We start from the raw sequence: 72089 nt of genomic DNA, 5'->3' as shown, positions 1-72089 counted from the left end.
TATTTATCCTCTGAACAGTACTATTTAAAATAACAGCATAAATTCACAGCAACATCCGCTGGCCATGCTAAGCCATATTTCTCCTTTGGTCTTTCAAGTGAGAGAATTCTACTCAAGTACAGCTAGAAAAATTAGCCTTTCCAGTTGCTTTTCACATGTATACATCAAACTGCCATTCTAGGGAACAATCAATTGGCCTGGCATGTTGGATCTTAGAAACTTGTCTTTGCTTTTGTTTGCTAACAGATTACTTTGTTAATTCCAAAGGTTTACCAAGAACCTTGTTTTTTCCAGCGGAGTTTCATTCATCTGTTCTCGTTCTGTATGAATAGACGTCTGCTGGTCACTGAGAGATAGGACTTGGCTTTCACATTCATGTATTTTCCCCAGGCTAATTGTTTGAAATGTGTGACACCCCAGACGTACAAAGAGTCATTGGCCTCTGTGGAGTTTGTCAGACTGCATACTGGCAATGGATTTAAGAAATGCATTTAGACATGTTTTGAATCTGTAAAATGATGTATTCACTGTAGTACATTGTGCCTGATCTCTACTGCCCTTCACAGTCATTCGTATTGCCACAAAAACCAGAGTTGAGTTCCATGTTAAGGATCAGGCTATTAAGGAAAAAAAAATAGATCGTGATATATATTTGACAGAGGGAATTCCAGTTTGTATTCTCAGAGTTATCATGATCGAAGTTGAAGGTTGGTGTGTTTTTGGTTTTGGTTGGGCTTTTTGGTGGTGTTTTTTTGTTGTTGTGGTTTGGTTTGGTTTTGGTTGGTTGGTTGGTTGGTTTTTTAATTTTCTGTTGCTTAGATTCTTCTCTTAACAAACTACAGTGTTTCCGGCAACCTCAACATTCACAAGTGAGGTGCCCAGTAAATCAGTCTTTTGTCTTGCATAGTCCATTTTGGTTGCAGTATGAAACAATCAGAGGAAATAGTCAGAGAAAAGACAAAAACCAGTGAGAATCTGGCTTTGTGAGTATGTCTACGAACCTCCCTTGAGAGGCAGAGAATCTCTCTTCTCTGGCCCCTGATCAGCTGTGTATTTGGAGTAATAATGAAGGATGTGCTGCAGCAGGGACTGCATTTCAGACTTCCCTCCTTGCAGGAAGCTGTCCCTTGCCACTGGGCTGTGGTAAAATACAGTATCTGGTGAAGTTCTTACTGACTGTGTTGCATAGCTTTCTAATGCAGAGAGGAGCAGCTTCTGCAGGAAGACCAGCGTGCCTGGGAAATATGCCATGAGCTGTTGAGTGGTGCATGTTCCTCCAAACTGAGGTTCACATCTTCTGGAGATACTAGGAATGCAGTCAAATGCTTTGAAATGGTAGAAACCCAATTTTGATTTTTACTTTAAATAAATACACACACCAGAACAACACTATTTTCTCAGCTTTAAAGTACAGCAGGTTTACCTAAGTCTCTATGCTTGTGATGCACAGCAGTCATCAAGCTAGCTGCTGAATTATTCTTTATAAGATCATTTAACTTCAAAACTTCATATTATACAGGTCACATGTTCTGGTGATATTCAGAAGGGAATTGTCACTTTCAGACAACTAATATCAGTCATTCTTCTATCTATATTTGGATTGCAGGCTCAGGAAAGTGTGATGGCAGTTATTAACTGCTCTCAAGAAATCCACTTGCAAGATGGATTTATTTCTTGATTAATGATGGAGATTATTCAAGTATTAATTCCAGTTTTTTATACTGCAAACTTGATATCATCCTTGTTCTCTCCACCCTTAAAATTACTATGATTACTCTAATTGTTAGAAAGCTATTATTTGATTCAGATTTGCAAAGTAATTATCAGCTAGTAGCACATCTGCCATTTCTTACTAAATTTTGGTACGTATTGTTGTATCTCAATTAACAAAAGATCTACTAACTGAAGCATTGCTGTATGAATTCTAGTAAGGCTTTCAAGCATGGCATAAATTTTGTCCTGATTGATTCTGACTCTTACTGTGTGCTGTTTAATTTGTTGCTTTGCATTTCAGAATTGTTCCGTGATCCCTGTGCTCAACGTTTTATACAATGATTTCTTCGTCTGCAGCAATCAGATATACATCTAGAGATTTTGACTGATGGATCATCCTTTATGACATTATTTTTTACTTCTGATTTGCAAGTTGTATTCTCAGTACTTTTTTTTCTCTTTGATTGTGTCACAGGCTACAGGGATTAAACAGAATTACAGTTTTTAATCTCGTCTTTGAGATGGTACTATTAACATAATGGGATAATTACCTTCACATGTCTAGCTTCCCTTTCATGAATATGAGGAGCAGTGAAGGCAGCAAACATACCAGCTATTAATACTGGAGGATCATTGATTTGCTTTTTACACCAGTTGTACTTCTTATATAAAGTTGTTCAACTTGTTGCAAAATTATTAGCCATTTAAGAATGAGATTTTGAGCATTCATAAACATGCACACGTGCTTGCATGCACATGCACACACACACACACTGCAAATGTCTGCAAACATTTTATATTAGATAATCAATTTCAATAACTTCTTACTACTGAGCTGTTTAAAATGTGTCTTGGACTGAAAATATACTAATAGGTCAGTTCATGTGCAGCATTTCTTTTTTAACATTGTAAACTCTTCTGGATTATGAAGTTCATCTTATGTATGTTCTCTGTAAAAATACTTTCATGACCTTTTTTAGGAGGTGTTATCAGACAACATCCATTTCAATGTGTCTGCAGGCTTTTCTCAAACTCCTTCTGCAATGTCCAAATTTAAAACAATTTCTGCTTACAATGGTTTTCCATTGCAACTTCCTATTTCAGTAATTTTATTTACTAGATATACATATAACAATAGCCATGAAAACATTCTTAAAAAGTTGAAAGTTAGAAAGAAAAATAATTTAATTTGTGTAATCCATGTCGGTTGGGAAGACTGGAATATATGCTGTTTCAATTGCATGTAATGCCTGCTGTACTTGATTATTTAGACATTTTTATTGTCCTTAGTATTTTCATGTTATACTGTCCTATGAGGAACCCCAGCATATGGCATGTTTATTAGAATTAGTAAATAATTCCAAAAGCCTTGAACAGACTGGATTATGATGCACAGCTTCAAAATTTTTATGGAAGAGGAGCAAAGAAGGATAATAATATTTTTTCTTATAGTGAAGCTGTATATGCTGGGCTAGAAAGATATTGGGTTTTTTTGAATTGTTATATATACTTTTTATAATTTGTTGGGTTTCGAAACAGTACAGTATTTTAATTATATATTTTGATTTTTAAATGCTTATTTTAAAAACTAGATTTCTTATTCTAGTATTAATAATTCTGGTCTGAGCACATATTGCTAAATCTAATCTATTTACAGCACAGAAATACATACATATCTGTCAACATCAACACTAGGAGATTGGGTTATTTGAATTGCTTGGAGCAGAATGTGGTAACACTAATTATTTCTTTTTAGAATTGCCATGGAATTGGCTTCTACAACAGCAAACTGCTTGAATTGCATGTTACTACAGTTTATTTAGGGAGGAAGGAGAGAAGATGAAATCGTTAACGCAGATGGCCATGTCCTACGAGGAACAGGCAAGATGCAGAGGAACCATTCATGAAGTTTATATCCAACTTCCTGCCTAAACGTAGTGTAAACATAGAGTGTAACAGCCCTAAAGGTCACAGGAGAGTCGGACCTTTCAGCCACATCCTCTGTGCCAACACACTGCTGATGGCAAGGTGGTACGTGAGGTGCCATGGTGGCTTTCAGCCATTTGTGCTGGCCCTTCCAGGGCATTTCTCAGGTGCTTGAGTGCACCTGGTTAGGAGTCTGTGTTGGCCAAAATGATTCAAAACTTCATTTGGGATACAAAAATTGTGTATTTTGACCCATGTCCACATGATCCATTTGACATGACACAACACTACACCTTCCTAACAGAGATGGAATTAAATTTGTAATTAATTATCACTATATGGTGTATAATATAGATCAAGGTTGTTATGATTGTGTCATTGTGAGGTTGGGGCATTTTTATTTTCATAATCTTGTTCCTGATTAAAGCAGCTGTAAAGGAGGTTTTGAGTGATGGTTGGGTTTTTTTTCCCTCATGGTATCACTACAGGCCAAACCTGACATATCCTCATGCATCCATATATACAAGCCTCACCACTCTGGAAGAGGTATTCGTGTGTTCTGCTGCCTCCAAAAGGAGATTTGTCTTCTACGAGCTGTTGCAGGTAGTACAAGAAATGGATAACTGTTGGGTGAGAATAAATGAATGTGCATAGGTTTGAGTGGCTATACAGCTTGGAGGATTCTTTTTGCTACAAAGCTTTCATTTGTGCTCCTGGACAGTGGTTATTTTCAATATGAAAGATGACAAGTCTCAGAGTAAGAAGTTGGGCCAAGCAGCAAATCTATGGGATATTAAACTGTATACTGACGTTCTGGGCTTTATAGGCTGAGACATTTTACTGAACTTTTAGAATAAATATTTGTAAAAAGTGGTGAAGGTCAACTGCAAAGGCATTGTTATTATTTGACTTATAATGATCACCTGTAAAATGTAAATAAAAGGTTCTCATGTTCAGGCCTGGCTCTATTACTGCTCATCATTAAGATACAGTTTATTGGAAGTGTTAGCAAATGTATGGTTCAAACGTAATTTCATTGTGTGGAAGTCATTTTCTTTAGTGCAAAAAGAAGAGGAGAGAAATTGACAGTATTTATTTATGAAAGCATACGTGACCTCCATTCCAGCTATTTATGTCATATGCTGGCATTTCATCTGTGTACTCCCAAAGTAGATCTGCTGTAAAAAGATGACCTCTGTCTTATTTATGGGCAGAACAGAGGTGGCAATGGTCAAAATTCTGAGATTCTGAGTTCCTGACATTTTTATCAACCCCAGTAAAACATTTCAGCTGGAAAATGCTGAAGTTGTCAACATGCAATTTTTGGATATTGTGTTCCTATCAATTTTTTTGTAATTTAACATTTGTATCTGTTGTTTTTACTTCTAAGGGTGTCTCTTACATCACATGTACTGCCTCAGACATTCCTGTACAAGCATGTAATTCATCCATTTAATTTTCAAGAACCTTTCTGTCTTCTCATTAAATGGTAATTTCCTGTATCAGAAATTTAACGTCCTTTCTAATTGTAGGATGATATTTCAAGATCAGAAAATTATTTATTTTCATATGCTAAATGGATTTGAGGGGTTGGAATTCAGGTAAAATACACAACATGATTTGTTTCTTATTGCTTTTAAATTTTTACTTCAAGTTGTTTGCAAATTAGTACTTTGACATTTTCATCACAACATGACATACTAACCCTACCCCTTCAGCTGTGATGAAAAACATTATTAAGATTGCTATGTCAAGCTTTCAGATGCTATGGGAAAAAAGTGGCATCTTGTCTAAATTGTGCATTCCTAACTTGGCCCTTACCTCAGTTAAAGGCATTACAATATTGCCTTTAAGTATTGAAAAACTCTATTTTTCTCTTGCCATATTTAATATCCAAAGTAGACCTATTTTGTAGATTAACTAGAACTGCATAAAGAAATTCTGTTTTTTGCTGCAGAAGTTGGAAGGTATTTAGTGAACTTGGTTGGGGATTACAGAAAGAAAAAGGGTTGTCTATATGATGGCAGTTGCAGTTTGCCTTGGAGAGATGGATTCCTCTCTTTCATCTGCTGCAATATTTCTAGTCAAGTTATTGAAATCAAACTTTTCACAGATGGTTACTGGTTTCCTCGTTGCTTGGGATCATTGGAAATGCTGGGAATACTCAGAGCTGAGAGGCAGGGCATTGTGAGCTGGACTCTGAGCACACAAAATGCTACACAATGATTTCACAAACAGGATGTCCAAAGTGAGTGTGTACATTTGACCTCAGTCTTTTTACGCCTATGATTCAAGATGTTTCTCGTCTCTCAGGATATTTTAAAAGTAAATTATATTGTGGCTTTGAAAGATAATAATGAAGTAGCGATTGGGTAATTTTGTCTTCAGAGCAGTGTTTGAACTATGCACAGTAAGAAAGCCACAGATATCCAATGAATGATAAGGACAAAATAAATAGCTGCTCATTACATGAAAAGAATCCTCCTTCAGTGTGGCATGCAGGTGTTATACAAATAAAAAAAAGTTAAAACACATTGAAAAAAAAAACCCAAACATAAGAAAGCATGCTGACAGCTATATAATCAGACTGGAAATGTCTAAGATGGGAGTTCTCACACTATGGTACGTGCACCACTAGTGGTATGAAAACTATTTCAAAGTGGTCTTCAAATAAAATCTGACCATCTGAGCAGAAGAATGTCTCCTCATGCATGTGAGTTCCTCTTATTCACACAAGAAACTGGGATGAAGATCTGGAAGCATGAGTATGGTTCATGCCACATTTCCACCACTGTAACTAATCTGGTAAAATGCAATTCTTCCTCCAGAGCAAACTAAAATGGTTACTCCAAGCCTAAAGAATATCCTGCTGATAGGTCACATTACCTCAAGCAGAATTTCATGTTCAACGCTTATTCCCCTCCTCCAACTCTTATTTAGCAGGGAAGATGAAGTCAAATGGCATTGTGGCCTTCTAGGAATATCCTCAGGTGCACTCCTCAAGCTTTTGCCAAGTAAGCTAATGGAGCCAGTGAGAACAAACAGGAGTAACTTGTCTCGTGTAACTTTAAAGTAATTTGCTGACAACTGAAGAACTGTATTAAATTCCATCCCAGGCATTCTAGTACATAAACTATAGCAGGCAGAGACTTTTCCCACCTGCTACTCCTTAAACCTGACTCTTCTTATTGCTAGCTTTTGTTCTTACCTGATTATAATTGCCTGGCATTCACAGTTTGTATTCCTCAGGCTTCTCATAGCTCGACATGTTTGGGGTCCTTGTCCCAGCCCCAGTTATCTCCCTCACTTTCTGAGCTCAGTCTCCCCATCGAGGAGGTCCCTGAACCCCTCCTTCCCCCAAGTCTCAAGTTTTGCCCACAAGCTAGGGCTGTTTGTGTCTAAGGCACAGCAGAGTCTTTAGGACTTTTCTACTCAAATTTGCATTTTCAGTAAAAAAATATTTCAAAGCAATTTTTTTCTGAAAGCTTATAACTTAGCAAAAGCTGGGTGTTTTCACCCTAGTGCTTGCTACATTTTCCTGATTAAAAGCTCCTGTTACAATGAGGTTGCTGGATAGATACATACATTTAAAAAGTGTATTTGCGTACTTTAAGTGATTGTATACTTTATAGCTATGTAAGCAACCATGTACATATCTATGACCATGTAAACTAAAAGTATAGTTATAAGCTTAAGCAATTTTGCATAGGTGACATTATCTGAAAAATCAAGATTTCTTAAATGTATTATACCCAACTAATGAGTAAAATCATAATTATACATGCTGTCAATAACTAATCATTTAAGTACGCTAATTAATATGTGGCCATGCATTTAAGAACCAGATTGGAACTTGAAACCATATTGAAGATATTGTTGCAATCCTATTTCACTTGGAATATTTATTTGTCTGAACATTTATTCAAACAGAAGTAAGTATCCACCTAACTGCTAGAGATACATAAATGTACAGTGATTTTTGGATCAACACAATGCATCAGAAATAATAGTGCCAAGTGAGTCCTAACCAACATATAAAATTGAGTGAAGAGAAGAATAACTCAGTATTTCTAACAGCATGGAAGGTGGCAAGTAGCATTTCAAAACATATGTAGCTGACAAAGGAAAAATTATTAATGCTTCCTACTTAATGTAATATAAAAGCAAATACATGGGTGTACATGTTTGAGTATTCAGTTATAAATACATGTACATGTGTATTAACTTGAATCTAATAGAGCAGTAGTATACAGTAATATGATTAATATAGGACAATTTAAAGAGAATTTTATTAGGCAGTGCTAATGGATTTACTATTACACTACGTAATCTATGCATGGCCATTGACTAGAAGAATTATTAAAAACAGTACTCATTGTTATAACTTCAAAGCTAATACGCTTAGGCAATAGTCATTGGCAATCACTGCCTTACATAAGTAAGTAAGATTTTTTGCTGTCTTTAAACATATATGAATGTTCAAAACTGTGCAATATATATTAATACATTATATCTTGACAGAGTCCCAAGCTGCCTGTGAAGTTCCTGCACCTGAAGTACTTTCTAGTACTTACAGATGTGTCTGAATGCTTCACTTTGCTGCTGTTTTTGCAAAGAGAAGAAAAGTGAACTAGGGAAAGCCTGTTGAACATGCAGGAAAATATTCTGCTGCATAGCTGAATTAGCAGGAAATCCATAAAAGCGGTCCAAAGAAATGCTGTGTGGTTTATCTGTCTGTAGCAGAGGTGAAAACTTCCCCATGATTAAATCACTGTTTACTTTCCATTTTTGGTATTCATGCACAAACTGCCATCTGTCAGCATACAGCATTTTCCATAGAGGATCCAGAAAATAATGTGTTTGGTAAAGCCTATTTGGTGCCGGGTAGGAAGGATAGAGTCCCCATGGCAGGAAATAATTCACAGCAAGGCAATGCTCTTGCTCTTTTTGACGCCCTCGCTTTCGGGACCTTCGATGTTGCCTGAAGTCCCCATGAACAAAGTCATTGAAGTTTGTTGGGTGAATACTCCAGTAGTTTCCTTTGCCATCCTCACATCTTCCCACCTTGATGAAACAATCATTTAGTGAAAGGTTGTGCCTTATACTGTTCCTCCATCCTTGACCTTTGTTCCTGTAGAAAGGAAAATTTTCTTCAATGTATTTGTAGATAGCAGCTAAATTCAGTTTATTTGTAGGGGAAGAAAGAATTGCCTTTGCAATTAAGGCTATGTAAGATAGGGGTGGTTTTTGCAGAAATCTTGCTTCATCCACAGTCACAGAAAGACCCTTTCTGGCATGTATGTGAGAGCTGGGAATTTGGGGTGGAATCTTGTGAACCAGTTTTCCTTCTTCTTCTCCTCCTACTGTACAGATGTCTAGACTTCCTTCAATATTTTCAGAAAAGTCTTCACTCATTATAGCAGCACAAAGTCTAGCATTTATGTTAAGTGTCCGGATATTTTACTGCAGGTAGTGAGTTGGATAATTGGTCCGTAGAATGTAACCAGCAGGAGAAATGAAAGTTGGACTTTAAATGTGCTGCTTTCACGTACCCAGACTCCTATTTTATACTCTGTTAAGTCAACATCCTTAACAATGAAAACTGAACCGCCTGTGTTTACAAAAGCCAGGGTGCAAGTCCTAGCTGAATGAAAAAAAAATCCACATAATTATACTATGTTAAGTATGAAGATAAACAGTTCATGACGTTGTCCTCTCACCCCAATATAATCTGAGAAAAAACCCTTCAGTGTTCCCCATTGAAACATAATGATTAATGAGAAATTGATGGTAGCTGGATAGAGTTGTGAAAGGATTAGACCCTCCAGTGATATGCAGAACAAATTGAAACCAACATGTTGGTTCCTGTGTTCTACACTTAGTCAAACATGCTGTGTTTAGTACAAAAAAATGTTTGGTTTAGGTGCTAAAAAAGCATACTGTGTGAAGTGAAATTTGCTATCTAATTTTGTAGATGCAGGGCACCTATTCTTGGTGAAATTAAAGCACAAACCCCCACAAATTGCTCCCCATTTTTCTTATTAACTTTCTGATCCCAGTTGTGAAACTGGTTTTCATGCGGAGTGTGCACGTGGCTGGTCCTGATGGCCCAGGACACCACTTGAGGGAGCAAGTACCGCTCAGAGCAAGCGAGTGCTGTGCGCTGGAACCCTCAGAGCACAAACCGAACATTGCCCACAGCCTCCTAAGGTCTGACACTGTTAAGGACAAGATGCTCATCCCATGTGATTAGTCAAGGAAGGTATTTGAATATGCTTAAATATGTTCTAAAGCAAAACAAAGTAATATGGTAGAAGCTTGAAAGACGACCTATTGCCTTTTTTTGGGTCACTTTTGATGTTCAAAATATGTATTCCCAAATGAGATCTGTTTTTCAAGGCATCAGCAATGGCCTCAAGATTCAGCCTTATGAGACTGAAGTTGATGTTGTTCTTCAGGCTCTGATGGGTTCTGAAAATAACCCTTGGTTGCTTCCTTCAGATGCTAATTCTGGCAAAGAAAGAGAGAGTGCAACACTGCGGTACCCATTAAACTGTTCCCTTTCCCTCTGAGCCTGAAGTTCATATCCTGCATGATCCTTTTCTCCTTTTCTCAGGCTTTCAAATCCACCAGCCTATGTTTCAGCTGGTAACCACAATGTTTTTACATCAGTAAACAAGACTCATAATGTTATGTTATAGTGCATATGGGTTACCCAACAGTTCTGTGTTGGGGTAGAATTGCCACCTACTTGCTTGCAAGATTTAATAGAGGACTTGGCCACTAACAACTGTGAATGGGATGTACCTGGTATTTTAAGAGCCATGGCTCTTCAAAAATCCTAGTGATGATATGATGAGCTTCTAATTGTTTTTCCTGGGTCTGAAGTCTCAACCATGACTTCTTTTGGAGGCATTTACTTTACCTTCTCTATCCCTACCAGAAATTCCCTGCCTGGCACATCCCAAAGTTGTCATCATCTTTCTGTTACCAGTTGCTTTTCATAACCTTTGGATGACTAAATTACCCCCTATTTGCAGCTGAACAGTTGCCAAATCATAGCAGAAACTGTTGAGATTAGCTCTGAAATGCGTGATCTGGCACTTTAGACGATTTATTACAAATCAGCCCATTTCTGTTGCTGCAACTGTAAGCAGGTCATGCCTAAAGGGGTTCCTACAATAATAACATCAAACGTTTGATTTGAATTCAAAATACTGGATTCTCTATAGATTATTAGGTTATTTCTACTGAGAATTGTGTTTTTATGGAACACTACAGTTGCAGACTGGAGAACAAATGGTGCTCTGTTACAAGGACTATATGCTTCTTCCCCCATATCTCTGACAAAGAAACATAGCATTAACCACCCGTTCTGCTATTTTAGTAGCAACTTTGTAAATGGAGAGGGTTTTAAAGAAGGACTAGGCATAGAGGCTAGACTTTGAGTGCCTACAAATACCCAAATTAAATCAAGAATAAGCAAAACCATCTTATTAAGGTTTTCTATTTTAAGGGCAGGTTTTCAGAAACTGAGGAAACTGAGGTGACTCCATACTTGAACAGATAAACAAACTTTTCAGTAAGTAATGAAAATTTCTACAGGGAATGGAAGACAAAAAGGTGAGCAAAAAGAGCTACATTTGGAAGGGCTGAAAGCCCTGATCTCTGAAGTAAAGATTTTTTTTTTTCAGATATGCCTTCAAGCAAAATATTCATCCCATACTTCTGGGCATCTTGCTTGCTCCTCCTTTCTCCATATTATTTATGGAATTAAATGTTGTTTTCCTCTGAGTCCTGTCTTAAAAGGTGAAAAGTTGAAAATCTCTCCCCGCATCAAGTTTCCTTGAAAAAAAATGTAAGGCAATTCCCTGTTTTATCTTTATTCTTTGTGGGAATCTCGTCACTGCCTGAAAAGTCTGCAAAGCTTTCACATTAGCAGGAGAACCACCCTGCTGGCTCAATGTCCAGTTTTATCTGAAAAGAAGAATCAGAGGTAGGGGAAGCATACTGTCTACTCTTACTATTCAGACTTTTTCCAACCCAGTTAAACTTAACTTAAATCATGTGGAATTTAGTAAGAAAGTCTTGCTTAAGTGAAATGCTGTGCTTTCTTCCTTAGCTCTATATACTTCAAGAATGAGTTGCTGTTTCAAAATACCTCTTGCAATATGTCAGCAATGTTTTTTTTTTAAAGAATATAACCTTTGAAATCTTTCTTCTACCTCTTGTTCAGCACTTCTAACCAGTCAGCAGTCAGCTAGAATAGTGTTGTCTGCAAGGAGAAAATGTTTTTATCCTAATAGATTTATTTAGTAGCAGTGAAGTAAGTAATACATCTCACACTCTCAGCTGAAGAAGTGCAGTTTTCTAGGGCACTAGGGAATACACTGGTAGGAAGCCAAGTGGAACCAGATTTTATACTGCTCATCTTTAGTCCATGCTTAAGACATAATTGTTTTTCAGTTGACACAGAAAGGTTTATTCTCTCTCATTCCACTTAAGGCCAAGAAAGATCAGCTGGCCAGTGTTAATAATAGATATGCCAAAAACATAGGCAGGTGCAAGTATTTTTTAATTAAAGGTCTATTTGGCTATTGCTTTTGGTTGCTCTGCTGTGCTTTTAATTAAGTCCCAAGCCTGCTAACTCTGTGACGTTCTTCCTTGTAATGTTTACAGCACTGTTTAATAGAGAAGCTGTTCCATATAGAGCTGTCTCACTTTCTGCAGTCTTCCTCATTTCTACATGTTGTTTCTTCTGTTACCTAAACAGTGCTTAAGAACACCTGGAAACCATTTGTCTTGACTCAGCATTTGAATTTGGTGTGTTCAAAAACAGTGAGGAAGATGAGGCTTTAGAAAAGAGCTACACCCTTGTTTCATGGGCAGCCCTCCTCTTTTCTGCATCTCTTACCTCCATGACCCACCAGAGTCCAGCAGGGAAGTTAACTTCCTATTTACACCTTTCTATGAAACTTTTTGTAAGAAAATACACAGAATGAAAAAAGGGTAATGGCTTTTTTTTCAGAAAAGGTGTGACTGTTAAGGTAACAGTGTCATAACTAAGTTCTCCTTGTACGCATAACTACTACAGTAATATTTTTTAGATTATGTTGACAGAAGAAATTGAGTTGCCATTACACCAAGAAGCCTCATTTCCCAAACTGAACTTAATTCACATGATACAAAGCCAAAACATGCATGCAGCAAATCAGCTCTGCAGCTATGTCCAGAGCAGTAAGCAGGAGCAGGCAGAAGTGATGCTTATGGGATACCACTGAGTGAGAAAAACTCAGGACTCTTCTGTGCGGGGAGCTCTGGAGCTCCCACTCCTTTCTTAGACACTCATGAATATGTGGCTGGACAGCACTACCATCTTCTTTAAACAAGAAACCTTGAGTGCTTTTATTGTTGTCCTTTGTTGAAAAATACAGCGTTGTATAGTACTGGCTCAACATCTGTAATAACCCTGAAGTTTATGGGCTGTGGTAGGCGTTACTGGTAGAAAGCTGTTTTATAAATCTCTCCTTATATGTCATTGTCTCAAAGTATGATGGTACCAGGGAAGCATCAATATTTTTACAATAGCAGGTGGGACATCTATTGAGGGGTTAAGATGAAGTGTTGGAAAGACCTGGAGATACTCTCATGTTGTGGGAGGGTGCCTCATCAGAAAAAGGGATTCATGGTAAGATGTGGTTTGCCTAGTTGTCTGGTAATGGACATACCCTGATCAGGTTTAAAGTTACCAGTGTCACCCTAACAACATGGGAGAGGATTCAAGGTGGCCTGCAAGACCTGAGCCATTGGAAGATGTGTATGCAGAGTTAGGTTTCTAGCCTGTGCTGAGATCTATGATGATGCCACCAATGCTGTCAGTCTCTGATGTGGCTAATGTTATATTTCTTAGCTCATACGGTGCTATTAGATTATAGTGTAGACTTACTCTTTAAGAGAGACACAGGGGAAGTAGGAGAGGTTAAGCAATATGAAAGAAAAAAGGTGACATTTAGAGTTCATGACCTTTGTCCCACAGACTGCATCTTTCTACACGTGGAATGGCATGAAAGTAAAAGCTAAACGCGCACTGATTAAGCGCACTGATTAAGTTGATTGCGAAGCCACTGTTTTGTTTCATGTCACGGGAAGATGGGCCGCACAAAGGATGGAAACCCTGTAAACATTGCACTGTGTTTCTTCCTGTTGTTTACAGCTGTGTGGCACAGGGTTTATGTTTCAGGGTTGGCTGCACGAGTTAATTCTGCAAGTTGCTTTTCTCTCCATTTGGCTGGATGATGTTAAATGCAGTCTGGCACTAGATGATTTCATAATCTAATTAGTGGTGAATTCAGTCATATATGGTGCTTTACAAGTTCATCTCCAGCGTACTCACTTCAGTGTTTTATAACATTCTTGGTTCATTTAGGTTGTGATGGCTAAAGCTAGAAAAAGCTGGCATAGACCTAGGATCTGGCCCACTGAGTTAGCATGGTGTAAGCCCAGGGCAGAATGCGACATTGGCACTCTTATATATGAAAACATTGTAAAAAAAAATGGCCTTGAAAATATATGCAGGAACAGTTTACAATATAGAAACTATTTACCTGATGACATATACAGCCTCATCAGAGATGAATAGCTCCTCATTTGTGTGACGCGGTGAATTTGTTTTGCAGCGTAAGTTGGTTGTCTAAAAATAGCTCCAGCCATGCAGTTTAACAATGCAAAGAACTTAGCTTTTAAATACTATTTTTCTTCTTAGCATGAAGAGCCACATAAAAATAGGAAATGCAATATTTGAAATGCATCGTTGAAATTATAAAACCTAAGACTGTCAGATGGAGAACAGGCCAACATAGCTCACACACCATAGCATCTATTAATAGGCCTGACCCCTTCTTGCAATGTCAACTGTAACATTAATCCTTATTTTAAGTCACAGTGTCTCAAATATCAGCTGCTACTAGTTGTACAGTTGTCTTTCAGTTTATATCAGAGAGCCCAATGGAGTCTTTTGAAGGACCTAGTCGGGTTAGCAGGGGTAACTTATTAGAAGTCCCCATTGTAAATGATTTCTCTTCAGAGGATGAAGATGTTAAACCTGCTGACATTAAACATCGTTTCTCTCCACTTCCCCGAAGGCGGAATTCTGCTTCTTCAGAGGAAGAGGAGGCAGATACCCCCACCACCATCACAAGAAAAGTGTCTTTTGCTGATGCTTTTGGGTTTGATCTTGTTTCCGTTAAAGAGTTTGATACCTGGGAAATTCCAAATACAGGACAAAACGATGACATTGAAGATGAAGCTTTCCCTCAGGAGGAATATTTTTTCTCTCAACTGTTTACGTTACCTGCTTCACAAGAAGAACTTCTGCAAAAAGTGCGAGAGCAGAAAGTACTGTTGGAGTCCATCGTGTTCTTGCCTGGGATTACCTGTATGAACGGCATTATACGAGTCCTCAACGTCTCCTTTGAAAAAATGGTGTACGTTCGAATGACACTGAATAACTGGCTCAGTTATTACGATATCCTCGCAGAGTTCATGCCTAATTCTTGTGGCAGTGAAACTGATCAGTTCTGCTTTAAGATTTCTTTGGTGCCTCCTTACCAGAAAGATGGAGCTAAGGTGGAGTTCTGTATACGCTACGAGACATCAGTTGGTACCTTCTGGGCAAACAACGATGACAAAAATTACACACTGATTTGTCACAAGAAAGAAACTGTGCCAAAGTTGGATAATAAACCACACAAAGAGGTTACTGATAGACATCTTAAAGGCTGCTTAAAGACGACACAAAGCAGGTGAGGATACACCTTAACTTTTGGTAATTTATAATACAGCTGGTGAATTCTAAGTGTGCTTGCTGGAGCTAAGACTCCCCATGATGTTTTCCTCTGTTGTTTGGGTTTTTTTAATGATAGACAGACTTGTTTTCAGTAAAGCTCATGTATATATCAGCCAGTAGTTTTCTGCAGACATATTGGTTGGGATCATAGTTTTAATATATGGCATGCATGCCACTCATTTGAAAAGTAGTGTGAGGGTCTATAAATCATGGGCTGTATACAGATTGTGATCTCTGCAGGGTATAAATTGAGCTGACATCAGTGAGAGCTTTGCTCCAGACTGAGGTAACTGTACAGTTAAAACACTTTAAATCCACTGCCTTGGTAAATCAACAAAAATTTAAGAGCAAAACAAATCCTGTTTTTTCCCATTATTTATTTCATACTACATTCTCTGCATGCAATGATTAAAACAGAAGTGGCACTGGTGGTTCGGGAAGCTGATAGGGAAGGATCCTATTGCAATTAGAATAACTGGTACTTATTTTTCTGCTAGTAGTTGGGCTATTCTACAAATTGTATATTAGGGTAATAATTCCTTTTTTTCTGAAACTGATTGATGTTTCTCTTTCATAAATGGTGAAATGAATAATGATTTATAAGGCAGAATTGCTAATATATTAAAGAAAAAAGATATATAGAATTTATCTCATATATATTATTCTAATTAAATGTAGTCAAGTACTATGTTAATTATAGAGTAAAGTACCAGTGGTTAACTTATAACATAAATCCACATAAAGAGAGACATTGAGGAATAGTAACTTTTGGCTTCCTACTCTGTTTTTAGCTCCTTTCTGTAAGTAAAACAGTGTTCCATAAATCAATTGGAGTTCTGCACAATCAAATCTGTATTTTAGCTTCAGTGTCCTTTGCAATACTTAGGCCCCAGAACTGGATTTGTGTTGAGTTTTTAGTTCCTAAACTCTTCCCAAGTAAGGCAGTGCTTTTTGATTTCCCTGGTGCTCTCCCACTGGACTGAGCTGGTGGGGAAGGGGGAACAGAACCACAGCAGCATTGGGAGCTTAAGGAGAAGGGATACAGCTAGGGCTTCTCCTGTGAAGAACCTTCCTTCCCCAAACCCATACTCACTGTGCTGGGAGCCTCTGCCAGCCCTAATCGCACATCAGCCCTGTGAGGAGAGGCAATATAGCTCAGTGCCTGCAGCAACACCATGGTGTAAGAGCAGCCCTGAGACTAACACGAGGCCGATTCATAGCCAGTCTACAAAGCTCTCCTAGTAAGGGACCCTTGGGCCAGCTCTGGGGCCACCACAATGATGCTTCCATGGGAGAACATCCCCATATGTCAGATGAGAGGGAATGATAACTTTACCTGCTGTGTGGTCAGATCCTGACAGTTGTGCCTGGTTCTGTGTGTCATTTCTGTCCTTCAAGGAGGGTCACACGACCCACACTGGCTAAAAAAGATAGCCTGAGATCCCTGCAAAAGGGCCGTGATATCAAATACCACAGGCATACGCAGGCAGTGTGACTTCAGCCTGAGTTCAGGTAGCCCACATAGAGCAGATGATGGACATGGAGATCTGAGTCTTAATTTAGTGAGCCCTGGGCTTCCAGAAGTTTTTGGGACTGGCCTGCAAATTTTGTTACAGTTGGGCATCTAAGGTTGAATCACTCCAAAGAAGTTAATTCCCTGAAGTCTTCTGTAACATGCCTAATGCTAGCATAAGTTGGAAGAGAATTTCTTCTGGGGGATCCTCCCTACATGTATATGCTAAATGTATTATATATGTCAGACAGAGAGTTATTTTAAAACTGGGGAAGGAGATAACGTGTCTACTCCTTAACATAAAATTACCTTGTCTCTAATCAGGACGTAAAGTTGTCTCCCTCCATAGCAGGCTGCAGAGGAATGCATGTATAGAAGTGTGTGTCTGTGTGCATAGATATATATATATATATACATATATATGCATATTTGTTCATTGTGTACACATGCACACACATATATTTGCAATATTAAAACCGAAGTGGTCAGATGCTTGTTTATAATAAGATCTGTTACACATTTTTGGCAAACTAACATGCACTGTCAAGACCCTCTTTAGTGGCAGAAGGATGTAAAGAGACTTTAAAGTGAACGCAAAAATGAGCTGAAAGTATTTTTGGAATACGATTTCAGTGGTCGCCAAGGCTTCTGAAAGACAGTTCGGGCAGATTGTAATCCAGGACCAATTTTATGCTACAGGGACTTCATTGACTTCACAGGAGTTACAGCTTTCACCAGTGTAAATGAGGTTAGCATCGGGGCCTTTCGTTTCAAAAGAACTAAGACGCCAACCTCCATTGCTCACTTGTTTTTCAAAGTGTCTTTGTACATGTTGCCCCTTTGAGTGAGGAGGAACACCCTGCAGACATCTGCAAAAGTACCTCATTATTCTCCTTCAGACCCTCATTAAAACTCCTTTGCTTTGATGTCTGGAAAAAAGCGCAAGAAAAACAAACCCCCCAAAGTTGGCAAAGTGAGGCTGCTGATGTGCTATGACTCCTTCATATCACGTTGAACAGTGGTGCCTGTTTCACTGTTCTCCTCCACCAGACCATCTCTCTCTCACCTCTTGCTTTACGTTCACATGATAAACTCTGCAGCATTTACACATGCTGTGCTGGATGTTTATAGAGCATTTAACAATGCAGGGGTCCTGGAACATAACTACCTTGTCTTAGGAGCTGCAGCAATGCAAACAGATATACACGGAAGTAATAATTTTACCTATGGTTCACACAGTAAATATGCAGATAAGGAATATTGCTATCCATGCACACGAGCTGGACATCCTACATGAAAGATTTCTTCATAGCAACCTGAATAGAAGGCTATTTTAACAGGACACTTACTTAGCCCCCTATTTCAAATTTAGGAACTTGCTATAGCTTTTATTTTTTCTTAAATCTTTGCTCTGAGATATTTATACTTTCCCTTAAAATGTGCAATCTACCTCTTTAGTTAAAAAATAGGACTGTTGGACTGTTAAGGAATTATGTTTTCTAAGTAGAGATTCTGATCTGCTCTGGGGCACACTTGTGTGGCTCATTAAGTGTCATTAGTGAGATTAGTTGCATTAGTTAAGTGAAAGGAATAATACGCACTTTCAGAGGAAGTTACTGAGGAACCACAGTATGACTGTATCATGTTACCCTTAGGAATATGAGCCAGGACAAAGGTGTGTGAATGAAGTCAAGGGGATGGCTTCTGACACCATTATTAAGAAATAAAATAAAAATGGACTAAATCCTCAACAGTTGCACCTGAAAAAACAATAGGGAAAAGCAAAACTGTGTGGAATAATTAATGCTGAAAACTGTCTAGACTTGGATATTCATACCCACATGACTTAAAATCCTGTCTGTTCACTCCATGTTGCATTTGCTTTTGCTTCTGTTCAAGCATGAACAAATAGTCTTCTCTTGAAGTTTCATAAAGTATTTTTTTGACTGTATTTTTCCAAGCTAAAATTCTTTCCAACACAAATTTTAACTATTTTTGTGTTTTTCAAAAATCTTGAAAGGATTCATAGGCACAAAATATAGTCTAAAAAAAAAAGTTTGAATTAATTAATTTGTGCTTTAGTCTGTTGGAAAATGTGCATTTGACTTCCACATACTCACAAATATATTTTGGGGGAAAAAAGTGACTCCTAAAATTTTAAGGCTAAGACTGGAAAAGAGAGAGTTTCTGTCAATAAACAGCCCTGATTTCTATTATATATACATACATATTTAAACATTCAGAAAAATCTTTTTGTTTGACTCTCGTGCTTCTGGGACATGGATAATGATTCTGAACACAAATTTCTCCTGGTCCTCAGGTTTGGACCACATGATTTTGTTGTGGACCCCAGGCTCCTGCATCGATCTGATCAGACAGGGACTGGTTGTGTGTTGCATGAGGCAAACTCCTATAGATCATGCTGCACGGCGCAGTGATAACGACCTGCAAACCATATTCCCCCATCACTGGTGAGGCTGCGCCCCATTTCTGTGCTTGGTTCTGGTTTGCCGTCTGTCAAGAGAGCAGCGGGAGCAAGAGCACAAGGAAAATGGCTGATAAGCATGAGAAATGTTTTACAAAAGGGTAAAATGTGTATTTGGACTCCTGTCATCTGACAAGGAAATGAGAAGCTAGTATTTCTATCATAACTGTTAGAGTTATCCCCCTCTTGTCTCTCTGAGCCCAAGAGTATACCACTCTGAACTGATGTTGGTCCTGTGCTTTTTTTCCCAATTGCCAGACTGTACCTTTCTTTGAATGGCAGTGCATCAATTCACTTCCCTTTGTGATGCCACTTTAAAACAAAACACAAAATAAGGCGATGTCTCGTACAAGAGCTGCACTATGCACAGTGCACCCTGAGAAGGAAAAGATTAAAACCCCTGTATCTGTGGGCCGCCAGTGTTAACTTCAGCAGCGTAAATACTCAATGGTCTTAAAGCAATTGCCAGTGAGAAAATTTCTTCTGTGCACGAATACTGTTCTGGCTGCAGCTGCTGTCTCACCCACCTTCTGATGGAAGGCAAACTAAGTTGCTGAAGATCCAGCCTGGCGGGACTGCTCTGTGCTCAGACTTCCCCAGGCAGAGGGCAGATCTGTGCCTAGGCTGCCCCAAGAAATGGAGTTCTGCATCAATCAGCTCCTTTCGGTCCTTCCCATAAACCCATGATGTGATTAAAAAAAATTAAAGACTTTTGAGGAAGATATTTGGAAATAGCTTTGCATGTACTTTGCTATGAGGAATAATTGTATTATTCCCAGCTGGTCCATTTAAAATATGGCATTTAAATTATGTTCCTTTTTAATCCTTGTTCTTTTGATTATTGCACATCATAATCAGAAAGGGAAAAGAAGAGCAGAGAAGGTGTTAAAACACGTCTTCTTTGTGTACTGCTATTTAATCTCAAGGTTGTTTCTGGCATCTCAAGTCACAAGTTACACCTTGATCAGCATACAGATATGGGATTTGTCTAAAGTTTATTACTATTATTAGGAAGTGACTGCAGTCACTGTTTTTACCAGGAGAGCAGCTGCTAAAGAAGCTATCCATTCACCGGGAGCCAGCTAAAAGCAGCACTCCTCTGCTGTTCAATCTGACCTAGTATTCCCAGCCCTTCTCTTGCCTGCTGGTCATGGCCAGTCCTTGCCAGTTGTAGAATTAGGTAGCACTGACACCAAAATAAGAGTTCTCCAGGGACTTGAAGGCCGTGATTATCGGGGACACAGGATAATTATTTAGGGTGATAGGAAGTATGTTATTCAGACAAGTGGGGTAATAGCAAGCTGTGGAACTGAGTCTGAGTATTAGGAATGCTTCTTAATGATGACCCTAGAGTTATCTTTTAAGAAAATTGCTGCAGCCTTACCCTCTAAAGTAATTTAAACTAAGCTAAGATAAACCACTTGAAAAATGTTCTAAAGGGAACAATCCTACTTGGCCAAGAACTATGCTGAATACTTTTTTTCTACCTCTCTGATCATAATATTTCAAAATCTGGACATATTTACTATTCAAACCATAAAATATATTGAAGACCCTAAAGATCAATATCTAAGTTAATGACATAAGGCTTTGAATCCTATCACAGAAATGCCAAAGAAACAGGTGGAAGTTTTAGATGAGAATGACATTCACAGAGCAAGTAGACACCTGCTAACAATACCTGTGATCTAATTGGAGAGTACCTGAAGACTGAAAACTGAATCACCATTTTTGCTTTTTGTGATTTTAAACTGTGCTACTCATGTGCCATCCATTTATTGCACTGGAAATATTAAAAGAAAATTCTAAAATGCTATGTAACAAAATATGAAAATAGTGTGTTGCTTTACTGGCCATCTTAGTGCAGTATTTACTCTGGATCTTAGTATCTGTGGTTTCTCATTCACTTCCATGATCTACCTTAGAAACTGCTCTCACCAGCGTTACAGAACAGAAATTTGTGCTCTAATGTATGGGAAATATTGGTTGCTATAAAGCTTTTTCACTTGTTTGCATAAACCCACATAAAACTGATGCTTTGTACTGCGAGTATAATTTCTCAGCCTTATGACAAGTAAGTATTTGTAATTATACATGTATTGCTTGGCTTTACACTTGTAAGGTTGTTTTTTTTTCCAATTCCTACAATTTCATCAGCTTATCTAAATATACCAATACTGTAACACTATTACAGCTAACAAAGGTCTTTAATGGAGCAACTGGCTTGATCCTGCAATAGGCACAATAAAAAATTTAATGAACATCAGGAGTCTCACTGAACTTTGTAGAATTCTGCATGTGTAAAACTATCCCTGAATGTTAATATTTACAGGACCAGAGCTTATTTCTGTGCTCTTAATCACTGATTAAGGACCTTTGGACAAATAGAAATATATTGCTAAATGAACTCCTGTATTCCATTGTTCAATGACTCTTTTGTTTAGGAAGATACTTCTTTTGAACCAGGCTGGTAATGACCATTTCAGTACTGTTTCTCTTGTCCATGGTTCGGGTATTGCAGCTCATAAACGTTCAATTGGAAAAAATTTGTTCCATTGCATTCACCTTGGCTTGGCTAATGTTAGTCTTGAAAAGATGTTTAAAGTCAGTGAAACATTAACTGAGAGCACTGGAGTCATATTTAATCAATGCATTCACTACCAGTGTCATATGAGCTGTTTATTCTGATTATGAACTTTAAGCCTTGATCCAGCCACAGCACTGCAGCTCTGAAATTGAAACAATTGATTCAGCTACAATGTGAATCCGGAGAACCAATCACCCATTGTAGTTTTAAGAAAAAATTTGGATTATCTTCTCAGCTAAGAAAGGTAGAAAAAATGGTCCAAACAAATACTTTGCAAGTTAAATGCAGTCACTGCCTTAGGGCAAAGGAAGATACAAGACCTTTTAAACACCATGGGAGTATGTTAGAAGTGGCTATTTGATCCCTAGGCCTTCAGTGACACAAGAAAATATTAGTTGATATGCCAAAGCATAATGGGGGGTTTGGTTTTCTGACTGTCTCTCCACTCTTCACCTGATCTGTGGAACCAGCTGATACTCTGACACTAAACCCAAAGATTTATTACTGTTGGTTACTAAGAGCACTGAACTACAAAACTGAATATGAACTAGGGAAAGTTGGCAGGTTTTTCTTACTTTGCACTTAGGTGCACCAAGTGGATTTGCATTTACATTTTGCTTTGATGCATAACCATTGTCCCTGCAATAACGTTCATGGCTGCTGGACAATAACCATAAGATGTTCAAGCCCAGGTCACTCCATGCTGTGTTAGAGGGCTGTGAATTTTGTCAGTCTTTCTCCCTCGTTACCACAGTAGATCTGCACCAGTGTCTTCTAGGTTATATTCCAGGTCTTCTGGATAGAAATGTTAATACCTATCACACAGCTGCCTTCCTTCTGTCTGGTAGTAAGACAGCATCTGAATTAAAAAAAAAAAAAAAAAAAAAAAAGGTTATAAAGGTCTCTTCTTGTCATGATAACACCTGGGAATTTTATCCTTTGAGGTACTGAATTTACAATTGCTTTCCAAGATTTAGGCAATAATTGTCCTGTCTCAGGACCAATACTTTTTGTGGTCACCCATTCTGTTCTCCCTCCTGGGGGTGGTATCTGTGTCTTAGTTTCACCTGACTGCCATCTATCTATCTACATTCTCTCTAAGGCATCTGTCACCTTCTTGCATACGTGCCTCATCACACAGCAGTCAACCTCTAGGAAATGACTCGACATGCCAGTAGGGGACTGCTCCTCCTCTAGTTTTTCCACGTGAGATCCAGGGAAAGACCAGATGCCAAATAGGCTAAGGTTTTTTTCTCAGATGTGTCCAAAATAGACACAACTTCAGAGAAGTGAAAGACCTGTTGATGATACTTGCTTTTCTCTTCTATATTTTATAACAGTGGGAGAAGGAAGTAGGAGAACATAGGCTTTACGCCCATCTCCTTTCTATACCACCATTTTGATATCTGATCATGCCCCTTCTGGACAATAGCAATGCTCTGATGTTAGACCAAACCTGGCCCTCAGGAAACTTGACTCCTGACTCACCTTTTGCTCTTTTTCAACAGCTTAGCCTTAGAGATAGCCACCCTCATTGTAAGGTCTTGCATTACTCATTCACAATGTAGCTGTCAATAGATCTTCTAACCCTGTCCAGGGGTATCTTTCCTAAAGAAATTATCTGTTTCTGAAGTAGTTAGTCCTTTCTGCTGAAGGACCTCTGCGATTTTCCAACCAATCTGTGCATAAAACAACTGTGTAACAAGACTTCTGAACTGTTTTATTTCAACATTGTTATGTGGATATCATAATAAGGTACAACAATCCTGACAGTTATAAAAAGATCTGGAAAATGTTGCAATCTTCCTGTTCATAATAGCTATAGCTTAATTTGTGGTATAACTGACTTATTGTGCATGGGTTTTTCTGCAGTCTTCACACAGTCAGGAGGTTTGGGGATGGACAAGGGTATTTTAAAGGTTTGAGCCTGGCACCAAATTGCTGTTGAGCTCCAGGTTCAGACTTTATGGCACTAAAATCTTCAAATGGACTGATATACATCTACATTAAAAAAAAAAAAAGTATTAATGTTTTGCCTTTAAAACTCAAGGTCTTCTTTAATGAGCTAGAAAATAAAGACTAATTTCTTGGGACTTTGTTTGCTTTGAGGCTATGATTATTCTCATCCCAAACCAGGCCAATGCATTTTGTTCTGTGCCACCTATGTCCCTGTTTCAATCATAAACTAAGACTGAAAAATGAAAATATTAGTAATTGGAAAATATAATCCCCTGGATAGCACCAATCCAATAATCTTAATAAAAATAGGTTTATTACAAACATTGTCTGAACCCTACTGGGAATTATCTTTTCACAAAAAACACTCAAATTCCCTTACAGCTGCTCTCGTGATCAATTGTCCCCCTCGATACTATAAAACATCATACTATATGCTGCTTATTGGAAGCATATTTTTCCACTTCACTTTCCAAACTCCCTTTCTTTTCTCCTTGTTCAGAAGCTACTGACAGTCTTTTATTGTCCTTTTGCAGGCCCACCTTTCCTCCTTTTTTGGTGCCAGTCCCTTTTCTTAGACAAGATGACTAAAACTAAGGAGTATGTCCTCAAGGTGGGGAAATACCACAGATTAATAGTCACTTCCTCATATTTCAAACATTTAAGTAGAGGTTCTTTGTGGCTCTATTATCATGCAAAATGCTTCTCAAGGTTTCCAGACCGTCTCTCCTGCTGATGCAGTCTTCTATTCAGTATAGTTTCTAAATGGTAACTTCAGTGCAAGCCTCCATTGCCACACCAGCATGCAAAGTTTCTCACCTACCCCTCTAATGATGAGCAAGTCACTCCATCTCCCTGCCACTGTCCTCTGTATCCTGGCTACCAACAAGGGAGCTAATTAGTGTCAGCCCTGTTTGTTTGGTGACACCTATTTACTAAGAACTAGATCGAGCCTTCTCTAACACTGCTGGTAGTTGAAGGTCATTTAAGAAAATCAATCTTGCCTAGATATGTAATAAGGGTTCTGATTTTAGGTATAGCTTAATTCTAAAAGGATGACTAGCAATGGCATAAGATTTTAAAATACTCTTCGGTGATTTCTACTTAATGTTCACACAGCTATTAATTTATGGCTGTTGATTTTCTTTACAGTTTTGCTTTAATTTCTGAATCTTCTCCTGTGTGGTCTCAATCAGTTTGGAATCTAAAGATGTCATTTAAATGATTGCTTTTTCCATTGTTTAAACTAAACTATTTTCCTGTTGTGCTTCTATTTTATAAATATCTCCTAAAAAAATTAAACATACAAGCAGATGGCAGTGATACTGCCAGGCATGACACATAATAGCGACATCGTGGTTCAGGCACACATAACTTGGCATCTACACAAGGAGGAACCATTTGAAGCCAAAATGCTCTTAGGTAGGAATTGGCCATATTTTTAAGTAAAGCCACCTGGCAGATAGAAATTCCAGAGCCTAGAACTGAGGAACCATGTCTGCTGAGTTTCAGTCAGTCTCTGCTTGAGACATGCAATGGTCCATGTCATGCTCACACCGCTCTTTGCAGTCTTGGTCTGTCTTTAATTTCTACAGCTGTTGGTTTCTGCTGCACCTAAGGTCTAGCTCCCAGGACTCTTCCTCTGCCTGGGAGGCAGTTATTTCAGCCTGTGGGCACACACGCCCAGTCTTACAGCCCAGCCATCTCCTGAGCTCTGCCCCCAAAACCTCCCTGAACTTCAGTCCAGCACCATCAGTATCCAACACAGCTGTGATGTCCCTGTTAAGCTTCTCTTAACGGTATGTAAAAGCCTGAAATCACTGAAAGGTGGTATGGCTGAGTACTTGGTTTCTTTGCAACTTTCAGAGCCACTTTACTGCTTTTTTCCTCCGCCACTACTAATGGATTTGGTACTTCAGAGCTGACACATGCTGCAGTGTTGATGCCAACTGTCTTTTGCTGGTTGCCATCTTTGCTTTGCTGCTCACTTTGTCCTCTCCTCCAAACCCTGGGCAAACTCTCCCCAGGTCCGATTTTACGTGCACAGCATCTGTGCCTTTGGGGCCAGTCATAACTCAGTGTCCAGTTGTTCAGTGCTCTACTTAGGTCCTAATATGTGAATTTAATTTCATTGGGTTTTATCCCTATGTCCAATATTAAAAGACCCGAGGACCATTTAATTTTTTCATGCAGAAATGTCAGTTTTCTTGTATTTTCTTCCTACCTGTCTAGCACAGCACATCTTCTTGCAGGGCGTAAGTCTTGTTTCATGCACCCTAATCTTCATATGCTGAAAACCTAGTTTGAATGATTTAAATTCTTTAGCAAGATTAAAAAACCTTATTCTGTATTTAGATGGTTCCTAAGGAAAAAAATGTATTCCCTTAATTTCTAGCAAATTCTTATCAATACATTTATATACAAATTTTTATAAAGATAAGCTATTCTTATCTAATGGTTTCTAGGAGTTTAAGACTGTCTCAGCAGGAGTTGCTGAGGGATGAAACTTCTAATGATGATTTAAAGCAGTGAAGTGTGTAGGCTGAAACTGAAATAATTATTGCTGTAACCCTCTAAGCACTCTAAGTTCCTCAAGAGAAAATACTTTGTTCAGTACAGACCCTGAACAACAAAATGCTAAAAAAGTAAAATAATAATATTAAAAAAACCTTGGAGCAGGATGATAATTTAGAACTAGAATCAGTATAATGTGAGGATGTTCTCAACAACTGCTCATGAATGCATCAGACATCACAATTAAAAAGGAATAATAATTATGGCTGCATTCTAAAGTATGTAATATTCTATTCCATTCAATAAGCCATGAACACTTTAAAACCATCAGTGTAATCCACAAACCTATATTTACAACATTAAACTGGATGTTCTGCCTTTTCAATAACTGTCATCTCATCTCTATTATTTTCACCTCAGACTCTAATTGTTTCTTTTATGGGAGCTAACCTACCAGTGTCCTTGGCAGTACAGTTTATGGCTCATGCATTTACAGTAATTGTTTGGGCAATTTGCCACACAGTATAACAATCTTCACATCACAATCAGTTTTTATAATAAACAGCATTAGTTGTGAAAAATACAAGTGATGCATGATTCTTATGGTAGATAAAGGGCACTGAAGATGCCCTTTAGAAAAAGAAAGGAAAATGCTCAAGCCTTGAACTGCTTGAGAAAACTACTGATGTCACAATAGAGCTAATTAATTTGATGGTATAAACAAGAGGGGGAAAGGGCCTTGCATTCATTAGTGTCAATTCCAAATGAGAGCATACCGTTCATAAAAATAATATTCTGCCTTCATTTAGACAAAATGTGCAGGTAAACAAATCAGAAATAAGCACCAATTCCTGAAATAACAGTGGTTTTGCTCCTTAGCTTTATCAAGGCTCTTTCTCTTCTTTAGCTGCGGAGAGCTGAAAGCCTAAGTAGGTACAATTTGCAGGTAGACCTCTGGACGAGGCTAGCTCCTGCTGCCCACCAGCCTGGCTGGCTCCAGTGTGGCCAGCACTGCCAGGCACTAGTGGGCACTGAAGCCTCTGTGCGTGGTACTGGTCTGCTCCTGGGAAGCTGAGTGCACATATAATGGCTTCTCTCCACACACATAGGAGTTTGCACATAGAGGTGTCCCACCATGCGTGGCTCTGGAACATCAGAAATTCTCCAGCAGAGAAATAAAGTATATGCACTCTGTGCCAGTGCACAGGCAGGTAATCCTCAGCCTTCTTGTCATCTCCATGCCACCTTTTGGACGCTCTCTTGTGCTGAGACACAGGGAGGCGAGGCCCCATGAATCACAAAGGTGGCTTCAAGCCAAGGCTGCACCTCCCCTTCTATGAATTCTTTGGCAGCACTACAGCTGGAAACAACCACGTGTGATAAGAAATTGTGGTGTGGTTATATTATAAGACTATAACTTCAACAGTTGATAACATGGGCATCAATTTAAATCAGTAGGAAACTTGTCCCTGTAGTGAGTTTTGGACTGAGCCTTATGGAGGCAAGGAATGAGTTTATCTTTACTCGTTAAATATTTAGCTCATCTATTCAGTGAGAGAGAACAGAATTAACTACAGAGACATTATCACAAGAGAAGTCAAAGTCTGCACTCTGGATACCCACACCGGGGTCTTTGGTGGCTCCTGAACCCCTTCTGTGAATTGTCATACAAAGGCAGAGAGGTCAGGACATGGTTTGGATCCAGATCCTAGAAGGTGATGAGATGTAACTTCAGTGCTACTCTTACCATGATAATGAGACCAAAATCAAGCTTATGTTTTTAACTTTTTTTATATAGTACCATTTTACCCCTTCTTGCATTTTCTTGTCTCCATGAATTGGTTTTGCTAACATTTTCTCCACAGTCCCACTGGAATTTTAAGACCAGTGTAAATAGAACAACATTTTAAATGTAATTTCCCAGTAAGCCAAGTCTTGTAGGGGTGATGAGGTGATTGTATTCTTACTCTACTGAGTCTTGCAAAACAATTTAATAGAATTTTAAAGCTCTGGATAGAACTTCACACATACACAGTCTTTCTTACTGCTTTCTGAAATTCTTTCTGCCTTAGAATTTTATTTTTCTTACATATTTGTGGGTTTTGAATGACATTGCATATGATACTACTGAAGGTCAGAATTACATGTGGAAAATCCTTTATTTAGTTTCTCATCAATGTTCTTTTAACCCAGCTCCTCCAAACCTTTTACAGGCTTCCTGCTTCCAATGTGCATGTAAAATTTTTAAAATAACTTTTGGGGCTGCTTGTGGGTTTTTGTTTGTTTGGTTGGTTTTTTTGTTTGTTTGTTTTGTTTTAAGGAATGCAGCTATTTCCTTCTCTACTTCCTTTTGACATGACATCTGCCACTAATGATACAAAAATAACCAAATCAAACTGCCAGCCCTTCCCGCCCCACGTGCCCCTCCTCTCACCAGCTCTGTGGGGTTACAGTTCTGTGCAGGATGCCTGTTTGGCTCCAGTGATATCTCAAACCTGAGCACTTCCCTTCACTAATTTACTTTTTGCTCTTCTGCTCCTCAGTAGAACATTGCTGACACATTTAACTACTTCTTTTCAAGGGTCTCCTATGTTGTTTACATCCCAGTGGCATCATTCTTCAGCAAGGCTGGCTATTTTTGGCACTAGATCCAAAAGCACTAGTATTGAAGGTTGCTGCTGTATAAGACTCCTCTTAGGTTTAGAAATCTGACCTGAAATTAAAATAGAATTACTGTTTGGTTAGCAACTTCAATCTTGCCAGCTCCTTGCATGAGGGCATTTTAGCTTCACCTCAACTTCATGATAGAGAAGGATAGTTTTGATTTTGAATACACCTTGAAGAACCATGAAAGATTCTGTGAGAGCCTAAGCCTATCTGGATTATCAAATAAAATTGTTTTGAAAGATTTTTTCCCTTTTACATGTTTTTAACTAAATATTTAAGAAATATTTTCTTTAAATACTTTAACCTCCCCATGCGTCTTTAGATTTCAGACTAAATAATATATTCCCACATTTTATTTTAAGTATGAGATGGTATGAAATTGTTCAAGTTGCATTAATTTAAAGAGTTTTGCAGGTAAATTTTCATCTTTCCATACTCCCTACTTCAACAATTGTAGCCTTTTCCCACATTCTGTAAAATAAATATCTTGTGATTTACATATCAAGATCTAGCATAAGTGGATACAACACAGGATGGACTGAACAGTGCTGTGGGTTATACAAATATACAGACACAGCTTCTGCCAAATATTGCTATGTGAATTAAAACCACAACAAGCTATAACGACCTCACCCGTTATGAAGAGATTAGTAGCTCCTGGCTATAGTCCCAAACCTATTTCAGACCAGACCAAAGGCACCTGCTGTTCCACAGTGAAATGTGTGCTCCTGGAAGCATAACTCTCAGGGCATATAGTTGCACAGGAGCGTTTGAAAAAGGCTGGACTGGGACTAGGGGAACATGAAGTCTTATCGCTTGGGAAATGTGTTGTATAATTCTGTTCACAAAAATATATCCATGTTTCCATACCAGGACCTTCTCAGTTTCTTGCGTCTGGTACTTGCACTGAAAAATTACAGGATATAAATTTCTAATGCTTACAGATCTTCTTTGAAGTTCCCACAACAAAAGTTTTTGTGAACTCTTTGTATTAATATGTTGGCAGAGTCTTGCTGCTTAGTATCTTTTCTGCCTTCTCAGTATTTACCCCTTTGCTATATTAATAGAGGACATTTATTTGCCCACTCAGACTTTATTTTGCTATGCTGAAAATAGAAATACTCAATTTGTGTCCTTGGTCAATATAGATTTTTCATCCCACCAGTGTTCTTGTAGTCCTCTTCACACCTGTTCCAGTTTAAATTAATCTTTTGTGAATATTGTAGACAAATATTCCAGATGAGTTCTTATTAGTGCCTGGTGCCACGACAAGGATATTTCCCAGAAATCTTTCAGTACTGGGAACACCTTCTCTGACATATAACTGCAGAACATTCTTTGCCTTGTTGCCATGACCAGCTCACACTGATGGCTTGGAAATGTTTTCAGCCAAAAATAAGTAGGTTTTTCTTGTTCATCTGTTTCTTCCAACTTCCAGGCCTGTGGCAGAAACTCTTTCTAGTCCCTAAATGTATAACCTGTCACTTTATAATTTTGAATTTCATCCCTTACCTATTATTCTGATCCTCCAGGCCACCTATGTCTTCAATCCTCCTATGTGTCAGTGATGTCTCCCATCTTCCTATCTGCCACAGATTTAATTTAACTTTGACTTTTTGTGCCTTGGTCTGTAATAACATGACTGAGTAAGTCTGATTACACGACCGGTCCTCTCCAATTCCCTGGCGATGTCTGACAGCTCCGCACAGCCCAGCTTGTGGGGCCCCACTTGGCACTGAGCCCCTCTCCCACCACCCAGCTCTTATACTCATCTCCCTCTTCTCCAGTTTAATTAATAAATTTCCCATGTGGCTGCACAACAAATGCTTTAATGAAGTCCAGATAGATTAGATAACTGATTTTTAGACAAGGGAAATATAGTAATCTTATCAAAGACAGTTATTATCAGGTGAGTCTGGCATTTTTATGCCATTTTCCATGTCTCCGTATTTATTCTTTCATTTAAATTTGGTTCTAAATCTATTGTGAAAACTTTTTGAAGACACCTGGGCCTATAGTTGCCCTGACACTACTTCTCTTCTTTTTCCTAAATGTAGTTGCTGCTTTTTCTACTCTTCTGATACTGTTACAGTAGTATCAAGACCAATTTGATAGATTTGCATAGCAAATATTTTGAATTAATGTATGACTTCCTCTGTTGGTTCTCTCAGTATTTTCGGTTGGACATTATCTTATTGTCTTAATTGGAGCATACCTAAACACCAAGTTCTGCTCCCAGACTGGATGAAATAATACAATTTTCTAAATCTCTGTTCCTATCTGTGACGCCCTGTAATATCTCTGCTGATATAAGATCCTGCCCCACTGCTAACACTACAGTAGAACAGTTTAGGAGAAGTCTTTTGATTGTGGGGATATACACAGATTATCTGAAATCTTGATCAAATCTCACTTACAAAAAAAATCCTATTTAATTTAAAAGGACTATTCCCAAGCCTTGACATGTCTTTATCCCAAAACTTTCTGAAGTCAAAGCAATATTGTTTATTGGCTAATTAACCTTTATTTGTCATCACTTGTATGTTCTTTATCTACCCCTCACATCTTTAGGGTTCAACTTTAACACTTTTTCTCTATTTGGGATGCAAATTCTACATAACTTTGGGTCTCTGAACTCCTTCACATAATGTCCATCAACTTTTCAGTCCTCTTTTTCTTACTAATTTGTCCCCGAACTTCCCATTTTTTTCTAAACCCAAAATTACAGTGATAACCTGTTTTTTTCTTTTTATCACTCAGTCCAAGTGAATGATAGTTCCATCAAGAATGAATCGTATATGCATAAGTATTTTTTTGAAGCTGGTAGAAAGTCATAAGTTCCTGCTGTACTTTATGAAGATGTACCATATTCATCTGAAGGAGAAAAAGCAACTGAGCTTCTGCAGGCATACAGGTACTTACATTGGAGGGGAACTGCACCAGCTGATACAATGAATTTTCCTAGCTTGCATTGTTGTCAGAAAACCTGGGTTGCTAAGAAATGAAAATCAACATTTTTAAAGTGAGGACAAATTTTGCGTCTCTCACAACGCAGAGTAGGTACATTCAGACCACACCCCACAACACAGTGAAATAATTGATTTAGAAAACAAAACCTGAATTAATATTATAATTAAATAATCTAATGGAATTCTGCCAGTAGCTATGAACTTTTCAGGAAAATATGGAAAAAAACAGTCAGTCAAAAAACCTCACTAACAGGACAAACATCTTCCACAGACATCAAGAGGAAATGATACTGTGCAAAAGCACGGTGATCAAACGATGGTAGTTTTGCTAGTAGAGATTTTTTTCCATCTAGTTGCCACTTCTTGATGAAGGGGCTAATTTTTATTGGCTTTTGGGCAGTATTTGTCTTTAGGGTGTGCATACATGTTTGAGATTGTTCCGTGGTTTTATCCACCTGTAGTCTCAGCATTTTCATATCAGACTGCAGTGGTGTTGTTAAATGACTATTGTTTTATGCTCCCTGTGCTCCTCAAGGACTTCAGTGTCAGTATTCTCAATTTAGGTTGATTTTAGGTTTCCACTTAAATCATTATATAAGGACAGGTATTTCTGATGTGGAAATAAAATAAGGAAACCAGCTGATACACTGACTTTCCCTGTACCCCAGTATTTGCAGGGCTGAGATGCACAAATAATGGGTGATGAGCCAGTGATCTTTTAAAATCGAGTGCAACATGCAAGAAGCCATGTTACAAGCCCTGCAGTCTGGATCCAGGCTGTGTGGCTGTATTGTCATTGCTATTTATTACGTGTGTTGCAGTTCTGAAAAGAAACTTGTGGACCAGGGCTCCAGATGCTGCTAGAACAAGAGTTAAGGACAAATTCAACTCTGATACTCTAATACTCTGTGGGTTTTCCTTGGACATGAGTGCAGTGTGGGTTTTAATAACATCCGGGTGTGATAGCAGCTGAAAGTGCCAGCATATCTTGGATGTGAACTCTGGCTGTCAGTAGGCTGTTATGTTAGATATGAGCATCAATGTCCCTCCTTCTTCTGGGAATGCTTCTCAAAAGAAAAAAAAGGGTGTCAAACTCAATTCCTTTAAGAAGTAGATGAGGACCCGTTCTAGCAGCAAAGGATGCTATCCCTGCTTTCCAAGAGTGGCATCCACAAGGCTTAACGCTGCAGGTAGCCAGCTACATTCAAAGAAAAGCTTGAGACACACTTTTTTCCCCCACTGGATAGCAGTAGAAGCTTCCCTGCTGTGCCCATGTAGTTTTGGGATCATTATTTTGGGATGACTGACTCAGCTCATGCGTGTTACATGTCTTGGCTCCTGATTCAGGGCTTTTGCAGACCCCCTATTAGCACCTAAATGCTTTAATGCATCTGTCTCATGGTTAAGTCCCAACCTACACAGTGTGTAAGCTTATGGAAACAGGTGGATGAAAAAGATGCGAAAGGGCAGAAGAAAATTGGGAACAAGTTGTAACACTAAGAAAAGCATTTCAACAGTAAAACAAAAAGAATAATGATGCAGTAATGATTTACCTTAAAAACCTCACAGATCTACTCAAAATAGGGGCCTGGCTCTCCCAGCCTTTTCAGGATGAAATGCAGATTATGGCACGGCTGGCAGGCGAAAGCACAACTCGATGTGAGTAGGAGTGTGAGAAACGTGTGGAGGCTATGCACGTACCAGAATTCAAGAGTGACATGACATTCATATGGATAGCAAGAATATTCAGCATTATTGCAATCAATGGTGAAAAAGAACTGTTGGGAGAGCGGTAAATCTTGTGCTTCAAGGACAGCTTCTAACAACAAAAGGCCAAGAGGGAATTTAATAGGGCAGTGCAAATTAGTCCAAGTATTTGCCTACAAGAACTTTACATCTTCCCTGCAGTATCTGATGGTGGCCAGTGCCAGAGATCAGATGCTAGACTGGCAGGATCTTCTGTCTGTTTTAGTCTGGCAATCCCTAAAAAGGCTGGATTTTAAAAAGTTGGTGACAGTTGATGTCTAGGCTCTTTTAACAGAGTATAAATTTAGCATCCTCCTTCTGAATTAAGCATTTAGGTGGCAGAGTTAATGTTATATCAATTCAAATGAAAGATGCTGGGATAAAATAGAAGGGGAAAAGATTAATATTTGAAAATTAGAAAGTAATTTTCAGTAACAGAGGTGGACGGCTGGTTGAAAAACGCATAAATTAAGACCTACAGAAAAAAAATTGCCTCTCATAGAGAAGTCATTAGGAGTGATATAATAATTTACATTTTACGTAAGTGACATTCTTTTTACATTTTTTTCCCTTTTCCTCTAAAGGTTACATCCCTATAAGCATGCAATTCAAACTGCTATCACTTTGCATTGATATTGATGAGGACTGCAAGCACTCAGCATCTCTCTGTAGGTGTTTGTCATGTTGGACCTGGCCTTTGTTTTCACAGCCAGCAAAGCAACAACAAAAATTGCACTGGCTGCAGGGAAGTAGAATCCATTCCTGCCGGCCAGGCATAGCTTAGCAACAGGATTTATACTGTATACACGCAGGGAGAATCTTTTGATTTATTTCAGGTAAAAAGGTGTCTTTTTCCAGCGATCTCTGTATACATACATATATTTGAAAATATAAGCAAGAGAGAGGCCCAATCTCCGGAACACATATATCCTTCCAGACCCTTGCCTGACCCCAAAGTTACAGTCTCCTGTCACTGACCCATCTAATCACCTTTGTGCTGCTTTCTCAGAAGAGACCTGGGAAAACCCATCAACTTTGCAATGTAATCTGAAGGTCAAAACATTTTCATTTTCTTGCTCAATTCTTTTTTTGACCAAGACTTAATATCAGGTCACTCAAAAAAATCTACCTTTTATAAAGCTGCTATTTTTGAATTTCAAACAACATTTAATATTTTGTGTAATTAACTAGCAGTCTTTCTAGCTGAGTCTAAGAGGAATTAGAACAATATTTTTTGCAGAGTAACACAAGAAGTTTCTTTTTGTTTAACAGCAAAGAAGAAATATTGGCAACGTCTGATGATGACACATGGAATAATTCAAGGACTTCAGGTACAACACCCGGTTTAATTAGTTCTTCCTTACTGCACATGTTAATTAAAAAAGATAGTGTGGAAAACAACCTCATGGAAATTACTCAAGTATGTTTTTGTTAACTCTTTAGACACAAACATCCCAGAGATTGTTTATTCACAAGCAGAAGACAAAGACACCAACCCAGCTAATGAAAATATAAAAGACAAAAATGCAGAATATAACCAGGGTGATCATGAAGATGATGAAAAAGAATTAGAGTTGCTGGTAAGTGTTATACAATTATATCTACGGTATTAAATGATATGAATCCATTTACGCTTCAAAGCTGGTGAAATGTCCCCTTTTAACAGAGCTGACTGATGTACTAATTTACAAATGTAAAGCCTTGGTCTGTACTTTCATTGAATCTCTAACTGATTCAACAATAGAAGGTGCTTTGATTTCAGTGTAGTGCAGCAACTTTTCCTGGTCTTAAATTAATTACTTCTCCCTTTTACTTCTTTACCAGAGGCTCTAAATGACAGTTTGAAGGAATTAGAAAAATAGCATTTCAAAAATCTCTCCTCCTAGTCCCTAGGATGGGAATATTCTTAAATAAATGTTTTATATTTGGTAAAATTCTTATATTTATGGTACCATTTGCTTTTGGCGTTTTTCAACTATGTAACATGCTATATGAACAAAATAAATATATATATTTTTATAGTAGCAGATTTTTCTATATCAGTATTTGACATTAAATTTGTTATAATAAATTTCACACTCAGTGAACATTCAATCTATTTGGATTTGTGTATGTGCGTGTGTGTGTAGTTTGGCTTGCATTTTTCAGTATGGAAGAAAGAATAGCAATAAATGAGACACGTACAGCAATCTATTATTCTCAGTGTCTGTTCTCAGCTCATATCATTTGGGTTCATAGATTCATAATCATAGATTATAATAGCTATCACCTGTGAAAATGTGAATGCTGAATCAGACAGGAGAGGAAGATGAGAACCATTCTTTTTCTTTTTCTTTTTTTGTATTGGTAGAGAGAGAATAATTTCCTCTTATTTGCATACAAATTTTTCTTGTCTTTTACTTAAAAAAAGTTGAAAGTTGTTGCCTATTGTGGGACCTTCCACTGCCTGAAAGTCATTGTCTCCTTTTCTTTTTTTTTTTTTCTTTTTTTTTTGTGTGGTGAAACAGAAAAAGGAGGACCTCTAAAATCCCTTGTTGTTCTCAGTCCACCCTGTTACAAAGAGCAGGATCAAATATAACCATTTGTTTATCAATTGCCAGGATTGTCTGTACAATAAATGAAGGGGGAGCTATAATTTAGATGTTAATTTGCACTATGCGCTCTTTAATGAATTAAACAATGAAGGTTTATAATAGATGGAAATACAACCAAATCTTTGAAACGCACAGGCATTGGCTCACAAGACAGCTGTGCAGTTGACAAGTAACATGAGCCTTATGTGAGAAGAAGGGGAAATCGTAAGATTTGCATATAATTATTGAGATCATGCAAATGTCAGTTATGAGGAAGGGAAAAAAACACAGGCATCTCACTGTTAAATCCTGACAGTTGGCATCACCGAAGAACTCAAATACACTTGAGCACTGGTTGGCAGAGGGTCATTAAAACAGAATTTGCAGAGACATTAGCTCCCTCACTTTTCTTTGAGTGACGTTTTACTATTAATAGTTTGCAGAGGCTTTGCAGAAAACATATTAATAAGAGAAACTGTAATGGGGGTATCTACAGCAAGTGCAAATGAATAAAGGGGTGCCCAAGACGCTAGCCTCTAATTGATCAGCTAGTGCTATCAGTGTGACTATGCTAAAGTGAGAAGAGAGTGCAATGACAAGCAGGCATAGCTGAATAATACAATATGATATTTGGGAGCTGGGAGGGAGAGTGATTAGTTTCTGGCCTTTTACTTTGCTAATCTCATTTCCAACTCATGTCTTACCAGATTGTCTAAAAACAGTCTGGTTTGAAGCCTGTAAAATGGTCCCTGAGAGAAATGAAGCACAGATAATCCTTACAGTATTTGTCAGTGTGAAATGTGTCTTTGTTTTACTGGACAATACTGTACATTACCAGGCTTTGATGTACCGTATCAATGACCTCATTTAAACGCCAACCTCCCCCCCTCACACCTCCCTGTCTCCAAACCTAGAACCGAATGTGTAGAGAATGAATTAGCCTCCCTTTAAGGGAATATTCTCTTCAGATTTAATTTGTATAAAATGCACTAGCAGCTTACTGAACTCATGAATAAAGAGAGAGGGTTCTGAATGCTATTTTATTTCCTGCTCCTTTCAGCACCACCATAAAGCTCATTACCTATGTTAAAAAAATACATACAATACAAATTTTGCAAATGGTTTGGAACACGTTTCCTTAAAAGCTTTGTTACTGAAAACAAAACTTCCCATAACAAAATCCTGCCTCCTTCATTTGGCATATTTTTGCAAAGCGCTTTTTGATCATTCTTTTCTATTCTATTGTTTCAGCTAAATCAGCACTTCACAGGAGCTAGAGGTACCTCTTCCAGAGATGAAAGGAATTTATACACAACAGAACCAGTTAATTTTCCAAGTGAAACTGAAAGATTGGAGAAAAAGCTAACCTGTATAGAAGGAAGCAGTGACTTGCTGAGGCACCCTGTGCCCATCAGTTCCTCATCTGAAAACACTTCACGAGAGATAGGAGGAGAATTAAAAGATAAAGTTAAGTATTCGCTAAGAGATTATTGTAGTCAGCCATCAGGAAAGGAAGTTGCTGCTGGCTTGGTAAACAGCGGCGAGCGGTCTTTGGAACGTACTGGTACCAATGAAAGCGCCCTATCAGCAAAATATTTTCCTGGGACAAAGCAGAATGAGGTTGCCGATATTACGGCTACCATCTCAAGTCGACAAGGAGAAAGCCACACAGATATTTCAAAAGGTGAAACAGATAGTGCCTCGGGAAGTAAGATGATGGAGAGGTTATTCATCAGTGAGGATGCTGCTGATACCTCAAAAGGGGCCTGTGAAACGAGACCAGAAACCATTTCTCCAGAGCATGATGAATCCATGCAATTAAATGCATACATAGCAGGGACACTGGATGGCAATGCTAATCCAGCTCCGGAGCACCAGGCGCTGCAAACGTCTCACCAAATTCTGGATTCATTGTTGTCAGACGCTGACAAAAATGAAGGAAAAATCAAGATGATTGAAAGCAAAGTTCGGGTACATTTAAAAGGAGATTTATATGCCGACACTTTTGCACATGCTGATGTCTCAATAGATTCTGCAAAAAGCACAGAGTATACGCAAAAAAACAGAGTTGGTGAAATGTCAGGAAAGAACTATAGCACTGATGCAGGGAAGGAGAAGAAAGTCATCGAAGTAGCAGACTTAGCACTAATTGGCGAGGAAGAAGCACCCAAGCCTTTCAAGTCATACAGAAAACACGCCGCCAAAGCGTTGAACACAACGCCTCTGTCAGCTGAAGACAACAAACAGGCACCCAGGCCTGCACAGGCAGATCCCCCGGCATCCTCTCCGGGGGATGAAAGAAGAGCTGAAGACACTCGGGAACACAGAGGATTCACGAGGTTAAAAGACAGAGGAAAGTCAGACAACACAAACAGAGGAACACTGATAGGGAAGGAAAGGGAAGCAAACCCCGCAGAGCAGAGGTGGCAAGAATCGGGTAGTGAGGTTTGGTGGGGAGCGAGGGGGATCACAGGGCCTTGGAACACAGCTTCCACAAAGGAGTTGTTTACCTGCCAGGAGGCAGAGAGTTGTGAAAAGTCTTCTGTCTCTGAGCAGGGTATTGCAGAGGAAGCAGAAGCAGGTACAGCTTATATAATTAAAACAACATCAGAAAGTGCTCCAGAAAAAATGTCTGCCAGTGAAAAAGCAGTAATTGCTAAGCTACCTCAAGAGACTGCACTAAGTGACAGGCCCACAGAGGAAAAGGAAACAGCGTTTGATACACATGAAGGGAGAAATGATGGTTCACATTATGCTCTTTGTCAACTCAACACAGTGGGTGTATTATATGACACTGAATTTGAAAAGGAATCAGTTTTAGATATTTATAATGCACACGTACATGAAACACTGCAAGGAGAAACGATGTCTGTATGCAATAACAAGGAAAAACGTGCCAAAGCACAACTAGACATCGGCAATATTTTACCTCTAGGTGAAGCAGTAAAGGCTTCTGCTACAGGAAAGAAAGATGGTTTGGGGCAGGGTTTATATTCAGAAATATCTAAACGACCCCCGAGCACCCAGAAGCATCTATACAGCAAGGAGGCAGAAGAGCTGTGTAAGGAAGAAATCCATGTTGGTACTCTTTCCTATTTACATGCTAAAGCTGAAACAAAAATGCCACCTTCTGGTTCAAATGCTGTGCCAGGTTACCATTATAAAAGCTCTTCAGTGGCATCTTCTGAAGGGTCCACTGTGGCAGGAGATATGGAGCATCTGTATAGACAATTCGAATTCAAAGTCATTGACAAGGTTGCTGCTGAGTCAGGGTATGATTTAAGTCTACCGAATGAAATGACGTGTATTAATAAAAACCCCTCTCTTGAAGCTGAAAAAAAAGAAGTGCCTTGCACTTCAGACATAGCAATTTCTAGAGAAGAAAGAGAAAGGAATATAGGTCAATGTTTCTATCAAGCAGAGTTCAAACAAGAGAAGTCATTGAGGCCAGGGGTTTTAATTAGTAAGCCTACCGAAGATGTTGGAGGGACAGGCTCTCAATCTGACCATTTAATAACTAAAGAGAAAATGTTAAACTGGCTTGATGACTCACAGAAGGAAAGCCAGCACATTTCTGATTCAGCAGATATTTCTAACCAGAAGAGCGAAGCACTTAAGTTACCTAATGAGTCTCCAGGTTTAAAACATATCGCTTGCAAAATATTTTATTTCTTCTTCTTTCTTTTGTTTGCTGCAACACTCTATCACTATGATTTGATAGTTTGTCTTGCACTCTACCTGTTCTCCTTGTATTGGCTCTACTGCGAAAGAGGAAGAAACAAGGAGTCTGTCAAGAAGGAATAACATTCTTTAATTGTCAACTGTGCTCAAGATCCATGGTCAATAGTCTCCAATCCCTCCAAAGCATTTTCACTGTTAAAGAGCTTATTCATTATTAGAACCAAAGCAGGTTTTCCACTAAAGCATCTTTTTTAAAAGATTACATATGAAGTTGAGCCTTCATATAAGTAATTATACTATATAGGACCATTATGTCTGGATCATTAAATACCTATATGAATATGAGTTCCGAAGCATGTCAAGATAAAATGAAGTACAGCTGTTGCTCCTTAGCAGGATATGAAGAAGCAATGCTTCGTATTTCTTTAGTACTTAAACCCACCATGTTTTTGCATTAATTTCTTTTGCAGTAAAGCTACATATTTTTCTGGGAGTTTTTTCTAAGGTTTTGTGTAGTACATAACAACACAAGGAAGGATATAAAAACTAACTCAGTATTTCAGTACTGACATTGCAGTTGCAGTTGCTCTAAAAACTAGGACACTGTGGATAGATTAATATATTTTCCCAAAATTTTTATTTCATTGCTTTGACTTAGAGCTCCAGTGGTACCCCTGTTTGAAAAATGTAAGTCTTTGCTGTCAGTAACATGATGTGACTTTTGGGATGTGACTGCATAGCAGAATAGATGTGCTGTTTCCACCCTGAAGAGATTGAAGGCCACAGCCACAGGCTTCTTACCAATCACTCATGTGCACATGTGTTTTGGGTTTTGTAAATGAGAAATGTGTAACATGACTGAGAATTGCACCGAACTAAGTGTTATTCCAGACAAAGCCTTTGAATGTCATTTTTTCATCAGTGTTGCTTGACCATATCTACGAAGCATTAAATAAATTTTACAAAGGAGTGCTATGATTGTGTTGAGCATGTCTGAATTAACTTTATTGCTTTTTTCTATGGTTTGTTGCCTAGACTTAATCAAACACCATGAGAAAACACAGCGCATTCAGAGACATAGCTTTGTGTGGTTTGGGTGAAGCAGAGAAGCCTGGTATCTGCCCTAAGGAGAGCCAAGACTGATCCCTCATGGCAGGAGTACCATGAGGCAGTCATGCTGATGGCTCCGCTGCCCCAGCATCACGGCTCTACCACATAGAGTCATGCCCAAAGTTTGTTCAGAAAAAAAAAAAAGGATGGACAGATAATGTGGCACTTCAGCAATTTTGTGGATGATGATCACAAATGCTGTCATAGGTAGTATGTTAAGAGAAGCACCAAGATTTCGTAATGTTACTGGTGCCCCAGAATTTAAGAAGGAAAAAGAGTCGATGTAAGCTATATTTGTTTCACTGCCACTGTGAAATACCATGTCAACTCTGAAATGTTTGGCTGCAATATATGGATGAAGCTATATAATAGTGAAGTTATTTAGTTGTTAGCTTAACTCTGAAGTAACTCTTTTGAAGTAATTTAAAAATTTATTTCCATGTTTCAGGATGTTAGGGTACTCTTCTAAAGGAGGCATCTTGGCGTTCCTGTTCTCCAGTGGAGCAAAACTTAGGAGCATTGTAGGAGTGGTGCGTTCAGTGGGATGAGCAAATTTGTGGGTGATCTATTGCTGATGTGTGTGTTGACGGCGGAATATTTTAACAACTTTTGACAGCAATCCGTAAATGAGTAATAGTGATGAGCTAGAGGCATTAAGGAGCGACACGAAGGCTGTAATACTAGTCTAGATGCTGAAAGGTATATATGAACTAAATGTTCATTGAGATAAAGAAATTAATTCAATAGGTGTTAGGAGCTAGATCCAATAAAAAAGCTTAGGCTTAGACTTCAAACAGAATTGATGTTGAATCTGTATAAGTCCAAAATAATGATCACAAACCTTTCTTTACCTGAAGACCACAAATGCCGAAAGAACCTAGCTTTTTCATAATGTTTATAGGAACTTTTTAAAAAAGCATGACATTCCCTTACTTTTGGCGGTTTGCTCTCTGCCGTGTGACAAGTCCCTGAACTAAGTGATTCAGGTGCACCCTGCATCTGGCCTGCTGAAACTGTCACCATGCAGTCAAATAGGCCCCACTCCTGGGGCCAGAGAGAACAAACACATAAGACACATTTTAGTCTAATAGTTAAAACCACCATGCCAGAAATAAGAATCTTTAGATTCAGTTCCAAGTTCAAAGCCTTCTTAATTCTGATTTACCTGGTAACAATTTAAAACAAAAATTCCTAACATTCAGAGCAAAGGCCAAAACCCAGGTTCCTGTCCTGTCCAGTAAACTCTCTATCCCCAAAACCACAGGATTCAAACACATGTTTTCTTTACGAAACCTGGTCCTGCCATCCAGCAGGATGTACCATTGGATTAGTATTGTTGTCAAGGGGATTCTGGTCCCCAGAGTTTGGAAGTACCTCTGTGCATAGGTGGGTACGCACTTTCACAATGGAGTTAAGCTGAAAGTGGTTGTCTGCTCAAAATAATAGCTACTTTACATTCCATTTGAGGGTAGAGACTTTAATTTTCAGCTTACATCCCAGGGGAGCTTTGGTCCTAAAAGAGACATGTATCATCAATTTTTTAGAGAAATCTAAATCAGATGTAGTCCAAATGCTAAGGAACTGAGATAGCTTCATAATTTTAAGTATCTTGGACACAGGCCATATTGAAAAGAGAGCTGAGCAATTCAGCCACCACGGAAGCCTGGTTGCATTTTTTATTGGGAACTACAAGGGGTGTACACTTTGGGGAATCTTTTATTCTTTGATTGTTTTATCTGCGAGCCAGGATATCCTGGAGGCACAGGAACCTTTGTGTGGTGGTCCTCTGTATGTAACGTGAAAGTTAAAATTTGTTTCTCTTATTTATCTCAACTCAAAATGATTGGTTCATTGTCAAAGATTCAGCTCAGCTGATTGGACAGCAAGAAAAGGGGTCAGGGATAATTGATGGGCCCAGGACTATGGGTGGAAGAAAGTAATTGGATTGAATCAGTCTCTAGAGAATGGCTGAAAAATGTTACAGAAAGCCCAGGAGAGTCAATATGACCTGCAAAAAGAATGCAGGGGATAAATAGAGAGGTTCTATTAATACAGACATTCATTAAAATTAGTGGGCTTTTAGTGTGTGTCATAACATATTTATACTAGTTACTAAATATTAGCTAAAATTCAGGTAAGTTACTTCAATCTCTACAGAAAGTTAGCTCCAAACAGCTGTATTCCTGTGTCCAAGAGGTTAAACATCTGGGTCTGCCATTTTAACACGCACAGTCAGAGTTGGAATTTAGGGTAAATATTTGAATGTTAGAATAAGCATGTTTCATCTACATATAAGTGGAATACTGTTAGCATTTCTCAGATCTGGAATGGGATTTTATGTTCTATATTTAAGATATTTAGTCAGCGTATCATACCTTATGATTGCAAAACAGGGCTCTAGACTGATCTGTGAACACAGGTGCCAGAACTTTTAAGTACTTATGTACTTAAAACAACAAAGCAAGTAATTTTATCTTTTTTTTTTTATTTATCATGTGATAAGCTATCTTTTAAAAATCCTCTTACTTTTGTTTGTAGTATGAAAACAACACCTTTATAACATTGGTGAAACATTTGGCTTTTACTTATTTCAGGGAATAAGTGATATGTTGTGTTTTTGCAATGATTCATATTTATCTTGCCTACTAGGTCTGAGTAACATATTTCTAGTTAATAATTTCATTTCTAGTAGGTTCTAGTTATTTTTTTAGGCTACGTGACAGAAAGAAGGTATGATCCCATGTGGCGGGCCCATGGTCATGGAAGGCTGAACTCTGATATAACAAAGATTAAAAATCATATACTGAAAAAAGGCTCACATGCATTACTACAGGTATATGAGGCATAAACATCCCATACCATGGTAAGTATGTCCCACGGCTATTATCTGAACTGTATGTATGAAATAATTTAATTATCATATTGTAGTATCTATAATCTGTTGACTTTACTTAGATCCAAATTTGAGGCAGCAGAGAGAGGAAGGGGTGGAAGTTCTGTATTCAGATACTTTGCTAAGAGATAGTGAGAAATGCTGCATCATCAGTGCCCCAGATATTTGTTGCTGCTAATTGCTTGCTGCTTCTTATTCATCAGTGACTTTTGGTTCAACAGTAGCTAGGCTACACAAACAAGATACAGGCTTTAAAGGCCTATTTAATATTGGAAATGAAAAATAAGGAGGACAATGTATTAACTGGATCCCTAAAGGAAGGTTAATAAGGTCATGTTCAGAGTCACTATACTAAATTTTGTGCCTTAGTGGTATCTACACCCCTGAATAAAACACATAAGCACTCTAGTCATTGAACCTGTAAATCAAAATCAAAATAGACAATGTGTTGAATAGGGAGCTGCCGAAGTTATCTAATAGGAAATCCTGATGGCAGGGTTGGATCTTACACCCTTGCCCTGTCAGAGGGATTAGATACTTAATGCTGGGTCGTGGGAACATGTTTTTATCAGATCAGGTTTCATATCCTGCCGTCCTTTTGTGCACTGAGGTACCTAAGCTGCTGCTTTCAGAAACAGAACACACTGCAGAAAACAATTCCAGAGTTTTGGGACTGGAGAAATTAAAAATTTAATCCCCTAAAGCATGGATTAAGACATTGGTCTAAGAGGAGATATTTGGATATAATCCCTGTTCCAAGAATAACTTGTGCATATTATGTGAAATTCTAGTTAGATAAAATACAAAACTGACACCAGGACCTTCACATCTCCTCAGCCACATCAACTTCTTCCTTAGTCACTCTTCCAGGTCTACACCAATGCCTCACAAACCCAGACTGGAGAATTGTTCTTGCCATGAAGGCATCATAGGAAAAGGGGTAACACCACCAATAGCTGAGCTCACTGTGCTTTTTGAATTACAGAATGGTGGGGGTTGGAAGGGACCTTCAGTGATCAGCTAGTCCAACACTTCTGCCAAAGCAGGTTCATCTGGAGCAGGTTGGACAGGAATGCATCCAAGTGGGTTTTGAATATCTCCAAAGAAGGAGACTCTGCAACCTCTCTGGGCAGCCTGTTCCAGTGCTATGACACCCTCAAAGTGAAGAATTTCTTCCTTCTGTTGAGATGGAATTTCCTGCATCCCAGTTTGCGCCTGTTGCCCCTTGTTGCTGGGCACCATTGAAGGGTCTGGCCTCATCCTCTTGACTTCCACCCTGTAGATATTTATAAGCAGTGATGAGATCCCCTCTCAGTCTTCTCTCCTCCAGGCTAAACAGACCCAGTTGTCTCAGCCTTTCCTCCTACAAGAGGCACTCCATTCCCATGATCATCTTTGTAGCCCTCCCCTGGATTCTCTCTCCAGTTCCCTATCTTTCTGGAATTGGGGAGCCCAGAAACTGGACACAGTAGTCCAGATGCAGCCTCACTAGGGCAGAGTAGAGAGCGAGGAAAACCTCCCTCAACCTGCTGGCTACACTCTTTTTAATGTGCCCCAGCATACCTTTGGCCTTCTTGGGCACAAGGGCACATTGCTGGCTCATGGTCAACTGATTGTTCCTCAGGACTCCCAGGTCCCTTCTCTCTGGAGCTGCTTCTACCAGGTCAACCCTCAGCCTGTCCTAGTGGATGGAGTTATTCCTCTCTAGGTGCAGGACCCTACACTTGCCCTGGTTGAACTTCACTAGGTTCATCTCTACCCAACTCTCTGGCCTGTCCGGGGCTCACTGTATGGCAAAGAGCTTGAAGAGTTTGACCCTATAACTGTTCTTTAAGGTCATGCCCCTCCTGACCAAGCACAGGTAGGATTGCTCTGCTCAGTTACATAGACTGGACCAAGGAACTGTCTCTAAAGAAAGGTGAATTTTTGGTTTTCTCTCTTAGATCTGCAAAGATTCTTAAATCCCAACATGGTCCCACTTCAGGCAAACGTGTTTTTGTTGATCTCAGGTGGGCTTGCTAAGACTTGCACTGTCTGCAAAAGAGATGATGCAAGTATATGTAGAATGGTGGGGCCCAAGATGCTTTGCTGACATAGAAGGTGTTGATGCTTCTGAAGATTCAGAGTTGAGGTGGTAATACAGAGCTCTTGTCTATAGGTATCAGGGGAGATTTTTTGACCCAAACTACATATGCCTGAATGAGGGCAATGTTTGTGAAACAGGTTGGTTAGGTTAAAGGCAACTGATAATTTCAGTGTTCTGAGCAGGCATGAACTAGGTGAGGTGAGTCATTTAACAAATGAAGTATCTATGACTTGGTGGTATAGGAGATGTGTGTGTGCATATGTGTGTGGGTGGCACTAGGACAAGTAGGTAGAAAGGTGATAAGTAGATTTCATGGGTGAGTGGAGAAGAAATAATAAACAGAATGGCTAATTGGAAAGTTTCTGAACAACCTTCTCTAGAGATGTGAGAGTTTAATAAGGTCTGAGTAGGTTGGACAGATAACACAAATATGGTATTAGCTATATAAAGTAGCTAAAATTAAAGTATATGCTAACTTCTTTTGTAAGTTATCAAGTACCACTTAATGGAATTATAATGGAGAATATCTTACCTTGACCTTATTATTCAAAGATTCAAGATTAGAGCGTAGCTCTGAGGACCAGAAACATCTTTCTCAGGATGCTATACCCCTCCAGGGAGAAACAGCCTCCAGCTGGAGCCATGAACCTGCCTTGTGACCGTTTACTCAGGTCAGTCCCCAGTGGCCTGAAGCTATGTGCGTCAGGAGAAAACAAGACTGCATGCCAGCCTGCGGTTATTAGTATAGAAATATAAAACTATCCATAAATAGTTAAGCTCCTGCAATCCCTGTGTTGTCTGGTATAGTTCAGAGCCACCTAGGAGCTCCTATAATTTCTTTTTAGTATATATGGCTGCAGGAGGGCATTCAGAATACCAGGGACCAGAGGGCATGAGCATGGCTTGCATATGTGGGATGGAAGGGAGAACACAGGACATAGAGACTTAAAAGAGTCACTATACTGATTGTATTTATGTGGAAATTGCTTCTCCTCTCCACCAGGGAATCTTTCTGGGGCTGAGTGTGCCAATTGCTTGTGCTCCTGGCACTGCCTTCTCCAGGAAAGACAGAAGACCGGTCCATACTGCCATCCTTTCCTGGTGTCTCTGAAGGGGGAATGAGAACTGCCAAGGGATAGACAGTGAAAGACCCAGTTTACTAATTAAGACCCTTTTATTAGGGAGGAATACCTTCTTCTCCCAGGGCAATCAGGAATGATTAAGACGAACCTCAATGCTTTAAATACAACAACAGTGTCCTGTTTGGGTGAAAGTCCTGATTAAGTTCATCAGAAACTCCTTATTTCCTCATACAAGCCACCTGTCTGTCTGTCCCTTTGTGTTATGGATGAGCAAAGATCCGTGACTGACAGATGACAAGGGTAGGACTCCTTTCTCATGTAGGTTTATTACCTCCTTGAATGGTCTAGGCTGTGGAATGGCTTGGGGCAGCTAGAAACACTAAGCAATGCTCCTTCCATTCTTGGAACTAGAGAACTAGGGAAATCAGCAGTAGTCACAGGGGCATTTGGCTTTTACCCATCATAATTTCATGTTAGAAGGGACAGTAGTCAGACCGTTATAAGAGATTATGTGTGAAAGAGAAATACTGGTTGATAAACTACTGGTTTATTCATAGCAAAGTATTTGCCTAATAAAAGAACCATCTAAGTACTAATTAGAACTCTTCTACACATTTCTGTGATATAATTTTGGTTTATTATCCTTTTATATAATGCAGTATTTTCATAGAATTATGGCAGAATTATTAATAAACCTTTAAAAACCAGAAGGAAGAAAGGAAGAGAGAGAGCTGCAAAAGAGAGAGAACAAGCAAACAAGCATCTGCGTTGTTCCATAGCAAGCAAGAGATCCAGAAATAGGAGAATTTTATTCTTTTAAGTTCAGGTTGAGCTTGTGATCAACACATCACTGTTCTCTAAGACATGCTGCACTCCAGAAAAGGGCACAAAACCAGACAAATTTTTCCATTTCCCCACCTTGTATGTTAGTAATAACAACACCATCAGTAATAGCAAGCCAATCAATGCAGGTTGTGTTCCTGGGGGCAAAGACAAGGCCTCTATTAGCCTTGCAGGTGAGGTGGGCAGGCCGTTGTTAGTGCAGAGTGTTTGGATGGAGTGGCCGGGACGTGCCATCAGCCTGCTTTGCTAGGACTCTGCTTCCACAGTTCACGTACACCCACTCATGTGACCATTAGCAATCAACTAAGCCACCTATGTCCACTTGCCTTCAATCTTACGGTAACATGCATGGTAAAACACACATACAGCAATACAGTGTTTTATTCATTACATGATATATAATTTGGTATAAAGAAATGTTTAAATAAACCATTATTACCTTGAAATTATTAAACATTTCAAGACATGAAGTGCAAGAAACTCAACACTAGCAACTGCGTCTGCGACCTTTTAGACTAGCTGATCTGGACAGACTTACACCTGTAGCTGTACATCATCTTTTAGTGTAGACATATAAAGTGAGAAGCAAACATTATGATTTTTCAAAAGCGTGTTGTCTGATATTGCATAAGGGAATAGCATTACTTGCTGTGTACTTTCCTTTTAGTTTGATAAAATTCAAGAACTTACAAATTCAATAATCACTGATTATGAATTAGGTTAATGACAACTGTGATCTCATGACCTGTATTTTTAAATAAACCAGTGTTAAACCATGTTCTACTGTGTGGATACAAAGCTACAGGGTTTTTTTGCTGTGCACTAGGCATCATAATCTTCATGTTTATTTGATCCACAGGATATTTAAGCCAGTCATACTGTTGCAGGCATTTTCCTCACAGTCCAGAGGGCTTGACCCAGTGGAGGGCTCAAGTGCCCTCTGGCTGGGAGTGCAACCCAGAGTCCTGAGTAAGGCCTCTCTGCTCGCTATCCAGTACAATGGAAAATGAGCTACTTCAGAATGACATCTCAGAAACCCATTGAATATGGCCTCATCTCTCTTTTGAGAGAGACACCTGGTGAGTCTAAATAAATCCAGAATTAGGTAGAAGCCATGGCTGGATGTACCCAGTGGGGAAGAGGTGCCAATACTCGAGATTCTTACTCCCAGAGAGCTTCCCTCCCCAAAATACAGGTTGGGGTACATTGGGCTGCCCCACCACTCCTTTGTACATCTGTGTTTTCTTCTCCAGGGTCACTGAGAGGAAGGAACATCAGGCATATGCCAGGTCTCCTGATGTGGAAGACCAGGAGACCATAACTTGGGGCACATGTGGACCCTGCCTTACAATGAAAAAGCAGTATGAGTCACTGGCTTACAATTTTGGCTTTACATAACTCAGCTCCACTTAATTCTTGTTTTAAGTACCCAAGACCATTATTGAATATAGGCTAACATTATCCAGCCTCTTCAGTGCATGGGAAGAGACAGCATTTTGGAATAGGTTTTAATGTTACTCTTAATTAAATTAGTAATAAAAACTTTCAGCTCCCCTTCAATACCTACCTTGTTTCTTTCCTGACAATATTTTGCCTCCTGTCTGGTATCATATCTATAATTAAGAAAACTTCCTTTTCAGGTGCCCAGTTATTCAATACTTATGTCCTTTTGAATGTTCATATTCCACAAGCATTCCCATTCAATTCAATGTTATGAAGACTGAATTCGTCTTTTTGTATTTCCTCTTAGTACAAAGGCATATTTATGCAAAGATGTCGCAGATATTTTACTCATGTGCAAATAAAACCCTAGCATTATTTAACGTATTACCATTACATTAGTGGTAAGGAAATCATCGCCTAAAAGAGCCTGATGCCAGGTAGGCTGGCAGTCAAGCATATAGAGCTCTGCTATGGCGAGTCTAGAGAGAAGGGACTGTAAAAGCAAAGAAGTTGAACTCGTGACTCTGCGATGTCTATTGAATGGTTCCCCTCCAAAATGATGGGACCTCTTCCTGTACTACAGATGGTGAAGATTTTAGGGAGAACCTCTCTAACTGCCTCATTCAAAATTGCAGTCCCCCTTCAAATGCCCACCTTGATGCCTTCACAATGTATTTCCTCCTATTTGACACCAATAACAAAGCTCTTTATTAATAAGCCTATAATTCCCCTTCCTGGCATGAAGGCTCCTGCAGAAGCTGAGCTGTGACTGCAGGTATGTCAAAATGGCACATTGAAGGCAGGTGGAGGCTTGGTCAGCTCATAATCTGGGTGAGCTCTGGGCTGCTCTCTTGCTGGGCAAAAATGTTTAAGCACACTGCTAAGTGTGACCGGTGAGACCTCCCTGGATGGACTATTCTGAACTCCTGAGGTGGGAAAGTAGTCTTTGGTTGGCTCAAAGCATGGCACAATGAGCCCACATCTGCTTGGGTGAAAGGAGGAAATAGCTCATATATTGACTGAGCAGTGTTGAATTTGCCAAAGAACTGAGTGTGATCTGAGAAGATTATGTTATCCCAAGCAAATTATTCCACAGGTCCTAATCTGAAATATGAACTTCAGACAAATCCTTCACCTAGCTTTGTTCAGAAAATATTATTGACTTCATATAAATAAATATAAAGTATAAATTGTAAGTTTCATTGTGTCATTTTGCAATGACACAATTGCAACTTTAAGAAACTGACGAAAATTTCACACTGATGCTTAGAATTAAATCACTCAAATTATTGGTGGAAAGCAGTATTGGCACAGCAGGGGTGGGAAGTATTGAAGGTAGAAATGGGAAAAAGTCAGCATTGTAGTGGAATTTGCCTCAGTGCTTAGCAGCAGGTGTGTAAGCTGGGACAGCTAAATGCCTGGAACAGCGTTTAATTCAGTGTTTGAACACCTCTTGCCACAATAAGGTCCAAATATTTAAGTCTAAGAACTAACAGCTATGGTTTTAAAGGTATTAGGGTAGCCAAATCGATGAAAGATGGCTAAAACACCCCTTAATTGGGCTCTTACATCTTAATAGAAGATGTGGGATAACTTCTTCTTTTGTAAAACATTTTCAGAGCAATTACTATAATGTTTTTATTTTAACAAGTAGGGATTTCAAGGCCAGGTAGAAAGTTGTAATAAGGGCAATGTGAGAGATGCAGACCAAGTGGGGACAAATATCTCTAAAACTTGATGGCTGTTTCATCTGCAGGAGAGAGGGATTGCAGGCTGATGGCAGCTGACAGGAGCCAGAGCTCAGGGATGTGGTATGCAAGTGTCCCAGGAGCCAAAATGTTCTTTGACATCTCTGGCAAAAAAATGAGCATCATTATTATGATCTCCTGCATAGCACTGATCATGGAACTTCAAATAACAATCCCAGGGTAAGACATGGTGTCTTTCAAAAACGGACCTACTCTTGATTTAAAGAGGGTGAATGAGAATGTATTGTATCCTTTGATAGTCTGTTCCAGCGGTTAATTATTCTCACTGTCAAAAATGCATGTCTTCTTTTCTTGTTTGGATGTATGCTAATTTCAAACAGGTGTTTGGTTTTGATTGTGCAATTAAAACACTGCAGAGAAGTCTACAGGCACTTCAGACAAATGGAAATTCTGAAATACTTATTATAAAACTTTGCAATTATATAATTATGATAAAACTGTTTTTCACCTCTCCCTTTGGCTGGCTTGTAATGATTCTGAAGGAATTTGGCACTTTAAAGCTATAATTAAGAAGTAAAGTTGTGAGACATTTTTATTTCCATAAACAAACTTAGATTTTATTTTAACTGAGAAAAACACTTGAGGTTAGTAGTTTATTATCAGATTAACTGTTATAAACATTTTTCCAGTCAAAATGGGACTGCACTAAGTGTGACATAAACCACCCTGAGCCAGCCCCAAAATAAAGCTAGTCTGAGTCTCATTTTCAAAGATAAAATGGGTAAAAAATGAAGTTATAACAAGTTAAGACCCACGTGCTGTTGCTGCACTGAATGCAGAGCCATGATATGTGCCTGATCCACCTTGCTGTGGCCCACAATATGCTTTCCCCACATCCATGACCCTACAGCATGTCTCTGGCCATCTGAGGGTGTGTTCTGTGAGCTCTTGCAGCACTGCTGCTGCCTGCCAGCCCAACCCCACACAGCCTGCAGCACTGCATGCGGCCGCATCCTGCTCTAGGAAAAGCAGCAGTTGATAGGGATGCTGCATAAGGGTCAAAGGAACGTGTGAGGACCAGCTATGTGTGGTGCTGGTAGTGGCTCAGACTAGAGCCTGCACACAGCTGAAGTAATGTGGCCCCGTGTGATGGGAAATACATCTGCTGCCAGTGGCATGGGAGGGCAGTGCTACGGCATCAGCCCCTGCTTTCTGTGGGATGTAGCTGGGGAGATGCTGAAGTTCGGTGTGCTGTTTGATGTCTTTATTATCATGGTATCTCTCACCAAAGCCTAGCCCAATGTCCTCAGGTGTGTATCCTAGCATCTCCACATGAAAGGCCTGTGTGTTATTTCTTTTGCTTTTCACAGGCATCATTAGCAGTCGGAGCTTGCAGGATCTCACAGCAGAACAGAACTCTGTGAATGTAGCAGAATCTTCTTTTCTGGATTAAAACCAGTTCTGGACATAGATGACATGTAGTTTGGACTAAATATAGTTTGTACTGCTCACCTCTTCCCTTACAGTTTCTCAAGAGTTAGAAGAGAAACAATCAGCAAATGGCAAATGGCAAATGGCAAATCAGCAAGTAGAAAAATCTACTTGGCTGAGTGTATTTCTTTACTTTCTGTCCAAGCTTAGACTTGCAGTAGTGCAAGCTCTTCCAGCTAGCTGTCAGGTCAAGATGTGACTTTAAGCTGGCCAGAGGGAAAAAATGATAGGGGAGCTCACAAGTGAAATGTCAGGAAAGAGGCATAACATTTGGCACATTTGTGAAGGTGCCTTGTGATTTTGGGTGCTTGGCTGAAATAGAATATGGACCAGGCATCTTTGATGGGCACAGGAGTCGCTTTGGAAACAGCTGCAATGTCTCACACACGATGTAGTCACGTCGTAGTCAAGAGGGCACTGTGGGTCATGGCATAGCACAGAATTTGCACCTGCAGCGTTTGCACAGAAGGGTCTGCTGCTCTTCTCACACCTGTGTGAATCAAGATCCTTTCCAAGAGTTAGGATGTTGACTTGTATATAATTATGACAAATAAGATCATATAGTGAATAGTGATTGTAAAATTCTTGAATTATTGCAGTTTACACTATGGTATAACAGCATAAATTGAAGCTTGCATCATTGTTTTCAAAGCAGGTTGATCTGAGATACTGTAATTGCTGCTAATTCCACAGGAAGCCTAGCTAATTGAGAATGAGATTTACTGATGGTTTGTTTAAATGTTAATTTTTCATTTATTGCTGGTTTTATTTCTCAGATTATTGTTGCATACTGCAGTGCTCAGAAACTTATTTTATGAAAGTAATGTGTTGTTACTGTGAGATGTGCTTGTGAGTCACACCACAGTGAGAAAAACAGCCCTATGTTTGTCAGCCCAGCAGCACTGATGCAGCTATAGAACAGCACTGTGTCCCAGGCACTGCATGAATCTTTAACTAGGCTATCAGTACTCCACCTAGATGCTATAGTTATGGTCACATTAGGAATAACAGCTAAAACTGTAGAGGTGCGTGTCTTCCAAGTCATTAATGCTGATGCTTATGTACTAGATTTGACAGAAAGAACAGAAATTGAATTTTAAATGTCCAACATGGTCAAGCTGAGTTGTCTGGGGGAAAAAAAAATTGCTTTTGACTGTGTAAAGTGAGCACATAATTTTTTTGTGTGAATTTTTTTCAAATTCTGCATGTTAAAATAGTGTTTGCGTGCCTAAGGTTGCAAACTGTAAAAGGAACAACGTAAGAGGAAAATAAGTATACCTGGTGTGTTCAGTGTGTTCAATGACACAAGTTTCTAGGATCTCATATATTACTTTCACAGTCTCACTACTATAAGTCTCAATCCTTTTAGTCCACCACACCAGAGAAGTGAGCTAGACAAAGTAAGTGAATTCTCCATCATTCACTTCTTTATGTTATTGTGAAGATCAATAAATGCCCATTCAAAGGAACTGAGGTTAAGCCACTCATTAATCCTGTCTCCCTGAGATTCTAAAAAATTATTTTCTTTTCTTTATCATCACCTTTAAAGTATGCAAAATGCATCTTATGGAAAGTGTGAATAACACAAGAAAAGAACTTGATGGAAGATTAAGCAAGTATTTGTATGGGGAAAACTCAGTGTTCATCGAACAGCTCCTCTCATAATCTGTGGTTTGACTACTTGTAGCACTTTTTTTCTTGGCAATGCTTTTGCTCAAAGATTTTGTTTCTCTCTGTGCTTAGCTTGTAGAGTGCTGCTTTTTTTTCCCCCAAAGATTTGTGTTGCCTCACAGAAAAAAAAATTGTGTCCTTGAATGTAAATCGCAGTTGACAACATTGTTTAAATAATAAATTTGGAATACAGACAAAGACATGTTCAATGAATCAGACCAAATTCAATAAAGCTACTCAGAACAGCTCAGAATGGCTTTGTTTATGCATCCCAATATTTATTCACTCTATAGTTTTTATCTCCTTTTAGCTGTCTTTTCAGTAAAAAGGGAATTAGTATCTAAGGTCCCTGAAACGTGAACGACTGTTGCAACTCTTTCATCACCTGTAAGTGAAATGCTTTGCCTGATGATGCATGTTGCAATCCACTTAGGCTTTCCCACCCAGACTTCCAGTGCTGGGACTCACAGCAGCAGGTGCTCCAACTGTTTGAACAATACTGTACAGACTGGCTATCAGGGAGGTCTGCTTCTGTTCGATCTTGTGTTTATTTTGTCAAGCCCCCTGGAGTTAATGTTTGTTACTCTAAAACAACTTTAAAATTTGCTTGGGAGTGAAACATTCAAGGTATGTACAAACAGATGTATACCTGTGCTGGAATACAACTCTGGCTGGGAAGCAGGGTAACTACCTATGTCTGAGCTAATAACCCACCTCGGAATACAAATAAAGCAAGCTTGATTTGGTTTGTACCTATCTACTCAGATGTGACATGAGTTGTTGCTCAGGCCAGGGTCTACCTGGAATGCCAGAAGAATAAGTTGCCAGCTGAACCCAGCTCACCGCACAAAAAGATGCTCCACTGTGAAGAGAGGAAGGAAGCGTGTATCTGGGGCTGCTCGGAGAAGATAACCTGCCTTTCCAGCAGCTATTTACTCTAAAATCAACTGTCAGAATGCATCCCAACAACCTAATTTAAAGTGAGAGATGTAGTGCAATGGAACATTATAAACTAAACATTTTAAAATAAATGCACAGAAGGTCTCAATGCAAAATTATTTTACTTTCTTCAAAATGGCTATTTTTAAAACCTTCAGGATTCCAGTTTTCCTAGAGAAAGAATTCACAGGAGTAGCCATATTTTACATTTTATTTCTGTGGAAAGTTAGCGAATTTGTATGAAAGTCTAGTCACATACCCTGCATGAGTGATAGAGAAGTATGTGTAGAGCTTCTTGTCTAGATAATTCATGGCAGTACCAATCCTATTCTGTAATGTTAATGGGATACTGTACAAGACGACCACTGTATAGGAAACCACTCTTAAATGCATTCATCTCCTTTCCATCACAACCACAGGAAGAGAAAGACAATGGTGGGATGGATTTTATGTCTATTCCGTTACACTTTGTACACAAAGAGAATACAAATATATTGTTAGTCTTGTGCTTTATTAATTGCCCCACTGGCTATTGACTCAAGCTCAGGTGGTGTATTTTTCAAAAGCGTTAATAACCTCTCTTTGTTCTAGGCCAGTCTTCCTCAGTCTTTTCAGGATGATGATTCCTTATTTTAAGTCAATATTACAACCACCCTTCCAACATTTATTATAGAGTAAGAGTAAAAAAATGTTTACACACAGAAATAGCAATGAGCTGGTGTAATCCAGCGTGGTTTGAAAGAATGACTCCATCTATGTCTGAAAATCAACCATAAATGGCATGTCCAGGGCCTCCATACCCTGACTCTCTCCATCTGGGATGTGACCCACCTGTGCCCTAGGAGTCACCCAGCTTCCCTTCCCACAAAGGAGACCGAGACAGATGCCATACACCCAGGTCTTCTTCCAGTTGAGACAAAAAAAGAGATTTGCCCCCAGACTGGGGAGCTATGAAGTGCTACACAGTCCAGCATTTTGTTTTAACCAGAACATTCTGGTCTTTTAAAGCTGAAGTTCCATAGGACTGAAATAGCAAGGAAGAGTCACCTGTGGTAGCTGCGAGGAGCAGATCTCAGGTATCTCGATGGTTTTGACATCTGAAAGTTATTCTAGGAGTTACTTTCTTTGACATGGAATCTAGTCATACTTTTAGCTCTTTGCAAACCCACTAACTTTGCAGTCACAAAACATCACAGGGTTTCTGATGTCTGATTCTGCAGTTCCCCAACTCACAGAGCCCAGCATTTCCTTTGGAAACCACACATACATGCAGATTCAGTCACGACTGCAGAGCCTTGTTTCTCTGCACCTCAGGCTTCAGCTGGGCTTTTGATTTTGTGCAGCCTCATAAATTCTCTTCCTCCAGGCCAATACTTCTGGCACCAGTTCACTGCAGTCACCGTGGCAAGCCAGAATCTATTTCTGCTCTTGAATCCTTCTCTCCTTGAAGCCATTACAGGCCAGTTCAGTCACCTGCCAGCATTTTAAAAACACAGTAGCATTAATTACCACAAAAGCGTATCAGGGAAGTAACAGCTTTCCATATCTGCAATAATGGGCAGCCAGTGCTCAAGGCAGTATTTAACTCAGATAAAACAGCTGAAGACACTACAGGCACTCTGCTGTCTGACCAAGAAGGCAGTTGGGTCCAGCTGAACTTACTGGGTTTGTCTGTGTTTCTGGACCTCCTCTGGTTCCCACCAAGATAGGAATGAGCTCTGTGCTGTCATTGTGCATTCAAGAACACTTGCTAGGTGGGCCAACTGCTGGTCCTGAGATGGTTCCTGTGTGCTAATAGTACTGGCCCAAATTAAAAATGTCCTTGCAGAGTAAGAAGAAAGTACTGTGGAGCATGAAAAAAGTTAATGGAGCAACATGGAATCAGTTCAGGTTCTACATGCCGAGAGCAAATGAGTATGGTAGGAGCCAGGTTGATTTCAGGGGGATCAGCTGGGTATTGCTGCAACAGAATGTGCCTTGCAGGTTTGCATGAGCTCATTCTCCATTGAGCCAGCTTGGTTTGTTCATTCGGTCCCTGAGCTGTAGGGCAAGCAGCCAAAACCTTCCCAAACCTGCAAGCCAGGGCTGGGAAGGGATGCTCTTCCACACCTGCCGCACCCACTCGCCTGCATCTGGGGTAATCCATACCCAAATTAGTATCATATCATGGGTACAAATATCTCAAAACAATTTATAAAAACCATAATTTATTAAATGGTCTCTTATGTCCTGATAGGTCCAAAGGACTTCCAGTATGACTGCATGGTTTGTTTGTCTGTCTCGTGTTTGCTAGTTTTAGGCAGCATATCTGTGAGGCAGAATACAATTTAATGTCTGTTTAGGCCTTCACCTAGGTAAATGTAGGTGCTTCCTCTTCAGGAGGATGAGCTTCTTTGACCTTTCAAAATGCTTGTTATCATCCACCTTTGGCTGCTGGGGATTTGTCTGTATTTACCTCCTGCTGCCTTTAGAAACCGCAGTAAGTGTTCATTGTTGTGGCCACTCACAAAGCAATGTTAGAATTTGCAAGGTCCTAAGGGTGTATGTTTGTAATGCTGTGCTCATGGTGTGTTTAAGCAGTTCTGGATTCCCTAACACGGGTTTCACGTGTGTTCAGGAACATTTCAGCCAGGCATCCACGCACTTCAAACATCTGCTTTAAATTGGAAATACAACTCACAGGGTGTGGCTTTGAAGGTAATTCCAGTTTTTATCAAGTCAGATGTTTAGTTTAGCACTGCATTGCTCTCTGTAAGGGAAACCTAATGTGGCACTGTGTAAAACAAATTCAGATATGGTGGAAAAGTATATCAGTGTTCCCAAGATAAGAAAAAGTACAGTTTCTCATGCAATATTTGTACTCAGACTTATTTTCTGGCTGTGAAATAGCAGTGGGTCAAAAGACAGATAAAATCACTTGAAATGGATAAGTCACAGTTCCCTTGCAATTGTTATTTTACATGTGGAAACACCACCTAAAGTTCATGGCATAATGTTACATTATGATGGTTGTTTTGCATTAAAATTTTGCTGCGTTAAACCAAATAAAAATGCTGAAAAAAAATCCCTGACCTAATTTCTTGCTCATTGTAGCTAGTACCTACTGCAGAATGCCGTACCAACAAATATAGGATTGTACGCTACAGAAAATTGCTTGTCTGAAACCAGTTTACTGCTATAAAGTGTATTATTCCATCAGAGTTAGCATAGTTGCCATATCACAGAGTGACACGTTTAGGAAAATAGCAACCAACAAAGCTGGAGTTTGCATTATATCCCTAGGGGATTTTGGAAAAGGAAAATGAAAGTAGATGTATGGGGGATTATTTTTGTATTTGATAGGCTTCTTCACATTAGCTGATCAAAGTATTTTGGAAGTAAAAGTGAAAAACCCCAAAATTATTTATTTATTTGCCAGTAATCTTTAAGGATCTTTGCCTCAATTGGGCTATTAGAAGTTTTATCATAACACTTTTTCTGTATCCAAAAGACCTTCTGAATATTTAAAGTCATAATGAACCAAAATAAGAAACTGGACCATAAAATATAAATACTGTTTTTACAGATGAAACCGTAATATGCACAAATAGAAGGGACATAAAATTCGCCATCAAATATGATTAACCCAGTTCCAAGGAAAAACTGAAAAGTGATGATTTCATTAGTGAATTATGGGGATTTCCACATGAGTGAGGAAGTCATGTATAATAGTTGTTCATTACATACTCTATTCAAAGGACGTCTTTAGAAGTTTTGTCCCCAATGAGGGTGGAACCAGAAAAAAAACCACAAACAAATCCAGAAATTCAATTTCTTTGATGGTATGAGTTCTTTTCACTAAATTGAAAGTTTGTCAATACAAAAGAAAGAAACCAAATCAGCAACAAAAATCCCTAAAACCTGAACTCGTCACGTTTAAGAGGTAAGTAGAGCAAAATGATGCGGATTTTAGAATTTAAGTGATAAAGACAAAACCAGTATGTCTGCCTAATGTCTCTGCAAGCTTTTTCAGAGTCAAGGTTTCAACTTCAAAGATAGACATTTATGACAGTAAGACCAGGGTATGGATCTGCAGTATCACTACATGGACAAAACTGCCCCACCTCCAATTTTATATGTACTAAGAAATACCTTCTGATCAGTAAAACTGAAGAAATAGTGAGATCTAATATTACTTTGGAACTGAAGAACAAGACAAAGGTACAGAAATTCCTGGGAAGAGTTGAAGGCTGTGAAAACATCTCACAACAGGCCTCAAATTCTGCCAGCTAAGGGCTGCTGAGTATCAACAACAAGAACGTTGCATTCACAAACAACAAGATGCTGTGAGATACCCAGTTTGCCTACCCTCATCTGAGCAACACCTAGTATCTGAAGTTGATTTCCACACCCCTAGGTTTACTGGGAATAGTTACAAACGAACAAAGTTGAATCTTGATTACTTTTTCTCTTTAGCTTTCTATTACATGGCATTTTGTGCCATGAAAAATGCTAAATGAAACTACTCAAACATGGGAAGTCATACTCTTTTAATGGTATAAAAATGGAATATCAAGAGCTGAATTAGCAATTTTTGGTACAATTCAGAGCAAGTGACTATTCAAGGAACAGAGATTGGTTTTTGGAAACATACAGTTTGAACATGGCTGATGATCCATGCTCTAAGAATTTCTAAAAAATGTCAGGGTACCTTTTTAATATATATGTGGCATTTTTTTCTCCAACTACAGTTTTTCTTTTACTAATAATGTCAGTAAAATTAATGTTTTCAAGCAATTTTCACTGCATTAGTATTTTGTTTTCCCTCAGTGTGACTTTTAACAAAATCTATGGTGTTTTTGTAGTGGTGTTTCAACTTGAAATAAAGAGAAACCTTTCATAATAAACCTCACATTTTACCCTCAGTAGACAGGATACAGTTTGGGCTAGCTTGTTCTACTCCTAATGGAGGGAAATTCTCTGTAGTCCCTCTTCTCACATAACTGTCTTAAAAATAACAGCAATAAAGCCGTGATATGCCAGTAACACTCATTAGGCCAGACCTGGAGCAATTCATACTGTGGATTAAATTTCTCGATACTGAAAATTAATCTAAAATTCTGACACTAAGTAACACTCACAGTCACATCATAATATTTGTATTTGAAATGTCCCAACTAGAAGAAGCCTTGCGATTCACCAGCTGATCATCATCCTGACGGACACCACATTAAGCCTTTCCGGCCTGAGTTACACAGGTAACTCAGCTACCTCCTTCAGGGAATGGGGCAGGCTGTTTACATTTCATATTTTCCAGGCATGGAAAAGCAAAATCTTGATGAAGAAATTAATTCCTATGTGAACAAAAAGAATGTGCCTGCTTTCTGTATGCCACTTTATATGAACAGTCTGGCACATTTTTTAAATTTTAGTGACATTTTCTGCAATACAGCATGTACTACAGAGAAAATAACAGTCTTTTTCATATATAATCGATACTGTACCAACCTGGTTCAAAGACGAGTCAGACTAACAATACTTTGAGATGGCTGGCACATTATGCATTCTGGAAATTCTAATTTTATGTAAATTTTGGAAATGTATGCATGTGCCAGAGTTGCTCTTTGTTCATGCACTGTTTTAGCATGTCTAAGTAGGAGAGGCTGCCATACAACATGGGTTGCAAAACAGCAGATGGGGGTGATTTAGTCTCCCAGGAACTCTAATTTCCTCTGAAAAAGTACTCAGGTTTGTTATTGTATTACTATGGGGAAATATATATTTTAAAATATATTAACAACCATTGTCTGGTTGGAAAATTTCTCAGAATACCTTTAAGAAATAGTTCTCTGTGTGGACACTAATTCCCCTGTAGGAGTCCACTGTGAAAATGGATTAAGTTAAACTGGAAAAAAACTCTGAAGTCTTAGTGTTGAAGAGCATCTACATAGAGACTTAGAGTACAGCAGTTATTGTGCTTGAAATTCATGTCCTGACATATTTTGTTGTAACTTCCCCATGCAGACAGACCCACACTTTATTACCTCCAGATGGAGTTATGGAATGCTACTATTTCTTTCTGCATTTACTGATAAAATTCTACACTGAAGACTGATTAAGGGTGACAAAACTTTGCAGTCAGAGGTTGAATAGTGCATCCCTGAAATACTCATTTTATGCAGATTTAGAAAATAAATACATTTAGAATGGTTTCCTCTTTGTTCAGCCACTGTTCTGGCATGTCAGATTAGTGGTAGATGCCACACAGCAGGAGCTAGGAAATTCTGTCTGAAAAAGAGATGAGGTTTAGAGTCATTTTAGTCCCTGTCAAGACCAGAGTTCCCAAGTAAAGGGACACATTTAATACTGTTGTAATCAGGATATTTTAAACATTTAAAGGGTTCATATTTGTGTTGTCAGATTATTTGCTGGAGTTTCATACCCAAGCAACTGTGCGCTTGTGACAGGGGCATAGGAAGAAAGGCAGCTTGTATTTACTGTGCTCTTTTACATTACTTAAAGATTTGTGGCTAACACAACTTTGATGTAGAATGTCAAATTTATATCACTGAAATCCTCATTTTGGTTATCACCTTTCAACTATAAAAGGCAAAGGTGGCTCCAAGTCATGCTGGCAGTAGGATGATCCATCACTCTCCTGTTGGTCCAGAAATTCCTCCTCATACTAACTGTACAGAATCAGGATACTTATGACAAATCTATGGTGTTTGGGAAAAGTGTGGTTTGATTATGGTGTCTACAACCTATGGCTTTTCTAGAATGCCAAGATATATTTGCCAGTAGAAATACTATGTTCAACTGAAAATCCATGCTTTGTCTGAATTCAACTTGGATCTTATGAACTTATAGATCATAGAGGTAGTAAGACTCTTGCTTTTCTTTGAAAAATACTGGTTGCAGTGAAAAAAATACTGAAATACTGTCCACAGAGCAATCACAAAATTCTCTGTGGTGATGAACCTTCAGTGATGAATAGGCTGGTATGGGTTTGCAAAATTTCCTCACTAAGCATTTATCTGACTTCCGAGTTTGAATCAATATATTTACTTGAACAATTTTTAGCTCCATTTGCTCAGGGCAGCCTTATAGGTTTGTCCTTTTCCTTGGCATCTGGCTATGTCTAGGCCTAGAGTGTCTAGAAGGTACATCATCTTCAGAGTGAAACCCAAACATATGAGTGGCCAAGGCCCCAGGAACAGGTCTGCTAAGTTTCCCTAGTGACTAAAGTATTTCTTCCTCAGAATAACCCTTTCACAGAAGTTTAAGTAAATATGTTCTAAGAAAATTCATTTTACTTTGCAGACCTCTAGGAACACACATATGGAGTCAGCTATCATACTTCAAACAAGCCATCACATTTCAAAAGAGCATCATGCTTAGCAACTGTGGGAATGTGTATTTGCAGGATCCTGATTGTGGATCTTACATTCTGGTGGATGCAAAGATCCAAATACCCTTATTCTATTCAGCTATGCAGAAAAAAGGAGCATACATTGGATCAGAGAGAGAAATTCAACTTGTAGGCCTGGATATGGAAGTCTTTTCACTTTTAGTTTTCGCTAGAGAGGATTCTGTTTCATCCTGTCCGTCGCTCCTTATAAATCATATCACAAATATGAAATCTGAAGCTTGCTGTTGTTGGCATTTGAGCCTAATGTCAAAATGCTTTTGCTGCTTTACCTGTGAAGTAGACAATCTAAATTGAATGTCCTTGAAATAGCGATTTTGGGAGACACTGACCTTTTTCATGCAGAGCAATCTGGGTTCAGAAGTACAGATAAACCAAATATTGTTAACATTCACTAGCACACTTTCTCACCCATGAAGAGAGAGTTACAAATACTAGCTATTAAATTACCAATGAGAGAAAAATGGAATAGCCTGACTGCTCTTTCACAGTCTGGCAGCCTTGGGCCCAAAAAAAAGAGGTGCAGAATCTTTACTTGTCCAGGGCCAGCACCAGCAATCCTTATGTCAGCCCCATAAGGAAAAGCACAATATATTTATCTCAACAGCTTCACTAAATACATCTTCCATGACACTTATAATGCTAGTTTTACATAGTCAGTAAATTATATTTTTGTATTTTCACAGTTGAGATGGTCTTGGATCCAGCCTTGGGTCTGTGTAACTTCACCATGTAGCTTTGCATGACCAAATATTTTCAACAAGTTCAGTGCTGCCATGGTTCACATTAATTCAAGAACGTGCATCATCCAAATAGTTTCTGGAGAGCATGACATCTGACTCTCCAGAATATGCAGATTATATTAAAATCCAAAATATATCGTAGAACACAGATACAAGCTAAAAAGCTAGTATATATATGAATGAATTGACTTAGGTATATATAAATAATCTCCCCATTTTAATAAAATAGTTAGTTCCACTCAAATTAATAATAAATATTTCCATACTGGAATAGTGAATATAAAATAATTTTTTCTCACCACTTACACGTATTTACATCTTGTATTAGTCATACATTCTTTTTTCCTTTGCATTTTCTTTTTTTGATGTATTGCAATTATATCCTAGCACTTAACTTCTTTCAGGATACTTCCACAGCTCACCTCTTTCCTTCATCTACTTATGAAGGGTGTGTCCTTCCCTAACAAAATTTGATGCAGTTTTGTCTTTGGTGTTTCAGCTCTTGTAGCCATGTCCAACCTCACAGATTCACTCAATCATCTTCTATTGATGCTGTAAAAGATACTCTTTAAAAAAAAAAAAGGTGTCCATTTAAATCTGTGGTCTATATTAGGGTTCAGCTGAGGTTTTAGGCTGCATTTGCACATAGGAAAATTCAGATTCTGAGGAGATGGACTGTGCAAGAGTTTTTGCACTCAGCACCAAAACATGCTGTATTCAAGCTCTGCTTGTCTTCCGGGATGAAAATTGCAAAGAGAGGGTGACGGGGATGTGTGGGTGTAACTGTATAATTAGGCACATACTGCTGTATTTTAGCACATACTGTCCCCTGCTGGGAATAATCATATAACTGGTAAAAGTAATCTTTAAGTGCAGGTGTGTGTTCATCCTTCCACCTACCATTCAGAAAGGTAGGCTGATAAGGCCCCCTTTGCCTTTCCCTCTCAGACAAAGGTATGGCCTCACCGACCCATTGCTGGATCACCATGATGCCAAGAATGTAAGCATTTCCATTTTTTGAGGATTTCACCCCATCACATGGGATTGTTGTATGCAGGGTGCAGTTGAAGGCACTGCGGAGGCTCCCACAGGAGGGCAATGGCATATTTTGACCTTTCCATGGGATGGGCTGCCATGTGCCCATCTGTATGTCTGGTGTCCAGATTGGTTGCCCCAGGATAAATCTTCTCATGCTGTTAGTGATTGCCTGCTGGCTACCCCACACAACCCTCCCTGGGCTTCAGAACCGTTCTATTTTTCCAGAGACGTCAAATGGAAAGGAGTACTCTCTGCAACAATTCCCTGATGTACTGCAGAAATGAGAAATGAACATTTACATTCCATTCTTCTTCTTCCCAGAGGTCAAAACCTTCCCTCCCCACTACAACACAGAGCAAAGATCTGGGGCAGGAGGGCAGCCTGGCTGCCGTGACCTGGGGTCTGAGAGACATACTGGGGCTTCTGGCCTGACCAGAACTCCATGCCCATCCCTGGTCTTGCTCATCTCCAGGTCACTGGAACTTCCTGGCTGATGGCCTCGGAGGTTATTTCAGTGCCCATGCTTTCAGCAGCTCCACACCAATGCAGCTCTTTGGTGAACAGCAGGGTTGGTGTCATTAATACAAAGCTGGCACTGGTGGCAGTCAGAGGTTTTTGTTTGCTTAGAAGTTACAATGTTTTTTGGGTGCATCTGGCTATACAGTTTAAAATAGTTCTTTTGGTGCAGCTTTGCTAGACTCCATGAATTTGTTTATGCTCCTCTTTTTCCTCTTTAAAATTTGACCTCTTAGCTCTATGTGTGTGTTAAATTCTTATTAATCGTTTCTATCTGGCAGTGAAGAGACAAGAACTTTCACGGGCTGAAACCCCATACATCCTTTACTGATAATTTTTCTGTTTTGAAGAATGAATTTCTGACATTCATGTGGTGTCTTCTATAAAACTTAGCAATGCATCAAATACGATGACTGTCTGGTGAAGGTCTTAACAAAATTATGTACATCTTGACAATTAGGCAGCCAGTGTGTGACTTTCAGTAACGAAGAATAATTTTTGTTAACTGCATTTTATGTTGATGTCCCTCTGTTTGTTAATTACCATTTTGTTTTATCTTTTTCAGCAGCTGTTTGCCTTCCCTTTTAGAGGGTAGACTGTATCACAGACTCAATGTGTTACCAAATATTTGTTTTTCTTGGAACCTCAGAACTGAGTGTTTCGGATAAGGAAACTTTTCATTGTGAATCCACTGTTCAGTTTATTTTTCAACACATTATATAGATAATATTAATAAAGCTATAAAATATTGTATAAGTAGGAATTATTTGTTTATTTAAAAATATAGTAAATTATTTTAAAATATAGTAATAAATGGGAAATCCAAATTATCCATTGCACACAGAGATTGATTTACAATGTCAGCCAGAAGACATGTTGGCACATTATATGGACTTTACATGAGTCCATTATTAGAGGATGCACATGCTTTTTTGTTGTAAATTGGTAAATTCAGCAATATAGACTATAATGAAATGGGGATTGTAGGAAAGAAATAGTCTAACTCAGAGCAAAATTAACTACTTCAACATTTAGATTTTAATGATTTTTTTTTATTTATCCTTAATGCCTCATCTTTAATGTTCCTACAGCTTTTGCCTTTTAAAATTTTTAGTTTTCTGTTAAAACAGAAAAACCCCAACACAACAATAAAACAAGATAATAAAAAATGTAAAGACAACGAAAATAGTGGAAAAATTCAAATTAAGTACCATATATGTGCATGTGGAAACTGGGTGTTCTGTAAGACCCTGTCCATATGGCAAGTCAATGTATTAGACAAAATTTCCGTTCAAACCCCATTGATGTTCTTTAACTAAAACTCTAATACTTGTTTCCTTTCTCTAAAATGTTAAGGATTTATACAAAGGATTTTAGCACCCACAGGGTTCACAGGAGAAACTGGAACCATAGAAAACTGCTTAGCAGGACTAACAGCTTCACTCGTGTCCTTAATTTTCTGGTTCTTATCCACCTTGCCTTCAGCTCAGGCTACAAAAATGGTATGAGATAGAAGTGTTACTTTTCAAACTCAAAATCTAAGAAATTCACGAAAGAGTGGTCTTTGTGGAACACAGGGCATATCCATGTGGAAGATAAGACCGGAGTGATTTCCTGTCCCTGCTCCAAGCTGCTGGAATGAGGCCAGATTCAGGCTGGAAGCTGTACAGTCACACAGAGGTGGCATGTCTCCATGTTCATATGCCGAAAGAGAACTTATCTAGGTGTGTGCATCTTTTTGTTCTTTTTTATGTTCTCCTGGAATTGCCTCCTTTTAGGAGAAAAAGTGAAGTTTAACTGTAAAATACCCTAGACCCTAATGCTTAATGTATCCTCCTGGAAAATAGGAAATGTGACTTCAAGTTTCTTCATTGCCTGGGAAAACTCGCATGTTTAGTGCTTGAACAACCTCAGTGGCTCAGTGGTGAAAGGATATCCATGATACCTCTGAGACATAATCCCAAGCCTTTGCATCCCAATGGTCTATCTTGCTTGGGCATGAATTTTGTTATAACAGAATTGGGTAGTTCAAGGTCTAAATCTTATGATGACTTTTATACATAACTATCCTATATTTCTGCAATCTGTAGACATGGTACCTTGCCTATGACTCATCCTCCCTGGACTGGTCTCTAATGTACAATAAGCTCTACTCTAGGGTCCTTACATGCCTACAAAATTAAATGTTAACAGAGTTGGAATTTTGAGGATGTAAGTTTGAATTTAGGGCTTAACATTGGAATTCACCACAATGGACTCCTATATAACTTTCTGGTAATAACAAATAACAAATAACTCTAATATATTACACTCAGACAGAAAGGTTTTAGGGAAACTTAGCAGTATTTTTGGTAAATAGAGAAAAAATATATTATTTCCCTGCACAAACAAAACATATTTTTGATTCATTAATTTTAAAATATATTGAGCAAAAGGAATATACCTCACTGGACTTGAAAATCACTGTGAAGAAAAACAGGCTGTGGGAAGCAAGAAAATGCATGTGTTACCATTTTGTGAAATAGAAATGTTCAGAGGATTTTCAAAGGTACTGTCAGAAGCTTGATGCTTAGCTGTCACTTGTGGCATTAAAGTCCTTCCCTCATGATGCGAAGTTGTCTGCAGGACAGCAAAGGGACTGGGTCTCCCTCCACTCTAATGAGCGTGGTGGGACCACATGCCTGGGGTTTAGGTAGAGGACAGGAGAGGCAGCATGAGGTCAGTCACTTCTCATCCCAGCTGCCTAACTTCTTTATTTTTATTACAAAACATTTTTCAAGTTAAAATCTCTGCGTGAGAAAGCCCTCGCAAGGAGTGGCCAGGCTTTGACTGGTCACTAACAACAGGAGCGTTGACACACTGCTGTCCTGCTCAGCTTCCCCTGTTGCAGTCAAAGCTTAAAGAAAGAATATGCTTTTTTTTTTTTACATCTTTTCTGAAACTGTAGCTTTTTGAATAAAGAATTGACAATGTAAAATAATAGAAAAAGTACGTTACCTTTGGAGTAGTCTCCTTTCAATTTAAACTATTCTAGAGAGCATGAAAAATGAGCAGTGAGTTGTAAGAAAGGTATTATGGCGATGCCACTCTCTTCTCGCTCTTACTGAAGAAAAGGATTTCATCATGAAGCGCATGTGGTGTTTAGACTTTCACTGCAACACCTCTCAAATGTAATGTTACCCTAAATAATAACATTGACGTCTGTTGTCCTAAGCCCTGTATTGGTTAGTACAATGACATCTATGCAATTAAATATGCAGATGGATGCTTTGAATTAAGCTTTAAAACATTGTGAGTTGCTGTAATTAAACCAAATTCACTACATAAACAATATCAAACCATCTTTACAAGATAATTATTCTGATATCGAAATAGTATGAGCGTTTTCTTTGTCTCTGACTCTTAAATACAGTAACATGCAGCAGAGGCAATGGTAGGGCATACATTACACTAGTTTTCTTCCCATGCTGTGTGTATGGCAGAACTTGATATCTAGAAATTGTTGTAAAATACTGTTAGCATTGCTCTGAGGTTCATGATGATTTTAGCCATTGGTAATAGAAATAAGTCATGTTATTTAAATCAGATTATATTTAAGTACAGGTCAATAAGTATTGAACGGCTCTCAGGCTAACTGCAAGTTTTTTACTGGTTTGGATAACCATATGTTTATACAAACCATCTGAAATATCCAAGCATCTTTGTTATGCATATTAGGACAGAGACTATAAAAGTATGATTTTCCACAGGGTAATTCACCACTTTTTCCCCTTTTCAGAGCTTAATAGAAAAGATACACCATGCTGTGTGGTCTGGGGGGTTAAAAAGCAACACTATTATTTACCTTAATACAGATCTCACCCTACACTTTTTTCATTGGTGAGCAATTATTTTGAATGACTCATTACAGCCATCTCTTGAACACAATACATACAGAAATAGTCACTGGATTTAAATTGACTGTTTATATTACACAAAAATTATGTATTTGTACCTAGGAATATGAGACCTTGTAAGAAGGTAATCCTTCTAGATGCTGCCAGGTCTAATTATTTGTTTTAAGGAAAGCCAGATATACTTGACCAAGTCTGGAGCCTTAACTAAGCTGAATAAATCGGCAGTGAATCCAGTGCTTTTTGACTCATACTGGGCTGTCTGATTTAGGTCCTGCAGGGTGCAGTGCTACCTTGCTTGGCGAGATGAATATTTATATCTTGGTGAACGCTAATATCACCCCTTATCTAACTTTACACAGGCTGTCAAGTTAGCAGGTCCTGAAGAGATCATTCAGCTGGGCAATGTTGTCCCACACAGTGGGTCAGGGTCCAGCTGTCCTTTTCTCATTCTGTGGGGATGGCTTGAAAGTGCTAGAACAATGGTTTTACACCACATTGATTTTATAATCCCTAATCTAATGTCTCCAGGGGGGACTATAATTCTATGTAACATGCATAAAACAAAGAGATAAATGTTAAAGTTCCTAATGAAAATGGAGGCATCAAGGACCCACTGAGGGACTCTGTATTTATTTTCAGGCTAGTGATTCATACTAGTTAGATAAATTATTTTTTAAAAAGCAAGTTTCTTAGCATGGGGAGGTACAAATAATGTAAGTAGCATGGTGCTAGGGTTTGTTAAGTTGCTAAATTGAACCCACATTGATTCCACATTAATTGAGTTTATATAATTTAGTGATGCTGTACAGTAGGCCTTTATGAAACAGTATTTATTCCTAAGGTATGCACTGAGGCATTGAAGTGTGAGGCTGAATTTATGCCGTTTAGCCTCACATACTCCTGCAGACATGGTCTAGAGAGTCTTATTTTTGACTTGGAATGTGAAATTATGAAAAATTAAGGAAAAATTAATTAAGTCTCACTTCATAAAATACTCATGACTTTTGCCTACAACTCCACAGTCATTTCATGGTAAAGGAATAGTGCTTGTCTCTAGTTTGTGCTGGAAACATGTACAACTCCAATAAATGATTTGGATGAGAACAAAATTATGATTTTAATAATAATAATGAGCTTTACCAAATGGGAAAGTGGACACTGAATTTCATAAAAAACATGGCATTACCATAATTGTTCCAGTTTGTTAAAATGCTCTTCAACTCTTGCTCCTGTTCTCCATCATCCTTACAGTACTTCCAGCATGGTGTGGCCTGCAGGTTTAATGAACAACCTCTCTTTTCCATCATCCAGGTCATCAATGAAAATACTGAAAATCAACAGAACAAGACAGACCTCTGTGCAAGCCCACTTTACACATCCTTCCAGCCCTGACAGTGAACCACTAATAAGTACTCTCTGAGTATAGTTTTTCACTCATCACAGTAGTTTCATGAAAGCTATGTTTTCCTATCCTGCTTTTAAGATTATTATCTGAAGTAAGTTTCAAAAAGCTTTACTAAACTCGAGGTTCACCTGTTCTCTGCTATACTCTTGTTATTCTATGCTGTCATACAGGGTGATTAGGATAGTGTGACTTGATTTGCTCTTGACAAATTCATACTGGTTGTTACTGATCTTCATTAGTTTTAGCTATTTACTCATCATCTGCTTGCTTATTTGTGCCTACATTTTTTTTGGTCCCTGAAAGAAAATTCCCTGTTTGGAGCCAATTTTCTAACTTCTTTTCCCCCCCTTTTAGAGATGGTTACTACAGGTGTACACTTGTAGTCTTCTGGGACTTCCCTCGGTGTCCAGAAGCTCCTGGAAATAACAGCCTCATCTGGTTCTCTCAATTGCCTGAATTTTATTTGGCTCAGCTTGTTGCAAAATATTTAATTTATCAACATATTCACTAGCTCCGCTTATTGTGAGAGTAAATGCAATACTGCCCTAGCTTGCAGCTCTGTCCAACTTATGGCGTTTAATGTCCTCATAACAGGGATGTCCAAAGGGAATGTTTGCTTGCACTTTGGACAGTTCTGCATGTGGTCCAGTGTATTACTTCAGACCATAAATGAGGGTAAGCCTGCCCTATTATTCTGGACTGTGAACTGTGGTGGCAGGGTTAAGAGTGTACACCTGTCTCTTCCTTCACTAGTATGGGGTGGTAACTTTTGGCAAAAGTGCTGGCAGGTGGTCTGGGGAAAACACAAATGTAGCTGACGCAGCTGCTTGCTTCAGTGTGTGGGGCAGAATCCCAGGAAGATGAATTGCAGGATCCAAGTGGCCAGGTGATCTGTGAGCCAGCCTTTCCCACACACCAACCCAGGGCCGCAGGGAAGATGCACTTACATCAGCAGAAGGACTTTTTCAGTTGAAAACTCTACACAGGATGTAGCAAGAAAAATAACTTCTTTTCCTGGTATTTTTCTTGTATTGTGGCATTTGGAGTCTTTGCAGGCACACTCATTTTGGTTAGCCAGCAGAATTATAGAGGCTGAGGTTTTTGGTATGGACCTGCCCCAAGCTCTGCCCCTTCAGACTTGCAGGCTGAAAAATGATGCTTGAATGAGGAAATCCAAATTCAGGAAACTTGGAGCCTCTGTGTTGCCAACAAGGGCAAGATGCATTACCTTTTTGAACCTCAATTCCCCAGCTGTAGAGTAGAGGTACTGATACTTTGCCTCTTTCTAATGTATCTAAGGCGTAGAGGAACAGATATCGTACAAGACAAGTCTGTGCAGACTATTTGGCTAGAAACTTATTTTGCTGTTCTGTTGGATCTGTTTCTTGTGTCATTGCCTGAGACTCAGCTGATCTCTCTGATTGCATTATATTATTATCTTAACATTCAGAAATCTTGAGCCTTGCCTTACCTTACAAGCAACACATTTAAACAAATTTATTTAATAAACTTATTTTTACAAAAATATAAAACTCCATACTTCACACCTACGGTGCTGTCAGTTTGTTGAGCATAGCACATATGTGTGCTAGTCTGAAAATATTCAGTTGAGAGTAAATGGTGAAAAATCCAACATCTGAA

The 72089-nt window shown here is 38.9% G+C and overlaps 1 protein-coding gene across 1 annotated transcript; it reads left to right on the top strand.

The window, feature by feature from the left end:
- The first annotated feature begins 14643 nt into the window (after positions 1-14643).
- Positions 14644-40298, top strand: PPP1R3A (protein phosphatase 1, regulatory subunit 3A). Its single transcript, XM_010154274.1, has 4 exons — positions 14644-15440; positions 35194-35252; positions 35365-35501; positions 37746-40298. Exons 1-4 carry the CDS (start codon positions 14644-14646, stop codon positions 40296-40298), a joined length of 3546 nt encoding a protein of 1181 aa, XP_010152576.1.
- Positions 40299-72089: the final 31791 nt, after the last annotated feature.

Source organism: Eurypyga helias, unplaced genomic scaffold (genome assembly GCF_000690775.1).
Source record: "Eurypyga helias isolate BGI_N326 unplaced genomic scaffold, ASM69077v1 scaffold386, whole genome shotgun sequence".
Taxonomy (NCBI): domain Eukaryota; kingdom Metazoa; phylum Chordata; class Aves; order Eurypygiformes; family Eurypygidae; genus Eurypyga; species Eurypyga helias.
This window is presented reverse-complemented; position numbering and strand designations above follow the sequence as displayed.

What these genes read in the sequence shown, in the direction of transcription:
- PPP1R3A (XM_010154274.1), top strand. Translation starts at nt 14,644, where the DNA reads ATGGAGTCTTTTGAAGGACCTAGTCGGGTTAGCAGGGGTAACTTATTA. An exon ending in TTAAAGACGACACAAAGCAG is followed by an intron (nt 15,441 to 35,193) that starts GTGAGGATACAC and finishes TTTGTTTAACAG; the next exon opens with CAAAGAAGAAATATTGGCAA. An exon ending in AAAAAGAATTAGAGTTGCTG is followed by an intron (nt 35,502 to 37,745) that starts GTAAGTGTTATA and finishes CTATTGTTTCAG; the next exon opens with CTAAATCAGCACTTCACAGG.